At 40.2% G+C, this 72,089-nt stretch overlaps 1 long non-coding RNA gene across 1 annotated transcript; it reads left to right on the top strand.

Moving 5' to 3' along the window:
* The first annotated feature begins 24,834 nt into the window (after positions 1-24,834).
* LOC129526641 (uncharacterized) lies at positions 24,835-53,935 on the top strand. The gene is made up of 5 exons (XR_008671349.2): positions 24,835-24,912; positions 25,969-26,170; positions 51,394-51,511; positions 51,657-51,727; positions 53,872-53,935. It is a non-coding gene; the product is annotated as an uncharacterized lncRNA (long non-coding RNA).
* Positions 53,936-72,089: the final 18,154 nt, after the last annotated feature.

Here is a 72,089-nt window from a genome sequence, read left to right as displayed (position 1 = left end):
GAAAACCTAGGCAGTACCATTCAGGACATCGGCACAAGCACAGATTCCATGACAAAGATGCCAAAAGCAATTGAAACAAAAGCAAAAATTGACAAATGGGATCTAATTAAACTAAAGAGCTTTTGCACAGCAAAAGAAACTACCAACAGAGTAGACAGACAATCTACAGAATAGGAGAAAATTTTTGAAATCTATGCATCTGACAAAGGTCTAATATCCAGCATATAAAAAGAACTTAAACAAATTTACAAGAAAAAAACAACCCCATTAAAAAGTGGGCAAAGGACATGAGCAGACACTTCTCAAAAGAAGATATACATGCGGCCAACAAACATGGAAAAAAGCTCAACATCACTGATCATTAGAGAAATGCAAATCAAAACCACAATGAGATACCATCTCACACCAGTCAGAATGGCTATTACTAAAAGTCAAAAAACAACAGAGGCTGGAGAAGTTGTGGAGAAAAAGGAATACTTTTACACTGTTGGTGGAAGTGTAAATTAGTTCAACCATTGTGGAAGACTGTGTGGCGATTCCTCAAAGACCTAGAGATAGAAATACCATTTGACCCAGCAACCCCATTACTGGGTATATGCCCAAACGAATATAAATTGTTCTGTTATAAAGACACATGCACACGTGTGTTCATTGCAGCACTATTCACAATAGCAAAGGCATGGAATCAACCTAAATGCCCATCAATATAGGCTGGATAAAGAAAATGTAGTACATATGCCCCATGGATACTATGCAGCCATAAAAAGGAAGGAGATCATGTCCTTTGCAGGGACATGATACACGTTTACCTATGTAACAAATCTGCACATCCTGCACATGTACCCCTGAACTTAAAAGAAAAAAACAAAACAAAAAAAAAACAATAACAAAAGTTTCTGGTATATCTGCTTCCCTTAGTCTTAGGAGGCCCCAGGCTGTAGACCAGTCCACTACGAGGCCTGTTAGTGCAGTTTTCAGGGCCCGCTTAGAAATTAAATATGAAAGTGAATACTTATTTAGCATAAGAAAAGAAATCACACAATATTACACTTTTATAAGTGCTGGCAACTACCATACATATCGTAATAACGCAGAAAAGTAACTGAATATTTTTTTGATTAGCTGCCTGACATGCTGCCCTAATATGCTGCCCTCTACATTTCCCCTCCTTAGAATTTTACACATATGATGGCTGAAAACATTTTTCCATAGATTAGCTTCTGGTTGCTTACGTTTCAAACCCTGTTTGTCTCCTGGTACCCACATACTTGTGCTGCTCACAGAGTAGCAGCTCAAAGAATGGTGAGTGAATGAATGAGAGAATGGATCAGCCCATTGGAATTTGAGCTTGTGTTGAGAACTAAGAAGCACATAGTTTATAATTCGCAGATATATAGTTTTTCCTTTCCTGCCACCCCTCCTTGCCCCCAGGTTATAGGTTAGGAGTTTCAAGTTAGACTAGCTAGTTTCTGATGATTCTGTCTGTGGATATTTGAAGAAATTTGGACGTGTTTACCCTTTTATTACAAATATAAATACAGCCTAATCAGCATTGGTTGAAAAGGGGCTCAGAAAAGGGGCTTATCTGTAATGAGTGGAGCAAAGAGGCCCCTTTGTAAAATCAAAACTGAGTTGAGTTGGCCCCATTCCTCAAGAAGCCAGGCAGGACCAGTAATGTGGAATGACATAGTGTCCAACGTGGGTACCACTGCCTGAGATCATCCATCAGCTGCTGGAAAGGAAGGAGGTGAAACCCGCTTCATTTACTTTGAGACAGTTTTGACAAACAAAGCCCACACAGCTCCATCAACAGCAGAAAGCATGAGGGGCAAGGGGCTGGTGCTGAACCATGCTCCTCCACTCCCCAAGACATGGCGCCCAGTCCCTGTCTGTCCCCGCCTGTCTCCCAACCATATTGGATTCCCACCACTTCCTCAGCCTGAAGCCTCCGTCACCAAGACCCACTGGGAATGGCCCAGGCTTGCTGTCATTGTCTGTAGCTGCGTATCTTTTCCAGGATAAAGTCCAAACTCCAGTTTGAATGCACAGTTTCTCCCTGCCTGGCCTCCCTACCTCCTCTTCAGCCCCATTGGCCATGAACACGTTTTGCACTTTTGCATGATTCTCTAGTTTTTCCCAGGTATCCTGGTGTTTCACTACTTAGTACCTTTGCTCACATCGTCCCTCTCCTGTCTGAAATGCTGTAACCCTCTGCTTTCCCCAGTCAGGTCTGACTCAGCTTTAAGTTTCAGGGCAGATATCAACTCCTCCGGATGTTCTTTCTGCCTGCCTCCCCAAGTGCTTGCTCACTGCTGTGCCATTGCTCTGATTTTCTTCCTGTCCCCAGAACTTGAAACATAGTAGCTGCTCCAATGCACATTTTGCTATATTGTTTGAGAATATTCAATTCTGCTATAGAAGGAAACAAACAGAATGGATAAAACTTGTAAGATGTGTTCAGCACAGATAACAAGTAGCCTATCGACAAATAAGTAGAGCATGTGTGAATGCAGACAAAAAGAGGTGGAAGGACCAAGTAGTTACTAAATATTCATGACACACTAAATATACATGAGGTACTGTTGCAGGACTTTTCCTTAGTTCAGCTGAAGATAGGGTCCTTGTCCGTTGAAGGGTGTGTAAAGCTGGGTTTTATTGGGTAAAAAGGGGTGAAAAGGGAAAACAGGATCCTCTGCAAGGCCAGAGTCCCTGCTAGAGCACTTCCCACCCACAGTTTGAATCCCAGGTCCACACAGGAAGAGGAGGGGCCAGGGTCCTCCCCTCTGCAAATGGCAGGAACCTCTGTGGTTCCACTCCAGTGTGCATTCCTCTCAGTGTGCAGGCCAGCTGGCATTTTGCCAGGGAACCCCTCCCACCCGGCTGTCTCAGTACTGAATATTTATAATGTCTTAATTTGAATCCCCATTGTCACACCCATTTGGCCCCATGTGTGTTCTACCCAAAAGGTACAGATATAATTCATGGCTGCTCAATAGGGTAACTGTCAAGTTACCCAAGTGGACTTGCTCCTGGGTCTATCTGATAGAGCAAATGTACATGTTCTTGACCCCTGGCACCTTTGTCTGTTGGGTCCTCTTGCTCAAACCTCAACTCTGGCCCTCACAATAATACCATTGGTGGAAAAGGCAAAACCCAGAATTTAGGTTGTGTAGTTCTTCCACCTGCTTTCATTCTGTCATATGTGTGATAATTTACACCATGTATTTTCCCCTTGCTACTCACTATGTGCTTTAAATTAACGTAATGAACCATATGATATAAGCATTTTCATGTGGTCTGAGAGCCTTTCTGTTCCATGACCTCTGGGAGAGCTTGTGAGGTAGTGTACTTGGGGACTACCATTGTGTCATGGGAATTTCTCACCCAACACTGCTCAATAGATATTTCCTTAAGGACTGATTCTGTGAATGAACACACTGAGGAATTCAGAATTGTCTTTTAGGCCTCATAGACTCATAGTTGTACCTATCATAGGAAGAAGAGCTGTGAAAACCTGACTACTGTTGCTGCATTTTGTGCATTCAGAATGACCTCTACTTTCCCTGGACAGGTAGGGGAGACTTGCAAGACTAGAAGTAGGGTAAGCAGATTAGGAGCAGGGGGTTTCAATGTGAAGAATGAGAACAGAAGCTGGGAATGCATGGTAGGCAGGGATGTCATTTCCCAGAAAATGGTAGTGATGGGAAGAGGATAAGAAGAGTGGTTTATGTATCCAGAAAGGAAATGGAGCAATGCAAGGAAGATGAAGAGAAATGTGGGATTTAGAAATATAGAATGGAGGTGTAGTGGGTAGGAGAGGGGGCAAAAACGGGAGGTTGGGGTGGGATATTGGGGCACTAGCAGTGTTCTGGGTTGTGTAGAAAATAAGGTATGGAAATAAAGTCTGGGCTGGTACAAACTCAGGAGGAGCTGTGGGGGTTTAGGATTCTTTGATTCATGAATTTATAGGAGGAGAAAGTTTCTACTTTACTGATGTGTTGCTTCTGTTTGTGATAGGTTAATTCTCCATGTATCCTTTCCCTCCCATTTTTAATTTTATTTTTTATTTTTATTGTTTTGAGACGGACTTTTCGCTCTTGTTGCCTAGGCTGGAGTGCAATGGTGCAATCTCGGCTCACCACAACCTCTGCCTCCTGGCTTTAAGCGATTCTCCTGCCTCAGGCTCCTGAGTAGCTGGGGTTATAGGCATGCGCCACCACGCCTGGCTGATTTTGTATTTTTGGTAGAGGTGGGGTTTCTCCATGTTGGTCAGGCTGGTTTCAAACTCCCAATCTCAGGTGATCCGCCCGCCTCGGCCTCCCAAAGTGCTGGGATTACAGGCGTGAGCCACTGTGCCTGGCCCCTTCCCTTTTATTTTATTTTTTTTAAAGTGCAAATGCTCTCTATGTTGTTTGATATATTTTAAATAATACAGATCACCTCAGTCTCCTTTCTTAAATAGGTTCCTTGAAGTACAAGTAAGCAAATAAATACTCAAACAATTAAATGAAATTTCCTTCTATTGATGGTCTGTGACCATTCTGAAAAATAACATCTGCCCTCTACTTGGCTCCAGGGGATTTTATGAACATTAATGACATGTCTGAAAAGCGTTTCATTTCCTTGGAAACGAGCTTAACAAAGTGTTTTTCTCTCTACAATGATATAACAAGCCACTCATGCTGTGCTACTGATTTATAATAATTGAAACTTTGGTTGCTAAAAAATTTAAGTACTTTGATGGCAGCTCAAAATAAAATCTTTAATATTTTTATATCTCTTACATGTTTTAGGTGACAGATAAGTAAATGGCCTTTTCATGACTTGAAAAATATTTCCACGATATTTATTCTCCCATCATATTTTAACTAGTTCTTACATCAGTTCACAAGGTCATGGACTTGGCCTGTTTTTCGTTTCATGAACATCTGGATTTATAGTGAATGATTCATGTGGCCTGATACATAGCTGCCCTCTTTTTGCTCTCTCTTATTATCACTTGTGGAATTCGATTTACCTCCTACCCTGTGAGCTATTCTTTCATTTGAAACAATTTCCTCAGTTATACAGGTCTCTAGTTTAAGGAATAATCATGATTAATTATTCCACTGTAATGGAAAATGCTATCTGGAATGGGTTTTCCCATTTTGAGATAGAAAAATTCATGTCATCTTTTGCAAAGAACGCCACAAAGGGCTGAGACAACAACAAAAACAATAACAACAACAACAACAACAACAAAGCCACAAAGCAGGAGAAGGTCTCATACAAAATAGAATGGAGGAAACAAAGTCAGAATGCTTAGATATGCTTTTCCTGCTTTCCTTTTCTTCTTAGTGCTCCTCACCATTTGACAAGTTACATGGCTGTTGACAGATTGTTTATCTCCCTCCCACTCCCTTAGCATATAACCTTCATGGAAGCAGGGAGTGTGTGACCATCAGCTATAACTGTGCCCAGCACATAGTAGGCACTCAACAAATATTTGTAGAGTTAATGAATGAAAGGTCCCTCCATCCATCAGTCAAATAACAAAAATAGTACATAATAATAATTATTAGAATTTATTGGCTGTCCCTGTACCAGGTTGAATAGTGTTTTGCCAAGATTCGTGGCAAGCCAGAACCTCAGAATGTGTTGTTATTTGGAAATAAGGTCCTTGAAGATCTAATTAGATTAAGATGAGGTCCTACTGAATTAGGAGGGTTCCTAAATCCAATATGACTGAGATCCTTATAAGAAGAGGAGAGGACACACAGAGAGAGGGACACACAGGGAAGAAGTCCACGTAATGATGTAGGCAGAGATTGGAGTTATGCAGCTGCAAGCCAAGGAATGTCAAGAGGTGCCAGCACCCACCAGAAGGTAGGAGAGAGGCATGCAACAGATTCTTCCTTAGCGCCTCCAAAAGGAACCAGCCTGCAGACACCTTGATTCTGGACATCTGGCCTCCAGAATTGTGAGATAATATATTTCACTTATTTTAAGCATACTAATTTGTAGTACTTTGTTATGGCAACCCTAAGAAACTAATATAATCCCATTTTTGTCAAGTCTTGGGCAAGTTCCATTTACAAAGACACTCAGGCTAAATGAGACGCTAAAAGTCTGGCTAGTGGGTGACTGAGCCCAACTCTGGTCTCTGTTTTCTAGCATTTCAGACTGTTGTCTACTACATGGCCAGCTTGGGGCCAGGAGTTTAGGGGCTTGTAAAAAGACAACATCTCTACCTTGGGGTAATTTCATGGCTGCTTTTTTACCAAGTTATGATTAGAAAAGGAAGTATGGAGAGGGGGTGTGTACCTTCTTTAATAAGAGATTTGTGCCCAGTGGAGTCAAGGTTAATGCAAGTCAGCCAAAGACCAGGGAATGTGCTCATTGCATTTCCAGAATTTCTTCTGAATCTGTGACTCTATTATCAATTGTTCTCTAAGGCTTTGAAAATGGTCTGACAGTATCTACTGAAGTTAAATATAAATATGCATACTCCATAAGCCTGCAATTTTACCCCTAGACATATATACCCAACCAAAATGCATACGTATGTTCACCAAAAGACATGTATCAGAAAGTTCATAACAGTACCATTGGTAGTAGTCTCAAGCTAGAAACTACCCAAATGGCCATTTGTGATAGCATGAAAAATAAATTGTGTTATGTTCATTTAAAAGTAGATTATACTGCAATAAGAATGAATGAACTACTGTTACATACAACAATATCTCACAAAATAATACTGAGTGAAAGAAGCCAGCCAACTAGAAAAAAGGGTATATGTTGATTAATTTCATTTATATGCATTTCAAAAATGAGCAAAATAAGCTATAGTTTTAGAAATCAAGATAATGATTTATTTCTGAGTGGTTTGTGAAGTACTAATTCACTAATATTTTGTTTGTTGATATGGGTGCTAGATACCTGGGTTTGTTCAGTTTTTAAACAAAATGTGAGCTGTGCCCCAATAGCAAAGAGTTGGAACCAACCCAAATGTCCATCAATGATAGACTGGATTAAGAAAATGTGGCACATATACACCATGGAATACTATGCAGCCATAAAAAAGGATGAGTTCATGTCCTTTGTAGGGACATGGATGAATCTGGAAACCATCATTCTCAGCAAACTATCGCAAGGACAGAAAACCAAACACCGCATGTTCTCACTCATAGGTGGGAATTGAACAATGACAACACTTGGACACAGGAGGGGGAACATCACACACTGGGGCCTGTCGTGGGGTGAGGAGAAGGGGGAAGGATAGCATTAGGAGATATACCTAATGTAAATGACGAGTTAGTGGGTGCAGCACACCAACATGGCGCATGTATACATGTGTAACCTGCACGTTGTGCACATGGACCCTAGAACTTAAAGTATAATAAAAAAAAGAAAATTGCACAAAAAAACCCAAAAAACAAAATGTGAGCTGTGCCCTTACGATTTGTGTGTTTCTGTACACCTAGAAAATACTTCGATAAAAAGTATAAAAAGTAACGTGAAGAAAACTTTCAAAAACCCTCTGCCATCCTGTTCCACCTCCACACTAGAATGATATGCCAGCTGTGCCTGGAAAAACTGCTCTTGGGATGCTGTGCTCTCTAGCCAGTAGTTTGGTTTCCAGATTGTTCTTTCCTCTGTGCTTAGGCTGCTGTCTGGCAGGAGAAATGGGCCTTTGAACATCCCCATGCTCAGAAGAGATAAAGGACCATTTCTGAAAGTGGCAAACTGCAAGGACTTCTGGCGGCCTTCGTCACAGAGCAAAGGACAGCCCATGTTTTTAGTGAACTATCAGAAAAGATGTCTTCTGAACTCAGGGAATAACTTAAAAATCTATGTTTCTATTGTAGTTCTAGAAAAAATATTCAGTCAGATGAATACAATTTTAAAAGAAGATAAGCTTCACTCATTTTTTCAACCAGTTGGCTGCAATTCTGAATTAGATTTAGTTATTGAGTCTAAACTCCATGTAATATGATGGTGGTGAAGGTTAGGGAGAGCTGTTCTGCTTCCTGCACACACCTGCTTTATGCTCTCTGATGCTTGAAATTCCATTATTAGGAGAGCAAGTCATTTCACAATTGGAGACGTAGAAGAAAGTAAGATGAAATATACCTGGGAAAAGTAACTCATTGGCTTTAAGCCACACTAATAGATTAAATAAATGATTGCAGGGCCTTTCTAGATTTTGATAGGATGGGCAAAATTTAGAATGCTGGAACCTAAAACAGGGGTAAAGATACCAAAAACACTGTTAGTGCTCAAGGTGGGGAGAGAAGCTGTGGTCCAGAATCATGAATTTCAAAATTTTGTGCTGTGGATGGATGTGGGTGAAAAGATTAAAAAAAGAAAAACCCCAAACCCTTTGTCTTGAACAAGTTGGTAGAGTCAGACGTTTGCCAGGGCACTTCTGGTGCTGTTAAAATATGTTCCAAAACCGGAGAGGCCTTCCTGGCCTGGGCTAAGAGAAACTTTTTCTCAGATGGGCTGTATCCACAAGACGGCTTCTGAACCCCCAGCACCCAACTCCATCTCATCTTCTACCTGTCCCCTTCTGGTCCTGACTTTCAGCCTGGCACCTTGCTCCTTGGTGCTATATTAAGGCCACCTCTGCATGGAACTATTAACCCCATGGTAGATGAATCCCTCTCTGGCCTAGCCACTGAGCTCTCCTCTCAGTACACACGGCCCTCAGAATCCACATCTGTGGATTCAACCAACCGTGGACTGAAGTGTATTTTGGAAAACAATAAAAAGTAATAACATGACAATAAAAATTAATACAAATCAAAGTACAGTATGACAACTATTTCCATAGCATTTGCATTGTATTATGTATTCTAAGTAATCTGGAGATGATTTAAATTATATGGGAGGATATATGTAAATTATGAGCAAATACTACACCACATTATATCAGGGACTTCAACATCCATGGATTTTTGGTATCCATGGAGGGTCCTGGAACCAATCCTCCATACTGAGGGATGACTGTACCTTCCTGGAAATGTCCCAATTTCAGCACTGACAGTACTGTGTCCTGAGAAACCCCTCAATCCTGGGGAAGCCAAGATGGTGGGTCACCTAGTTCTGCTAGGTAAGGAAGCTCTGACTGGCTATAGCCCAGGTTTAGCTCCTTCCCAGCCTGGTCCTTGAGATTTGGTCAGACAGATATGAACAGAAGTCAACAGGAATAAGAGGGCAAAGATGCTTTGTGTTTGAGAAAGGGCCAGCTTGGGAACACTCTCTAGGAGACATCATACTTTTCTGCAAACTGAATTAAGGTCTAGGAATAATACCTTCTCCCTACCAAAGCTGCCACAGTGGAATATAACAGTAACAGCAACCACAGCTAAATTTAACTGAGCCCTTTCTGTGAGACAGGTACTGTGCTAAGCCTTTTTCATGTATCATCTTATTTAATCTTCAAAACAACCCAACCTTAACACATGAGGGAACTGAGGCCTAGAGATGTGTACTTGCCCAAGATCACTTGAAAAAGAAGAGCCTTTAGCCCCCAACTTGGGGTCACAAGATGCAGATTTGATTCCCATCTATGTATTTACTCCATGTGTGACCTTGGGGATGTCACTTTTCTTTTCTGAGTCTTATCTTGTCTGTAGACAAAAATGTCCTCCAAACAAAGTAGTTATGTAACTGAAACAAGATACTGTATGTAAAAGTGCTTGGCTCCTGGTAGTTGCTCAATAAATATCACTTTCCTTTTCTGTCTTTCTCCCACTTGTTGTCAATTCATTTCCATCCCTCTCTCTTTCCTCCCTGATGTTCTGATTTCCTCACACTCCCAAATACATTGTTTATACTTCCTTTGTGATACTTATAATGATGGCACAGTGGTATGGAAGAAACTTTAGAATTACATATTTCCAGGTTCAAATTCTGGTTCAATTTCTTTCTAATTGTGGACCTCAGGGAAGTTAATTAACCTCTGAGAATCTTGGTTTCCTCACTTGTGAAATAGGAATAAGTTCTTTTTTAAAAATATGTAATAGATACAGATATTGTTATTGCTTTTGGTACCCTGTGCCACCCTTACTGAGCCCATATCTCATTTCCACTGTAGAAGTAGTTACTTGGGTCTCAAGACTCATGCTGATAGTACATAATCATGTCTCTCTCTGCTTTTTAGCCTCCAGTCTTACTACAAACAGAAATGAGAGATACAGGACTTCAAATGGAGTCAGGTATTATATCACCATCTGCTATGATCTAGGATGAACAACATATCAGAGTTTGAACAAAAATTCAGAAACAGATTAGAAAGAGGAGAAAATATAATGAGTTTGCCATGATTTGCATTGCTCATATTAATTTGGACTATAGTTTCAATCTAACTAGGAGTAGAATGCAATGTATTAGCCTATTAAGTACCCATCAGGAGTTGTGTCTATCTCCAGAACTTTGTGTCTTAGGTCTGGAAATCTCCAGCAAAGATTCAAACATGGGCTTCCAATAATATGGCTTAGGATTCATTTCTGTCAGTTAACCCTACAGCATAACACTGTAATGTGGAGTCTTAATGATGCTCTAGTTCTCTGTCTCCCAAGCAGATCATTTAAGTGTGCAAGGCATTATTAATGATGCAAAGATGAAAAAGATAGTTTGTACCTTTAAAGAGCTATAGCTTAATTGAAGTGAAAAGCTAAGTGCAGAAATACTTTTGTCAAATGTCAGTGTGACAAGCACATCATTATGCGCCATCCCTAATCACCCCAAAAAACCTTTCATAGAGCCTGGGTTCCCTCTAAAATAAACACAAAGAATTCAAGTTGGTTTACAACTTTAAACCTTGAGGTGGATTATAAAAAGTGTGCAAAGTATAAACTACATGGTTAAAAGACTCCAGGGAAAGGAAAGCTAATTTAGGATAAAATAGCACACAGGGATGTATACTGTATGGTTCTGGGTGACAGCTTGAGGTTGATTGCATATTTGAGTTTCCTAAAGACCAAAGGAAGAAAAAAACAGGCATGGTTTTGGGAATATTGGTCTCAAGATAAAATCGAATCAGTTTAGGAGAAGTACATTTTTCCGTGGAGACTTGAAAGCAAATTCTCCTATAGGTCTTCATTAAGCGGACACTGTAATATAGTGGATGTTGTCCCAGAAAGTATTCCTACACTAGAAACCATGGAAAGCTATTATATGACTGTTTCTTATAGTGTCCTTCAATATAAGTCTAAGATGAAAGCCCATTTTAGCAAAGTCAACATAAAATAAATATTTATGTTTTTCTAACAATTTCCGTATAAATATAATTTCTTAACAATATTTTAGATTCAGTTATTTGAATCAGGATCCTCATATTGCATTTGGTGGAAGTCTTTACATCTTTGCAAAATCTATAACAGTTTCCCCTCTTGTTTTTCCCCATTGCCATTTAGCTGTTGAATGAATAAATAATTTATCCTATAGGATTTCCTGCATTTAGGGTTTGCCTGACTGTATCCTCATGATTCCACTGAGTTTTAAATAATAATTACTTTATTTCCAAGGCAAGAAGTTTTATTTGGTTCTTTTTCAAACATATCTGGTCTTCTCTTCATTTTAGATGGTCTCTTCCTTTTTATTCATAGCTTCAATTATTTGTTTAAAAATATTAAATATACTTATCTTTCATTTAGTATCTGATAGTTCAATTATCTGAAGCCTTTATGGGTCTGTGTTCTAATATTTGTCTTTGCTGATGACTCTGGTTCAAAGGTACTTTTCCCCTGGTAGATTTTGTGATTTTTGATTGCGAGTTCGTATTTCTTGGAATTATCTCTGAGGGAGTACTATGAGACCTGGGTTGAGGGCTTATTTCTTGGGGTGGATTTCAAATTGTCTTTGCCAGTTACTTGTGAGCATCATGGACTTGGGTCCGCGTTAAATGATATTCTCGTTGAGGTTTTCTGGGCCACACAGATAGTGTGATTTCTAACCACTAAGTCTTGTGTGTGGCCAATTTGGGTTTATGAAATCTCAGAGGAAGAGTGTGTTGTTTTGTTTCTTTTAACTCCTATCTAGAGCCAAGGTTTCCTCTGTGCTTGTCACTGGTGGATGGACTCTCTACTAGTTAACTATTTTCCTGAGAGAATAACCCCCTAGTGAATCCTATGTGGATGGATCACCAATCCAGTTTCCTGTTCTGCACAATGGCTGCATCAGTGCTCTTTCACTTCTCTGCTCATGGCCTCTGCTTCTTAGCTGGTCTTGGGCTATTTCACTTATTTTATAAAATGGATTAATATATGTCCATATACCTATACAATTTATATACTTTATAATTATATTGCATAATATATTTTACATGATTACTGTCTGTTACATACAAAATAATATTATAGGTATCATTATTATGTAAATAATAATGTATATATATCTTAAGCATTTTTATGGTTGGAGGATTTCATGATCTCTTGTCTACCATTTTGCAAAAATGGAAGTCCCTGACTCCCTGAGTCTTCAATTGGATTCAGATCCAGTATGTCTGTGTGTCAGGCCTGAACTCAGAGAATCTATCATGACCCTTTGAGCCCGTGAGTTACGGGGTCCATTGTATTCTCCCATGATGACTCAGAATATGTTGCTAAGCTTTTCTGTTATCCTGACTAGAACTTACCATCTTACTTGACTACCCTAGACATAGTCTCACTCCTAGTGAACTCTACCTGCAGATGGGTAGCCCTGCTGCTGACTAAACAGAACTTCAGTTGCCCTCCCTGGCTTTCAGGTTCTTCCCTGGATCCTTCTCTGATGTCAACTGCCACATTAGTCTTCTTGATTCTGAAGATTGCCTGAACCTAAGCTTGCTATGATCTCTAGAGAGCATATTTGCTATGATCCTTAGAGAGCATATTTGCTATAATCTTTAGAGAGTGTATTTGTTATCATCTTTAGAGAGCTTATTTGAGCATCCCCATTGTCTTCAATAAGCTCCTGCTTCTGCCACCTGATTTATCTCCCAAGCTACCCTCCCTGCTCACCCCACACCATGCAACCTCAAACATTCAGCCTCATTTTTGGTACCAGTCTTTGGGTATTCCCCAGGTTCCTTTGCTAGCCCTGGATTGCTGAGATAACAGCAGGCCTGGTGGCCAAAACTTCTTGAGCTCTGTTAGGAGTGGTATTTGTGAAAAAGAATTCATACAAAGCCCTTCTTGGACAATCCAGCCAGAGTAATTTCTCTTCCTTAAATTTTGACAGAATTTTGTACCACTCTTAAGGCACTCATTCACCTTCTCCTTTATGCTGTACTTATTTATGTAGATGTTTTGTCTTCCTTGCTAGACAATTAGCTGCTTAAGAGTAGGACATGACATTGGGGTCAAAAGACCTGGGTTCAAATCCTGACTCTAGTGTATTCTAGTTATGTGACTTTGGGCAAATTAACTTCTCTGAGCCTCCATGTTCCTCCTCTATAAATTGAGGATAATACCCAATTTTTTATATAAAAATGTTGGGGCCTGATGTGTTTAGAAACTTAGACATCTTTCAGATTTTAGAAAAGTAATATGGTGCATATATATCATGTAATATGTGGCAGAACCCTGTAATCAAATACCTTCCTCTTTTTGTGGCAACACATACAAATATTCATAGGAAATGGATTAAATTAGGCTAGTAATTACACTCATAGCATTTCATTTAGGTCAGTCTTTGCCACCAAATGAGTTAAAATAACTTTCAGTTTTGTGCACATGGAGGTTGGTGGTGGCGATTTTTCTGTGAGTGACAAAACCTTCCGGTTCCTTTATTTCTTTGTTTGGTGACTTACTTGAAAGCCCCAGCTGTCACCTGGTTCTTCTGACCACACCAAGGAAATTCCTGCTATCTGCATAAGCCAGGAGTGGGTGACCTGAGAACTAGAGTGGCTGGAATGTTAGAATTGGGCTGGGTCTTAGAGACCAGCTGGCTCATGTATCTGAACCTGTTTAAGTTGCTAGTAGTCAGTATTGACATTCACTTTTCATTTTATAATTAAGGAAATTGTATTCTGAAGTGGAGAGAGATGTGACTTGATTTGCCCAATATATAGAGGTGGAAAAAGTTTGAATGTCATGTGAAAGGAAGACATCTGTATTAGTCCATTTTTTTGCTGCTAATAAAGACATACCTGAGACTGGGAAATTTATAAGGGAAAGAGTTCTGCTTTTTTTTTTTTTTTTTTGAGACAGAGTCTTGCTTTATCACCCAGGCTAACATGCAGTGGCATGATCCTGGCTCACTGCAATTTCTGCCCCATGGGCTCTCAAGCAATTCTCATGCCTCAGCCTCCTGAGTAGCTGGGATTACAGGACATGCCACCACGCCTGGGTAATTTTTGTATTTTTAATAGAGACAGGGTTTCACCACGTTGGTCAGGTTGGTCTCGAACTCCTGACCTCAAGTGATTCATCTGCCTTGGCCTCCCAAAGAGCTGGGATTACAGGCATGAGCTACTGTGCCCAGCCAAAGGAAAGAGGTTTAATTGACTTAGTTCAGCACGGCTGGGGAGGCCTCAGGAAACTTACAATCATGGTGGAAGGGGAAGCAAACATGTCTTTCTTCACAAGTCAGCAGGAGAGAGAGGAATGAGAGTCCAGTAAAGGGGAAGCCCCTTATAAAACCATCAGATCTTGTGAGAACGAATCCACTATCATGAGAACAGGACAGGGGAAACTGCTCCCGTGATTCAGTTATCTCCACCTGGTCTCACCCCATGACATGGGGATTATGGGAACTGCCATTCAAGATGGGACTTGGGTGGGGACACAGAAAAACCATAGCAATGTCCTTTTCACAGATGTGCTATGGAGACTATCTGTCTTCATTGAAAACTACTTTTGGGAAAAAGTAGAAAATTATGTTATTTTTTGATGTATTCATTTGGTAAAAACGTATTGAATTTATGATTTTAAATGTGTCCTGTCTTTAAATACCGTGCAGCTAGTTCTAGTATTTTGAAACCTAAGTACTTAGTAGCTGTAGTACATCTATTCATTTGACAAATGTTTGAGCTCCAGATCTTGTTCTTGGCCTCTGGAGAAAGTGTCAATAAAAACAAAAGTTTTGCTCTAATGGAGCAAAACATGGGTAGAGAACGGAAACAGAAAAAGGTTGGGTGAACAAATAAACAGACTAGATAATGTCAGCCCTTGGTAAGTGGCATGAAGAAAATACATCAGGATGGCATAAAAAAGAGTGACTGGGGATGGAGAGCTTTGCTTCACATTGACCAGTCAGGGAAGATTTCTCTGAAGCTGTGATATTTGGGTGACATCTGAGTGTCACCTGAAGAAGGATGCAGCCATTTGGTTATCTGTGGATAAGAGCATCCAAGACAGAAGGCACAGAAAACACAAAGTCCTGAAGGTAGACAGAGTTTGGGATGCACAGAAACATGAAAGGCCAGTGTGTCTGGAGAAAGTGGTTCAGAGGGAGCCAGAGGTCCAGTCATGTGTGGCCTTGAAGGCCAAGAGAAGCAGTCTGGAGTTTTTCTATGTGCCACTGGACATGGCTGGGGGACTTTGGGCATGGAAGCACTCTCAGGAGAGTAAGGCACTCACTTCAGGGGCAAAATTCAAGGGGCCAATCCAAAAGTCAACCAACAAGATAAATTACAGTTTTTAAAATGGAAAGGGATCCAAAAATCTATGATGACCAAAATATCAGAATTTCATATAAAGACAAGGTGTGACCCTGCACCTAACTGATGTTGAGAATGAATTTCTCACTCTTCTTGCTCTGTCTCAGCCCTGCGTAGGAGTGAGAAGAACTGATTTACGTCTCTGAAGGATCATTCTGGAGTCTGTGGAGACACTGCCGGGAGCAAAAGTCCATGCAGGAGTGCAGGCAGGATGGAGCCTGTCATGGTGGTGAGCGGAAAAGAGGGTATAGGAAGAGATCAGGGGACAGAGAGGCAGATGGATCCCAGATATTTTTGAGGTAGAGACCACAGTACTTGTTGCAAAACTGAGTTATAATATTGACATCCATAATTGCAATTGGTTTGCAAGTTCCTTTTTCTGTGTCTGCAGTCTGAGCTCCTATATTTTACTTCATGACATGGAGCAGTGGACTGAGCATGAGCATTTGTGGCAGGGCAATTTCTTCACTTTTGCCTGTTTTGCTGACACCAGTGTTGACTCTTCATATCTTAGTCTTTAGCACAGCTTTTGGGGGCTGTGCTGACACTGGTTTCAATCCACTGGGAACAGGCAGAACAATGACTTTTCACTTAGGCCTCAGACTCTACCTGGGAACTCAGGTGTTGCTCACAGTAAAGCCACCTGATGCCAGAGCATGCTTGGAACATGGTGGCCCAATGATTTCCTGCCTCATATTCCTCATATCCATCTTCACAGGCAGAAGCAAATGGCCTGGCTCACGCACCTCCTCCTGGCCCTTCCTCTCTATTCGGAATTTCTTTCCTCTGTGCTTAACTTCCCTCTGCTTCCTTCTTTTCTAAACCCTTCTAGTGTGCTACTAGGAACTCTTGCTCCACAGAAATAATGCCATTGCTCCCTCCTGGAGGAGGCTTTCCTCCCACCCACAGAGAGACCTGTCCCCACTAAAGGAGATGTCTGAGTAAAGATTGCTCATCCTCCCACCCTTCACAGAGGTAGTATAGTATCTGTGCACAATTGCACTATCCTGCTGTATTTCTTTGCCACCTAATTGTGGGTGCCAAAGTCCTTTTTTTGATCTCATTATTATAAACTCCTCTGTGCATACTTACTGACCTCCTGTATCTTTTCTTTCAGTTAGACTTCAATTTATTCAGATAGCTAAGGTAGGGACTTGCATACCTTCCTCTTCCTCACCCTGGGCATTTACTCCATGACACACCTGCTGATTTGCCTTCAATCCCAGCTCTCCATCCTTTCCAGGAGCTTTCCACGCCTCTTCTGGATTATGGCAGCAACCTTTTAAGCTGTTGTGTTTTGTCTCAGGCACTGCAAATTCACCTTCACACCGCTATCACAACTTAAAATGTAAATCGAAGTCCCTGCTTAAAAATCCTTCCATAGATGGAGTCTGACCTCGACTGTCTATTTGTATTGTATGAGGGGCTCTCCAGGTTTTCCAGGCTTTGGTATCAGCCCCTATCTTGTGCCACACATTTGAGAGAGAGTTTAGCAAAACCGACTTTTTAATCCCTCCTTTGAGCCATGCTGTCCTTCTCTTTCGTACCATGCTTCTGGGGTCCCCTTTATCTAAAGCACCCTGCTGCCCCTCCTCACTGGCTGAAATCCCACCCACCCTTTAAGATTCAACCCTTGCATTACTCCCTTCAGTGACTTTTCACCCACCTCTCTCCCCACCACCCTCCCAACCTCCCCAGTTCTGTACTTTCAGAAGAACTTGTAGATAGGCTCTTTGCTCTCATCACATTGCAAGGTCCTCTTTTCTGTGTCTTTCACAGTCAGTGCAAATGCAACACCTCTCTATGTCTATTTCTCTGCCACCAATTGTGGGTGCCAAAGTCCTTTTTTGATCTCAGTATTATCTCGCTTCTTGAGGGCGAGGACTGTGCTGTGCACATCTTTACATTTCCTGCACTTAATATCTCTCCTAGCACTTACTTAGCAGATGCTTATTAAATTTCTTCCTTAAATGCAGAAATAATTCCCATTTTTGTTGCTAACAACATTTGTCTGGGCCAATTTCCTTAACTAATTGAGCCTCAAATTTCTCAGCTGTAAACATGGATAATAGTGTCTACACTATAGTGCTGTTGTGAGGATTAAAAAAGATATCCTTAATTCGGTGGCTCACAGAATGCACGATTAGAAGTGTTAGTTCCTGTTTTCCTTGTTTTCTCTCTGTTAAGAACACAATGTTAACATAGTAATAGTAATAGTAGTAACACTAAAAATTATTAATTCTATTAATATAGTGACAGCTACAATGTATTTAGTGTACCATCTGCCAGATACTGTTCTAAGTGCTTTACTAATATGAACTCATTGTATTACCACGGCAACCTTGTAAGGAAGGGGATGTTACTATCCTCATCTTAAAGTTGAGGAAACAGAGGCTGTATAACTTTCCCAAAGCCCCACAGTCATTAGTAGTAGAGCTGAGATTTGAACTCAGGTGATATGGCTTTAGTATATGGTTAACCAGCTTATTAAGTTGCCTAACTTAATTTAATCCCCTTGAAAACAGTTTAAAGTTTTGTCGTCCTTTCAAAGAAGAAGAAATCGAGGTTCAGAGTAGGAGACTTACTCAAGGTCACACAGCGAGTAAGTGGTGGAGTTAGGATTCTACCGTGTTCTCTGCTTCAGCAAAGCTTTCACTTGGGGATGTGGGCTTTGGTCGAAACTTTGCCAGTATTAAAACGGACTTAAAAATACAAGTTAGTACACTAACAACAAACTGTTCAAAGAAACAAGCCCATTTACAAGAGCTATGAAAAATATTATACTTAGGAATAAATTTAACCAAGGAGGTGAAAGACCTACACACTGAAAATTGTAAAACGTTGATGAAAGAAATTGAATAAGACACTAATAAACAGAAAGACATCTTGTGTGCATGGACTGGAAGAATTGATTTTGTTAAAGTGTCCATACTAACCCAAAGCAATCTACAGAGTCAATATAATCCCTATCAAAATTCCAATGATGTGTTTCACAGAAATAGGAAAAACAACTCTAAAATTCATATGGAACCACAAAAGACCCTGAATAGCCATAACAATCTTGAGCAAAAAGAATAAAGCTGGTGGCTTCAAAATGTACTACAAATCTATAGTAACCAAAACAGCATGGTACTGGCATTAAAACAGACACACAGACAAATGGAACAGAATAGAGAGCCCAGAAATAATCCATGCGTTTACAGTCAGTTGATTTTTGACAAAGATGCCAAGAACACACAATGGGGAAAGTACAGTTTCTTCAATAAATAGTGTTGGGAAAAGTGGATCTCCATATGCAGAAGAATGAAATTAGACCCTTACCTAATATATAAAAATCAACTCAAAAGGCATTAAAGACTTAAATGTAAGACCTGAATCCATACAACCTCTAGAAGAAAATGTAGGGGAAAAGGGCCACGTCATTGGTCTGGGCAATGCTTTTTGAATATGACCCCACAAGCAAAGGTGACAAAAGCAAAAATAGACAAATGAGACTACATCAAGCTAAAAAGCTTCTCCACAGTGAAGGAAACAATAAACAGACAATCTATAGAATAGGAGAAAATACTTGCAAATAACTCATCTGATAAGAGGTTAGTATCAAAATATATAAGCAACTCGGACAACTTAATAGCAAGAAAACAACACAATTAAAAAATGGGCAAGGACCTGAATATGTATTTCTCAAAAGAAGACATAAAAATGACCAATATGTACATGAAAAAATAGCCAACATTTCTAATCATCAGAGAAATGCAAATTAAAACTACAATGATATATTACTGTGTGATATGATGAGGTTTCTCTTCAAATAATCTGATCAATCTTTTATTCGTTAATTTATAGTACCCCGCCCCCTTTTTTTCCTCCTTTTCTTGCCTTTGTTAAATGCCCAGGCACGCCACAGTAGCAAGCATTATCAGTACCAGCTGACATTCCTTTCCTTATTTGGAAAGAGGACTAACTTTCTAGCTCATTACAGACACCCCTTCCCCTTCACTTTCTTTTACGTGCCCACCCTATATAAAAAAAATCAAATGTTTAGCCAACCGGGGTTAGTTTAGATTGTACAACCCAACCCCGGCCAATGGGGAAAGGGTACAGGGGCAGGACTTGCATCAGGAATAAAGGCTCTCGTGCCCCTTTGTTCAGGTGTGCTCACATGGCAACTGGCCAAGGAGGCACCCCTCTGTGAAGAAGTAAAATAGCTTTGCTGAGAATCCTTTGTTTGAGTGTTCAATTTCCTTAGGATTTTGAGCGTTATTCCTACCATTACCTCACATCCGTTAGAATGGCCGTTATCAAAGAAGGCGAAAGATGCGTTGGCAAGGATGTGGAGAAAAGGGAACCCTTGCCGCTGTTGGTGGAAATGTAAATTACTGTAGCAGTCATGGAAAATAATATGGATATTTCTCAAAAAATTGAAAATACAACTACCATATGATCCAGCAATCTTACTTTTGGGTATGTATCCAAAGGAAATGAAATCAGTATGTCAAAGAGATAGCTGCACTCCCATGTTCATTGCAACATTACACAAGAGCCAAGGAGTGGAATCAACCTAAGTGTCCATCAACGATGAGTGGGTAAAGAAAATGTGGTGTATATACACAATGGAATACTATCCCAGCCTTAAAAAAATAAGGGAATGCTATCATTTCCAACAACATGGATTAACCTGGAGGACATTCTGTTAAATGAAATAAGCCAAAGACACAAAGACAAATACCACATGATTTCACTCATATGTGGAATCTAAAAATGTTGATCTTATAGAAGCAGAGAGTGGAATGGTGGTTACCGGGAGCTGCAGGGTAAGGGGTTGGGGAGATATTTGTTGAAGTGTATAAAGGTAGACAAGAGGAATAAGTTCAAAATATCTAGTGTATAACATGGTGACTATAATTAATAACAATGTATACATATTTCAAAACATCATGTACATCATAGATATAATTTTTATTTATCAATTAAAATTAATTTTAAAAGTTTAGAAATAAAAATGAGTTAGGCTATAGGCAATATGTTTAATGATAATGCATCATGATTAACAATAACAGAACAGTTTATTCTTTGGGAGTTAGGAAATAAGTGGCCCATCCTTCTGGGTGGCTGAAAATGTCTGGAGTGGGATAAAATCAGAGTATTTTACATTGTTATTTAACATTTAAATAATATCTCTAGCTCCCAATCAGCTAGAAATTGAGGCCCTTCGCCACCAGCTTCCGAGAGCTGCCTTAGGACAGTTCTGCTTTCTGAAGGAGGGAGAGGACCAGCCAAGGGACTCCATGGAGCTGGAGATGGGTTTTCCAGCATGCCGTCTGGGACGCGTTGTGGTGACTCGTTTCTGATATTTGTGTGAAAGGGGGTATGACTGGGTTGCTCCTTTTTCTCCTTGAGTTTTGCCAGAGGTCATCCTCACAGAAGTTGGAAGAAATGGAGTGTGCAGGAATTTAGGGCTGGTAAGTTATTTATTTACTTGACTGAATTTTAAAGGCTGAAAAGCCATCCATGAAGTCTGTGGAATTCATTGTCATGAGAGGTCAGTAAGTCAAGCTCTGCGGCTGTGTTTTCAAAAGGACTGGATAATTTTGTGAATTTGGTGACCAAAGACTATTTGTAGTTAAGATTAAACCTCAGGCTTGGATAAAGCTTGAGTCTGGGGAGAAGGATGGTGGGAAAGAAACAATTACCTCCCTTCTCTCCTCAATTCCTATCTCTGAATCTCAAGTTACACCTCTATCCCCCTGTGTGTTTTGGAGTAGAGACATTATGGGGGTAGAAAACCGTCACAGAACAGTTAAAAGAGAAACAGTGGAGGATGTTTCAGGGATGATTCTGCTATTCTCCTAAGTAGAATCCAATGATGTCCTAAAAAATATTGAAAATAGAACAAGAGACCTGGAACACACAAGTTGAACAATGAAGATTGTAATTATAATGAGGGACTCCTTCTACCGACAGGTGGAAGACACAGTAGAGATTGCCTGAATCAGTCCTCCCTTTTAAAAAGAGTGATTGACATATTTTCATTTTTTGTAGATATAACATATCCTCAAAATATATACTATGTAATATGCCCTCTCCTGAATGTTTATTCTGTTTAATCCTTGCAACCAGCCAACAAGGAATTGACTATCATTATCTACAATATAGCGTAAGAAAACTGAGGCTCAAAGACTTGAAATAAATTGCTCAAAATCAGGTAGCTTAGTTTGCCTAGGCCAGGCACAGTGGCTCATGCTTATAATCCCAGGACTTTGGGAGGCAGAGGCAAGAGAACTGCTTCAAGCGAGGAGTTTGAGACAGGCTGGGAAACACAGTAAGACTTCATCTCTAGAAAAAATTAAAAAAATTAATCGAGCATGGTGGCAGGTGCCTGTAGTCCCAGCTATGTGGGAGGCCAAAACAGGAGGATCCTTTGAGCCCAGCAGTTCAAGGCTGCAATGAGCTAGGATTGCGCTACTGCACTCCAGCCTGGATGATAGAGTGAGACCCTGTCTCTTAAAAATAAATAATAAATAAAAATTTAAAAAAATAAATTATCTGGCTTCCAAGGAAAGATGCATAAGGAGATAGTAATAAAATAAAACCCTGTACTATCTTACCATCTAGGAGCAACTCCTCTTAGCACCTGGCATTTCATAGATATGGAAACTGAGGCCTAGCCTGCTTAGGTAACCTGCTTAACACCCTGGTTTTGTTGCTGTCATTCCACATAGCACTTTTCACAGTTAAGCAAGAATAATTTGGGTAATATTTGTCTCCCCCAGTAGGCAGTAAACTATGAGAAAAGGGATTGTTTGTATTTATTCACCTTTGCATCCCCAGGGCCTGGCACCTGGTGGACTTGCTTCAATATTGCCGAATGAATAAACGAATGGACAGAGCTAAGTTTTGGCAAGTCCAGTGTTTTTCCTGCCCTCATCCTCATGACAGGAACTGGTTTTCCTTTGATCTTGGAAATAGAGAAGTGTCATAATCTTGTACCCCCAGGGAGCTTGACCTTCTGATGACATTTTCAAGGCTGCGATGAAATGTCACAGGGACATCAGGTTGCAGTGCCCTCTTTCTCCCTTTCTGATCTCCTCCCCTCTTTGTCACAGTGCAAAAGCTCCCTTCTAGATGGGTGCCCTTCTGCCCCAGGAGGCAGGCTCTGAACCTCTCCTGAAGACTCTGGAGTAACTGAACGGATGTCGGCAACCCTGGGCCAGCTGTAGAGGGGCCTGCTGGCTGGGATGAGTGGACAATGAATGTGAGCACCTTGTGGAAATGGTCCTGTGTGCGACCCCTCAGCCTGGAAGGCTCCCCTGATGTGAATTTCCTTGTTGCAACATGCCTTGGACTATGCAGTGGTATTTTCAAGGGACTCCAAGAAAAACAGAAGGGGAAATAAGATGTTCCTAGTGGGAATGCTCTCTAGAAGAGAAAAATAGTTGTGATTCTCTGATTTCTGGATAAAATAATGCAGGATGATGGTAGTTTATGAAGGACCATCCATCTCCCAGGGCAAAAGGAATGAAAAAATATCCTCTCAGAAACCCATCGAGCCCTAGTTAACATGTGGCCAGACTTCAAGGGAACGCTGCACTGAGGATTTCTGTGCAACTAATTACATAAATACCAAGACATGTTGTCTCCCCCCAGACTAAAAGGTCTCTGGGACAATGAGGAGACTATGGCCCCCTTGCCCCCTTGTCATGCACATTAATGTCACAGGCCTCAGCAGAGAACTTGGGGTGCTTTGATGCCCAATGTGCTCAATTTGGTTTCAGAGATTTCCAATTGCTTGCACCTAAGCACATCTCCTCAACAAACAAATAGCACTGGGACACAATTCTCTGAGAGGCTGTGGACACTTAATTACCTCAACTCAGTGGTCTTTCCCACTGTTGAGAACATCACAGATACTTGGCAGCATTAACATTCCTGAAATTGTATTAGGCTGGCCTTTGTAAAGGAGTTGAATACTGCCTCATTAGCTCAGGCTCGTGGGGCATTTGTGTCTCTGACAACAGTTTAATTATGGACATTGTTTACTAATCAGTATTACATCGACAGACTAGAGGGCTAATCTGAAGATTAACACAGTAGCTTGTTTGCGGTTTATTCTTTCAGCTAGTGAATGCAAGAGTTAAACAAACCTGTTTTTGTAGCTCTTGTTTTCCATAATAAGATTCAGGGACACATTCTGAGGCATGGATACACTTACGGGATCTACATCTCTCTTCTTCAGTTTAATTTAGCCTAGTACAATTCAAAGGAAGAAATGACAGTTTTCAGAAATATTTCAGAAGGTTGGCTAACCCAAAGATCTGTGCAGCTGAATTTAGGGAACTGTCTTGAGCCTTTGTCTGTTCCCATAAACCTCTGGGAGGCCATTTGGAATTATTGGGGATGAATCTTCCAAAAAATTGAAAAGCGGAATTTAAAAAATGCCCTTTATGCACATTTGCTTTCCTTTATCTGTAATTGAAGATTCAGTTTGCTTCCACTTAGCACTTTAATAACTGTGAGTACAAAGCATTGTGAAATCTCATCTGGTCATTCCAAATATACTCTGAAAATTTAGGTCTGATTCTGAGATATTTGTATAAAAATGTTTCCGTGATGAGCAGTTTTGATTAATTAAGGAAATAGCCTTGAGCATTTAAAGACATAATACCTGTAACTTCTTGAATATTGGAGGCAGGGTAGCAGTCAGAGAATTCAACCTTCCAAAGTCAGCTTTTTGCAAAGGTAGAATGTGGGACAGACACCACGGTGAGTTTGCTGCCGGTGGAAGAGATCCAAGTTACCCCAAGTTACCCGCGGCATATCTGTACGGGTCCATAGCAACTTCAGTCCTTGCCTCCTCAGAAGAGAGAATTCGATTGAGGGGCATAAAGCAGAAAAGGAGACTGAGGCAAGTTTCAGAGCAGGAGTGGAAGTTTATTTAAGAAGACTTGAGAGCAGGAAAGAAAGAAAAATTCGCTTGGAAGAGACCCAAGCGGGTGTCTGAAGGTCCAAGGGAGAAAAGAGAACAAAAAAAAGGGGCCTTTAACCTTAATCCTAGGGCCTTATAGGCTTGCCTTTCTCCCACGATTCTTCCCTTAGGGTGGGCTTCCCGCATGCACAGTGCTTCCCTCACCCTTGGGAACTGAGCATGCGCAGTGTGTTTAGGAAGTTGTGCGCATGCCCATCTGAGGCTTTCTTCATTGCGTCTGGTGGAGTGTACCCGGAAGACCATACTTTGCCACTGTTGTCTCTTAATGTGCACGCTCAGGAAGTTTCTTCTCCCTGGGGTCTGCCTTTAACTAACACTTTAATATTAAGACGTGTGGATCATCAGGAAATGGCCTCTCCCTGGCACTGGCTGCCAATTTATCACTTTTAGAGAGGCAATGAGATAATAGCAGAACCATCACCCAACATTTCTAGTGGGTGGAGGCAGAGCCCTCTTCTGCCTTGCTCATGCCTTTCTATCTACCTGTGACAAGTTGAAGGAGAATCTTGGAGCCAGGTCTTGGGTTGTCCCAAGTGTCACATGGGCTGGGTGGCAGGCTTCTGGAGGCGGACAAACAAGCCAGGAAGGGAAATGTGCTCCATTTCACCGCTGTCGGCAGAGCCTTGGGCCTCCAAGCCTACCTTGAGCTTCAAATAAGTCTTGACGGCACTGTCCCTTGGGAGTGGGATCCCCAACTCCATTCAAAATACTCCCAGAAACTCAAGAACACAGAATAGTTCCGCTATTTCTAGTAACAGGAGGCATTAAGGCCTCCGCAGGCCTCAAGACAGCTTTCTTATTACTCTCTTGCCTGGGTAGAGACTGAAATAGGAAGTGGGGTGGAAATCTCTTTGCTCCCCACTGCCATGAGCAACCGGTAGTGTTAGACATAGTGTTAGAGACATTGAATTTTTGCATAGCAATACCAAGGGTGAAAGCTGGGAACAGGAGAGTCATGTCAGTGTGTGGATGAGGGTTGTTTGCCCTAATATATTTCATTTTTAAATTTTTCAACTGATTAGTAGTCAACCTAAAAATGTCGAGATTTCCCATGAAAATCTAGAATTCTGGTTTCTCTTGAATCCTTGGTGGCACTGAGAGGAGGGGATGGCATTCTCAGAAGGAGATGGCTGTCTGAGGCCATGGCTGTCACCTGGATGCTGGCTGTGTGCTTGCCCACACACAGTTCCCAGACTCTCCAGCCTGTCTGCCTTGGCCCTGCTTGCACATCTTCCTGCCTGGCTTCAGGCACATAATGGAATTCGTAGGACTTAGGAAGGCCTCTCTTTCACAGGTACTGGCTTTTAACAATTAGAGGATGTTCTTTCATGCAAAAATGTCTTCTCTCTTTCAGAATGTACTGTTGACCCTTGACCAACACAGGTTTAAACTGTGAAGGTCCACTTATACATGAATTTTATCCCATCTTTGCCACCCCAAGACAGCAAGACCAACCTCTTCTCTCCCTCCTTCTCAGCTTACTCAACATGAAGACAACAAAGATGAATGATCCACTTCCATTGTATGATGTTCCTCTTCCACTTAATGGATCATAAGTATGTTTTCTCTTTCTTATGATTTTCTTAATAACATGTTGTTTTCTCTGGCTTACTTTATTGTAAGAATGCAGCATCTAATACATGTAACATACAAAATATGTGTCAAATGACTGTGTTATCAGTAAGGCTTCTGGTCAACAGTAGGCTATTCATAGTTAAGTTTTTGGGAAGTCAAAAGTTACACACAGATTTTTGAGTGTGTGGTCAGGGTGGCGGTCAGTACCCCAACCCCTGCATTGTTCAAGGACCAATTGTATTACTTTGGTGTAGATGTCCATGAAGTCATATATACCTTAGTGACCAACGTGAATTAGTTTGTCAGATGATACCAAAAAATAGGACAAGGGTGGGCATAAAGGAAAAAAAGAGGAGGAGGTCTCAAGTGAAGGACCTTGTGCTCATTTAGCATGTGGGCTGAGGACAAAGATTGGGCAGAAAGTACAGCAGAGCTCCCTCCCCTACATTCATCTGTTTGAAGCCTCTACCCAGGCACATGAATAACAAGAAAGCTGTCTTGAGGCTCGTGGAGGCCTTGATGTCTCCTGTTAATAGAGATAGTGGAACTGTTTTTTCTATGTTCTTAGGTTTCTGGGCATATTTTGAGAGGAGGGAAAGAGTTATAGGGTGACTATAAAGGGAATAATTCTGCAGATAGTTTTGAGCAATGCCATTACATAAATCATCTCTATTTAGTCATCTGAAAGAGCAAAGAGGACTATTTTTAACTTCAGCTCCTTTTAATTCTCCATACAATGGAGGTACTAAGGGTGTTAGCAGAGTGGCCAAAAGTCAGGGAGCTTGAGTGAGGAGGGGAAGAAGGAAAGGTCTTGGGCATCCCCTGACTTTGAGTCCTGGACCCTGGCCCTAAGAACAGCCACACAGGCCTTTACCCACAGCCTTGTCAGCCAACATCCCCCCAAACTGTGTCCCACTTAAAATAATGAATCCCAGAATCCCTTATTGGATTCAGCCAATCCACATGGTGTGGTTCGGCTTTTAAGAAGAATAAATCAACATTTAAAGCCTGCCTGGATTTATTGTAAACAGTCTCTCTCCACTAAAAATGGCCCACAGTGTGATTTGGCCCCGTGCTAGGATGGTGGCTCCATTTTGGAGCCACATTTGCCTTTAAAATAACACAGCCGTGAGCAAATGCACCTCACTGTTGGCTGCATGCATGTTTTCTTAGGAACTTGAAAGGGCTTCTCTCTGAGTCACCTTAGCTGCTCTTCTGAGTCATTTCTAGGGTTGAGAAGGAGAATGACAGAGAAGGGAGCAATGAGGCTGGGTGAGCAGCAGCCTCACTGTTGTTCTTCCCTGCTGTGACCGGTGACATGTGCTCAGATCTCTGGCCTCGAGGAAACCCCTGGAAGGCAGTCTTCCCATCTACCAGGAAGGAGTGGACAGATTTTTCTACCAGTGCAAGAGGGTGTTCAGTGTGTATTGCAGGTTGCCCTGTAGCCTTCCCAAGACCAACTTTCCAAGACTGCCAGGCTTGATCCCCTTTGAGGCTGGTCCCAGGTGGAGGTGGCCTTCATCTGCAGCACCCGTATACTCTGTAGCCAGCACAGGGAGGCTGCCTAAATCTCCTTACTTACCTATGAGGTATGCATAGATCTGAGGCTTGAGTCACGGTGGAACTTGTGACCTATCCCTGATCCCACTCTTTGTTTGTGATCTGGAGGCCCTCTCACATCCCCAGTTTCTGATAGAGTCTTTGCCTCAGTATCTGACTACTGCTCAGGCATATTACAAAGACATTACCTACCTGGTGAGATTTCTTACTAGAAATATGTTTTTCCAGTTAATGGTTCCCTGGAATCCGAATAGGTATATTTTAACATTGGCTTCACTATTTGTTAGTTTGGTGAATTAGGGCAAATTAACTTAATGTTTTGAAACCTCAATTTCTACAGCCATATAACAGAGATTGCAATAGTGGTAACTAACTTCATAGGGCTGATGTGAGAATTAAATGAGGTAGTCTCTGTAAAGTACTTATCAGGGTACCTAGAACCCATTGAGTATTTAGTAAATGTTCCTATTATTATATCTTCATGAATGTAGAAATTAAGATGCACTCTTAAGAATCCCAGGGCGTGACTGGCCCATTGCAAAACATCATAGCTACCATGAACATCTGAGTCTTCATAAGTGGACCTGGCCTTAAGTCCTCCTGGCAGGTGTATCATGCTGATCTCATGGCTGGTCTGTTCAGGAAGTTCATTGCTGGCTAAGGGAAGAGCTCCCCTCCCAGAGGCACATGGGCATCCCTTGGAGAGAAGATTCCAAATTTTCCAGCCAGTCTTCAGTCAGCTCTTTGGACCCAGGATCTGAGGCTACAGCAGTCTTCAGACTTCTTAAACTATTTGAATAGCTGCTTCCTTCTGCATCCTTGGACACATTAAAAGCAGTGTACACATAAGACTCTTTGGCTAGTGTTCCCAAGCTGAGTCAGATTCTGGGTTGAAGGTGAGACACAAAATAGCAAACAGAAGCAAGGCAGACAGGCACTCACACCTGGGTGCTAGGAATGAACAAAACAGATGCCCAGAAAGTCGGGAAGAATTTGTCTGTGAACACAGAGTCTTCTGGATTTACCATTTTGATTCCAGCAGCTCCTAGAAGACTTTCAAACTGAAGGAGTACCCCCTTAAGGATTGCTGAAGTGGCCAAGCACCTGTGTGGGGAGCCACACCCAGCCATTCCTAAGAGGACTCTGATTTATGGAGAGAGGGATTCAGAGCTCAGCTGCATTCTTGTGGCTGGGATCAAAAGGGCTTTCTCACTGACCACAGATCATATCCCGGCAATTCTCCCCAGACAGAACATTCCTGAGAATGAATGTGGTCTTGACCACAGCCCATGGGGTGGAGTAAAACTGGGAGGGTACATACCTGGGAGGATGGCATTTTTAATAGTCTAAAACAAAGGTTTATGTACCCCCAGACCAGATTTGGAGAACGTTGTACTCTCCCCTTCTTGCCTAGGCATAACCTGTTTAGTGGAAAATGAGCTAAACTGAATTTTCATCCTGACAGATTACTTTACTTCTTTGGGACTTAGTTTCTTTGTTGAAATGGGAATGTTTGATTCTAATCAGAGGGACCGTTTTTAGGTGGTTTGCCACAGTCCTCACCTTTCCATATTGTCTCATATATGGCTTGCTTCACTCCTTTCCAGTACCTCTCTGACCCCATTAAGAATTTGAATTTGTAGCCTCTGGACTGGATAATCTGTAAGCCCTTTTCCCCTCACTTTCCAGCTGCAACATTCTTGAAAATCATAGTTATGAGTAGACTATTTAAAATAACTGTCTAGTTGAGATGTGTATGTGTCTTCTGGAACAAGGAATGGACACAGCTGGGACTGGGAGTGGGGTGCCTGCTGGTGGAGTCATGTCTGGCAATCCCAAAGCAGAAGAGAGTGCCAGCGTTAAGTGGGAAAACCTGCCTACGGGACTGACACACCCAAGATAATCCACTGTTTGCTTTTCCAGAGTATTCTCAAGAGTTGGCTTGCTCACTTGTTCCAGGGCAACTTGTCCCTGAAAGGGTCAGCAAAATTGTGCTTTCTCCTTTGACGGGGTGTGTGAGCCTGGCAGAGAGAAGAAAGGGATGAGGGATTCTGAACTTTCTTCTGCCAGCCAGCATCACTTATGTGAATTTCAGTTGTCTATGTCTGTAATAAGAAGGAAAAAAAATGCTCAGTATAATTGGATCTCCAAATCCAAATCCATTTTGGAAGATACTGTACCCAAAATGAGCTGGTATAAGGCAGAGGGGGCTGCCCAGGCCTCCCTCTGTTTTTCTTCCATTCCTGGTGAAGTCACAGCCAAGAATTTTGTTTGATGAGGAAGTAAATTATATCATATGTGAAGGTCTTTAGAGATAGTACCAGCCATATTTGAAGGACTTTTAACACAAACATTAATATTTATATCTGGCCTGTGGGTTCTATTTGTGGCACAATAGCCTGAACTTAGATAAGAATCCTGTAGATAAGAAGAAAGTTTATGCTTTAGTTAATGAGAGATTTCTCACCTGCCCTTCCTAATGGACTCAGCAGTTGGCGATTACGTTGTGCTGATAACTGGCCTCTCTCGGCTGCCCAAGCATGGAGCCAAGAGAAGGGGTATGGTGGAGGGGGCTGGTAGACAGGGAAGAGTCCTGTAGAGTAAGGAGAATATTATATGATAAATGGCTCCTAGCTCACAGAGTGGTATCCAAAACTCAAGAAAAATAATATTCTGAATACTGAACCATTAACTGAGGGACAAGATCTCACTCACAAGCTGGGGACACTGGAAAAAAGAACAATGTATGGCTCTGTATCATCCACCATTTTCTTACATGTGTAAGTACATTTTTTTTAACAGCTTTCTTCCCGCACAGAGCTCATTAAATTAAGGGAAGTAGTAAGCTACTCATTTGGGGAGCGGACTCTGACAAGTACCGAGAGAGGTGTAGCCTCCTTGAAAGTTCTAGAAATCTTGTGGATTAGAAAAAACTCTTTCAAAGCAGGCCTTGATGGTTGCTCATAATACAGTGAAGTGTCTATAATATTACTGGGGCTTAGAGAGACCCTGAATATACAGGAATCTTTTACTTTCCTAATAAAAATAGCTTTTAAAGAATAAAGTGGTTATGTTAACTTTTAGGGATATGGATTAGTCACTTGACTAATTATATACTGAGTTTATCAATGTAGTTACAAATATTCAAAATTGTCTACAATATAAAATGTTTTAATTTAGAAATACTGCATTGTTCACTCTCATAGTTTAAGAAACTAGATATTTTATTAAAAGTCTTCACCCCTATCTGTGACATATAGGCCTTCTTTCTAGCCCTGTAACACAATTTATCATAGCACATGGTCCTCACCTCTGTCTGTTTCAGAGATAGAGTGTTTGAATCTGTTTATGCCAAGCCACAGTTTGCCATTTATATAACATTGGGGAATTATTTTGTTTTTCATTTATTTTCTACATGTATAGTTGTGATCTGCACAAATGTAACCTTTACTCTATGACTTCTTAAAATGTTTTTTTAAAAGTTCCTTTGAAATGACACATAATATTTGCAATTAATCTGGGTGAAATTTCTTTGTCTCTCTGACTTTTTAAAAAAACCAGTTCTATCAGGTGACTTCTATAAGTATTCTAAATTAGTTTGATTGTGTTCTTTTAGTCTAATTATTTAATTTTTGATTAAATAATGTAATTGAGAGTATATCCCATAATATAAAGTATACATAAAGATGGAAATATAAGATTACATCCTTAACAGTTAACTTTGGGTTTTAAAAAAAGGTGCCTTATATTTGGGTATCTATATAGTATATATTTTAACATATTTTCATTTTTTATTGAGTTGGTTGATGTGGCACTTTGCTGCAATTTAGACACAAATCATGAGATTAATTATTTACTAAGATCCACAAATATAAGTGATATAAATGTACACACAAATGTATATTGGGAATTGTTTTAAGTTCTATATGGGTCAAAATAAGTAAGAATGTCCTGGTGTTGAAATATTCATGAATTTGTTTAACAAATGGCAGTTTTTATTCTACATAATATGAATTTCTCTATTTAAAATGAATTCTATGGAGCATCGGTTTCTTGAGGTGTTCTGAGAAAACAAAAACAAAAATAAAACCATGGCCAAATAAGGGTAGAAAAAGCTATATACTGGGTTCTTTACTTAGATACTTAAAGTGCATGTTAGCCTGTTAGAGGCTCTGAAAGTCCTACAGGAAGTAAGCTGTTTTTAATCCAGTGTTTTGCTAATAGTTTCCACTATGGAACCTTCTGTACAAAGCAATTATTAACATTTTGTGAAACTGTGGTTATCTGTGGCACTCACTTTCTCTGTCTCTCTCTCTCTCTCTCTGTCTCTCTCTCTCTCTCTGTCTCTCTCTCTCTCTCTGTCTCTCTCTCTCTCTCTCTCTGTCTCTCTCTCTCTCTCTCTCTCTCTCTCTCCTTCTCTCTCCCTCTCCCTCCCTCTCCCCTAACCTTTCAAAAGCAAAGAGGGAGAAATGCGGAGGGGAGATGCCTCATAGCACCTGGAAGGGTGCCCATGTCCTTGAGGGAATATGTGCAGGCACTTTAAGGCGCAGCTGGGAAGAAGAGCAACAGACAAAGTCAAGCATTGGGGAACATTTCCTTTGATAAGGGGGATCTTATTATTCTGTGTGCCCCTTGGGGGAACTGGGTGTGCTGGACCAGGCTGCCAAGCGTGTGTGTGCATGAGCTCTGGGGGTCCCCTGAGAAAGCCCTGGCTCTCCTGCCTAACAAGGGAGACCAAGGAGTGTAGCCCCGTCACTCCTGAGAGGGCAGGGCTACCTCTGAGCAGGCAAGAGTGGTAACTGAGTAACTGAGGGATGGTTTCCAGGGTCTCATGGGGTGACATGACTCAAATGCTCTGTTATCTTTGGACCAATCCCCCACCAACCCTGATCTCAAGAAAACTGATACCAAATTCCTAAAAAGGAATTTTGGGAACCCTGTTTAAATGCATGGATTACTGTTTTTTTGTGACTTAATGAAAAATGTTAAACCTTGTGGGTGGAGGGCCCTCTCCTTAACGTAGAACAACCTCCAGCGATGGCAGAAGAGTGGCTTGGGTCACTCTACCCTGGGTGACTGCATCAGGCAGAGAGTGGTAGGAGCACAGCTTTAGCCAGGGACATCCCCAGCAGGCCGGGTGGGGAGCGCAGGATCACAAGGAGGAGAATGGATTATATGTGACAGCCCAGATGAGGGCTGAAATAGTAGACAGAGTCCTGGTGAGACATTGAGAAGATCCTTGAGCAATGGAAGAAGGTGCTGTGGACTGGATGTGCCAGATCCCACAGCTACACGTGTTTCTTCAGGTAACCCTGAAACTAGCATAGCTGGGGGAGAAGTCCCCAAATGTCATCTGTGGACCACAAAACCTTGAGTAACGTTTGAAAAAAAAAAAGCTTTGATTTTTACAGCTCCCCTGAAGATTTGGAATTAGCAGAGATGATCCCTGAATTGATTTTTTGCAAGGTCCCCCAGTGATTCTGAGGTGCATCCAGATTGAAGGACCCACTAATATGAGGGAAGCACAGGTTTTGTATTAAAAACATTTCTCAGCCACGTGCGGTGGCTCACGCCTGTAATCCCAGAACTTTGGGAGGCCAAGGTGGGTGGATCACCTGAGGTCAGGAGTTCAAGACCAGTCTGGCCAAGATGGTGAAACCCCGTCTCTACTAAAAATACAAATTAAATAAATAAATAAATAAATAAATAAATAAATAAGTAAATAAATAAGCAAGCAAGCTGGGCGTGGTGGTGGGCACCTGTAATCCCAGCAGCGTGGGAGGCTGAGGCAGGAGAATCACTTGAACCTGGGAGGCAGAGGTTGCAGTGAGCTGAGATCGCGCCACTGCACTCCAGCCTGGGCAACAAGAGAGAAACTCCATCTCAAAAAAAGAAAAAAAATTTCTTGAACTTCACAACAGAGAATTTATTGAATTTTCTGTTGTGAAATAAACTTGGAGAAATTAAAATACATTCTGTTAATCTCACAGACACTAATAGTTTATGAAATGCAGGAGTATTCTTAAAAATAATGAAACAATTGCACTTGCTTATCCTGGTTTAAAGAGTCTTGTCTCTTATTCATACATTTGCTTGCAGACCCGAGTTATCCCTTGTTCTCTTCCACTCCTTTCCCTTCCTTCATTTGTCCTTGTTTGTCTGGGACCTTTCTTTGTGCTCACCTGCCCAAGCCAGGATCCAGCTCTGATGTCTGTGGGGATCCTTCCCATTTGAAGCTTTTCTGCCAGACTACTCAGAAGTAAAGTGATTTTTGATGTTTATTTTTTACTCTTGCTGGATTATCTACCCTTTGATACTTATTAAATAATCTTACTCTCTTCATTCCTGAGCCATCTAGCTAGAAATAGCCAGGGGATAATTTTCTATTTTTAATAACATTGATGGCACCAGAGAGCCAGACTCTATCCTCAGAGGTCAACTTCATGCATGTCTTACCAGGCAAATCCATTTGAAGGGAGACTTTGACCAACAGGGAAAAACACTGTAAACTCCATGCCTCTGACCAGTCTGCTTTATGGCAATTCCTCTTTAGATTTTTCTATTTGAAATAGACAACAGTCTTATTTGTTCTGTGTCATTTTGCAAAACTTTTGGGCAAGGTGCTTGTGTCTCAGTTTCCCTTTCATCTGTAAAATGGAAGTAATAATGTAACAATACAAAATATGAACTATTTTGCAAAGAAGTTTGTAATGCAAGTGTGGCTGGTTTAAATGTAACTTACCCAAAATGTGTTCATCATTTAAAATTGAAACCTGCAAAGAACAATTTGATGGCAACTGCATTTTCAATGAGCGGCTTGAGGTCACAGTTCATAAAATAGTCCTGCACCACTTCGGTCATTTTCTGCAGAATTTGTAAACTGAAGGGATGGAATGCTCTTCACTGTGTAAATTCTGCATCTGCTATTTCTTACAACTGCTTTCCCCAGGGCATGAGTGACTGAAGCAGTGAAGTTAGTAGAGAAAACAGGTGTGCCTGTTCAAAGGAGGAATGTAAGCCCCTCTCCAAGAGAGATTCACAATCCAGGCATCCCTGTGGGCAGAGCTGACTGGTACAGAGCTGGCTCCTTGCATGGATTTTCCAACTTGAAGCTTGGCACATTCAGGGGAAGATTGACCCTGTCTGCAGGATGGGATGTATGCTTTTTCTATGTAGTATGCAGGAGTTCCTCTGGTTTTCATTGTGGAGATTTTGCCAGTTAGAGTAAAAGGACTATACTTGCCTGGGCACATACCTTCAAAACTTGAACCCTAGAACTGCTCATTGGTGAGTTTGAATATTTGTCCCCTCCAAAATTCATATGGAAATTTAATCCCCAGTGTGGTAGTATTGAAAGGTGAGGCCATAAGAGGTGATTGGGTCATGAGGGCTCTGGCCTCATGAATGGATGGATCCATTCAGAGATTAATGGGTTAATGGATGAATGGGTTATCATGGGAGGGGAACTGGTGGCTTTATAAGCAGAGGGAGAGAGACCTGAGTTAGCACGTTAGCACACTCAGCTCCTCCTCACCATGTGATGCTCTGCACCACCTTAGGACTCTTCAGAAAATCTCCACCAGCAAGAAAGCTCTCGCCAGATGTGCCCCCTCGACCTTGGACTTCCTAGCCTCCATAACTGTAAGAAACAAATTCCTTTTCTTTACAAATTACCCAGTTTCAGGTATTCTATAATAAGCAACAGAAAATGGACTGAGACAGTGCGTAAGACAAATCAGGAAAACTGGATTTTTATTTCATTTTGAAGCTATTTCTTTAAGACTCTGAGGTATAGGGGATGGCAAGTCATAGCTGTAAAACATAAGGGACCTTAATGTCTAATCTTAAAGGGGCACTACAAACCCTCAAGGGGATGCTTCCCAGGCAAAGTGTCAAGGTTGCATTACCTCAAAGACAATAGGGCCCAGGTTCTATCTAGTCTTAAAATTGCAGATTTGGAAACAATTTTTTTCAGTACGTAGGAACTCTTGAAGACTAACTATCTCATGCCCACAAAACTCAGAAAAGGTTGTGTAAATCAAAGTGATGACAGTTTGGCTTATACTGAGAAATTATCTGTTAAATTGGCTAGACACTTTTGTTGGCTGGATGAAATATTTGTATTGCTTTCCAACAATAAATATAACTGCTAAGTGCACCAGACATTTATACCAGCTTGCCTAGCATTTCTCTCTGTAGGAAGGCTGTGGAGGAAGCTAAAATATAATCAAAAGGTTGCATAATGAGCATGGAGAGTGAGCTTGTCAATATTAATACCAAGCGCATCAAGCCATATAACTTGATGCATCCACCCACAGCATCAGAATTCATGCCAAGCAGGCTAGATATTTGAGCCAGAGGATCAGAACTCCTTCTTCCCTGTCTGGTGCTGGAAGCTTAGCTCATTTTTTTCTATGTGTTTTGATGGCAAATTCCTTTCCTCTCCCAGTGTTTCTCACATATGTCCTGTAGTTCTCTAGTCCTGTTAGAGTCTTTGGGGAAAAAAAGGTTCTGTGGCTGAAAAATTTAACGCTCTGTATAGTAACTTCATTTTGTGGATTCATCATGTTCATTAGCACATTAAAAGTTCTGAGCAAACCTGTTTAACTTTGTTTACTCCCACATTTTCCAAGCTTACTTGACCAAAGAATACTTTCTTTATGGAATATCTACTAGCATCCTGAGAAAGTAGGTGTTCCGGGGAATACTCTTTGGGAAATGCAAATGTTGGAAATGCCAATAGCTATAAGTGCCACCAATTGAGCAAGAGGCACATTCTGTCTCTTCTTACATTTTGCTTGGATGACACTCAGGGTTTTGTGGTTGCCTTACTTTTGTCTCCAGGTCCTGCCTATAATGACAGAAGACAAAAGAAACCAGGGAAAATCCAAACAAAGATAAAATGGCCCTAGGGTGAAATAGGTTTCAGGAAGCTAGAAAGGCTGGCTTCTAAATTTCCTTCTAGTCCTAAGTATTTGGGGCCCTAAAGACTGGGGAAAAAGCATTCACTTATTTATTTATTTATACTTTTTTTTTCCTGCTAGCAAATGGAAAAAAATGACGATTTTGCAGAATAGGTAGAGTGAAGAGTTTCTGAAAGTTGACAGTAGTCATTGTGTTCTTATTTGTAATGGCTTTTAAGACTTAGCAAGTGACATAGTGGAAAAAGGCCTGACTTGACATTAGAAAACCTAGGTTCAAACCCCAACACCGCTCTGGTATTACCTTGGGCAAGTGACTTCAGCTTTCTGAGCTTCAGATTCTTCTTTATCAATTCAAATGGGAATAACACTGTTCATAGTGCCATTGTAAGGATGAAATAATGGCATCAGTAATATCCAACAGTGCTAAATATTTGTGCCTTGTTTCTTTTTGATTTTTCTAAACAAATATACATACCAGGTACAACAGAAGCAGAAACTAAGGTTTAAGGAAGTGAATAGCCTGCCCAAGAACACACAGCTAGTAATGGTAGAGGTGGGATTTGAATCCAGGTATGTTTGGCTTCGAAGTCCATTTTCTCTGCAGTGAGGCTACACAGAGAGTCCCAGGAACTAGCACAAAAGTATCTAAGAAATATTTTAAAATATAATGGCTTTCTTTCTTTCTTTTTTTCTTTTTTGACATAATTAGTCCATAGCCAAAAACTAGGCTGATTTATGTCAAGTATGAAACTGAAAATAGGTAGAGAAGATGACTCTCTAGGGAAGAAAAATCTCAAATCACATAAACCTTATATATTGTTTAACATAAATATTTTTAATTATATCACTATTCAGAAAGGTCTGCATGATGCCTGATAATCACTGCATAGAGTCTTTTGGTTTTGGCTTTTGTTCATATGCTATTATACTGCATTGAGTGCTCCATATTGGCAGACTATGTCATTCTTTAGAGTGAACAGTTGTGCTCAGGCAACCTTTTGGTTATTTACCATATTATGAGACATGCCTTTTCAAGATAGAAGCCAGAAAATGCATATGTCAGATTCCTTTGGGGCTAGGGGGCAGGGCTGTGACTTTGGCTGCATGACTATGTGGCCCATGAAAGGTGAGTTTGGAGTGAGCCAGGCAAAGAGATGGCTGTCTGAAAGGGAATCAGTTTTCCACTAAGGTTGATAGTGGAGTTAAACAAGGGAGGTGATATAGTTTAAATATATATCCCTGCCAAATCTCATGTTGAATTGTAATCCCTAGTGTTGGAGGTGGGGCCTGGTGGGGTATGTTTGGGTCATGAGAGCAAATTCATCATGAACGGTGTGGGCCATCTCTTTGGTCGTAAGTGAGCTCTTGCTCTGAATTCACACAAGATTTGATTGTTCAAAAGTGTGTGGTACTTCCCGCTTTACTCTCTTTCTTGCTCTTGCTTTCACCATATGAGATGTCTGCTCCTGCTTTGCCTTCCACCATGAGTAAAAGCTCCCTGAGGCCTCCCTGCAAGCTGAGCAGTGTTGGTGCCATGCTTGTACAGCCTCCAGAACTGTGAGCCAATTAAACCTCTTTTCTTTATAAATTATCCAGTTGTGGGTATTTCTTTATAGTAACACAACAATGGCCTAATAAAAAAAATTGGTACGAAGGAGTGGGCATTGCCATAAAGATACCTGAAAATGTGGAAGCAGCTTTGGAACTGGATAATGGGCAGAGGCTGGAAGAGTATGGAGGGCTCAAAAGAAGACAGGAAGATGAGGGAAAGTTTGGAATGTTTTAGAGACTGGTGAAATGGTTGTGACCAAAATGCTGATAGTAATATGGACAGTGAAGTCCAGGCTGATGAGGTTTCAGATGGAAATGAAGAACTTATTAAGAACTTGAGCAAAGGTCACTCAAAAAACTTGACTGCATTCTGTTCATGACCTAGGGATCTGTGGAAGTTTGAGCTTAAGAGCGATGATTTAGGGCAAGGGTCTCCAATCCCTAAGTCGCAGACCAGTACCAGTTTGTGTCCTGTTAGGAACTGAGCCACACAGCAAGAGGTGAACAGTAGGTGAGTGAGCATTACTGCCTGAGCTCCACCTCCTGTTAGATCAGCTGTGGTATTAGATTCTCATAGGAGAGTGAACCCTATTGTGAACTGCACATTTGAGAGATCTAGGTTGCACACTCCTTATAAGAATCTAATACCTGATGATCTGAGGTGGAATTTTCATCCCAAAACCATCCCCCTTACCCTCTGCCAGTCTGTGGAAAAATTATCTTCCACAAAACTGGCCTCTAGTACAAAAAAGGTTGGGGACCACTGATTTAGGGTATCTGGAAGAAGAAATTTCTAAGTAGCAAAATGTTCAAAATGTAGCCTGGCTGCTTCTAATACTCTACACTCAGATGCAGAAGCAAAGAAATTACTTTAAGTTAGAATTTATATTTAAACAGGAAGCAAAGTGTAAAAGTTTGGAAAATTTTGCAGCCTGGTCATGTGGCAAAGAAAGAAAAAGCTTTTAGAGGAGAATTCAAGCAGACTGCAGAGCAACCACTTCCTAGAGATATTTGCATAAATAAAAGGGAACTAAGTGCTAATATCCAAGACAATGTGGAAGAGACCTTGAAAGCATTCCAGAAAATTTCCAGGCTATTCCTCCTATCACAGGCCCAGAGGCCTAGGAGAATTGAATGGTTTCAGGTGCTAGACCCCAGGGCCTTACTGCCCTAAGCAGCCTTGGGACACTGTTTCTACATCCAGGCCACTCTAGCTCCAGCCAGAGCTCAAAGGGGCCTGAGTACAGCTTGAGCTGCCACTTTGGAGAATGTGAGCTGTGAGCTTTGATGGCTTCCACGTGGTGTTAAGCCTGTGGATGCAGAGTGCAAGAGCTGACTCTTGGTAGCCTCCACCTAGGTTTCAGAGGATGTTTAAGGAAGTCTGGGTGTCCAAGAAAGAGCCTGCCACAGAGGCAGAGCCATAACAGAGCTTTACATGAGTAAAATCTCCCTGAGGTCTCCCCAGGAGCTGAGCAATGTTGGTACTATGCTTGTACAGCCTGCAGAACTGTAAGCCAATTAAACCTCTTTTCTTTATAAAGTACTCAGTCTTAGGTATTTCTTATAGCAATGCAAGAATAACCTAATGCAGAAGGGGACAGTGGCAGAGTTCCTTGCCTCCAGTCCTAAGGGTCATAGGTACTGAGTATTGGTGTAATCAATGTTTTCCTTCAGGGCTATGGTTGAGCATCATTCCTGGTGGTGTAGCTTCAGGGTTTGGCTTTCCTGCCCTTCCGGAGAGTCTTGAGCTACTTAATACTGTTTAATAAATTCTTTTTGCCTTGCCAGAGTGGATTCTGTTGTTTGTAACCTAAAATCTTCACTGATACACAGTTTAATTGCAATGCCTGGCACACACTCAACAAATGCTTGCTAAATTCATAAATGGAGGGAAATTGTGAAACTGGTGATATCTGTGTGTGTGGCGGTGGTGGCGGGGAGGTGATCCTGATATACTTGTTGAATTTTCAGCATTGATCTTCATCCCTTGAAAACTGTATCTAGGGGTTTGGTGTTGGGGCATTTTTTTTTCTGCTGTGACATTGCAAACAATGGGAGCACTGTGAATGTTATTATGTCCCTTCTTCACCTTAATTGTTTTGGGACCTCTTACTGAAGATATATGATTAAGTTTGTATTAGTTTTTCCTTCTCTGTAATTAAGTGGACAAGCTTTCTTCATTTCTGCTTGTCAGAAGGAAATTTGGAATATATGAGGCCTGAGGTTAACTTTTGAGTTAAAGCCAACTTTTTTTTTTTTTTTTTTTTTTTTTTTTTTTTAGTGGAGAATATACCTGTAAATTGCTGCATCCTTTGAGAGACATTAAACTGTGGGCCTCAGAGAGGCCCAGGAGCAGTTGCTTAACTTACCATTTTTGTTTAATGTTTTAAATATATTTTACTACCTATAAAGGGTTATTTAGAAATTGGTCTAATTTAGTTTTCTGTTTGATGGTGTTTAATTCAAGGATATCAGATCTTTGCTTGCAGCCTATTCTTTAGGGCCTAGAAAACCTCAAAGAATAAAGTTGTATACCTGAGTATCAGATTTATCACAGAAATGATATATAATAGGAGATTTATATGTTGGGTCAAATTTTCCCTTATTTTCCTTAACAATTTTGCAGTTCTGCTTGAGCATCCATTGGTTTCTTGGTGCACATCCTTGAAGAAGAGGTTGTGAATAGAAATGCTTTATTAAATCTATACTAAATAGATTTGGAATTCTACTCAAAAAGAGGCAGAAAGAGGCCAATGAGTAGCAAGGACGGAGATTGGATGGTCACATCCCCACCTCTCCTCTCTCTGAGGCCAAAAGGGAGACTGACTTCCCTGGAGGGGGTCACCCACTTCTGCTGCAGTCCCTCTTAAAGCATAACACCCATGACCTCCTCCAAGTGAAATGTCCATATGCTGGAGGGTTTTTTTTCTTTTATTTATTTATTTCTGTTTTGATATTTTTATTTTATTTTATTTTATTATTATTATACTTTAAGTTTTAGGGTGCATGTGCATAATGTGCAGGTTAGTTACATATGTATACATGTGCCATGCTGGTGTGCTGCACCCATTAACTCGTCATTTAGCATTAGGTATATCTCCTAAAGCTATCCCTCCCCCCTCCCCCCACCCCACAACAGTCCGCAGAGTGTGATGTTCCCCTTCCTGTGTCCATGTGTTCTCATTGTTCAATTCCCACCTATGAGTGAGAATATGCGGAGTTTGGTTTTTTGTTCTTGCAATAGTTTACTGAGAATGATGATTTCCAATTTCATCCATGTCCCTACAAAGGACATGAACTCATCATTTTTTATGGCTGCATAGTATTCCATGGTGTATATATGCCACATTTTCTTAATCCAGTCTATCATTGTTGGACATCTGGGTTGGTTCCAAGTCTTTGCTATTGTGAATAGTGCTGCAATAAACATACGTGTGCATGTGTCTTTATAGCAGCATGATTTATAGTCCTTTCGGTATATACCCAGTAATGGGATGGCTGGATCAAATGGTATTTCTAGTTCTAGATCCCTGAGGAATTGCCACACTGACTTCCACAATGGTTGAACTAGTTTACAGTCCCACCAACAGTGTAAAAGTGTTCCTATTTCTCCACATCCTCTCCAGCACCTGTTGTTTCCTGACTTTGTAATGATTGCCGTTCTAACTGGTGTGAGATGGTATCTCATTGTGGTTTTGATTTGCATTTCTCTGATGGCCAGTGATGGTGAGCATTTTTTCATGTGTTTTTTGGCTGCATAAATGTCTTCTTTTGAGAAGTGTCTGTTCATGTCCTTCACCCACTTTTTGATGGGGTTGTTTTTTTCTTGTAAATTTGTTTGAGTTCATTGTAGATTCTGGATATTAGCCCTTTGTCAGATGAGTAGGTTGCGAAAATGTTCTCCCATTTTGTAGGTTGCCTGTTCACTCTGATGGTAGTTTCTTTTGCTGTGCAGAAGCTCTTTAGTTTAATTAGATCCCATTTGTCAATTTTGGCTTTTGTTGTCATTGCTTTTGGTGTTTTAGACATGAAGCCCTTGCCCATGCCTATGTCCTGAATGGTAATGCCTAGGTTTTCTTCTAGGGTTTTTATGGTTTTAGGTCTAACATTTAAGTGTTTAATCCATCTTGAATTAATTTTTGTATAAGGTGTAAGGAAGGGATCCATTTTCAGCTTTCTACATATGGCTAGCCAGTTTTCCCAGCATCATTTATTAAATAGGGAATCCTTTCCCCATTGCTTGTTTTTGTCAGGTTTGTCAAAGATCAGATAGTTGTAGATATGCAGCATTATTTCTGAGGGCTCTGTTCTGTTTCACTGATCTATATCTCTGTTTTGGTACCAGTACCATGCTGTTTTGGTTACTGTAGCCTTGTAGTATAGTTTGAAGTCAGGTAGCGTGATGCCTCCAGCTTTGTTCTTTTGGCTTAGGATTGACTTGGCGATGTGGGCTCTTTTTTGGTTCCATATGAACTTTAAAGTAGTTTTTTCCAATTCTGTGAAGAAAGTCGTTGGTAGCTTGATGGGGATGGCATTGAATCTATAGATTACCTTGGGCAGTATGGCCATTTTCACGATATTGATTCTTCCTACCCATGAGCATGGAATGTTCTTCCATTTGTTTGTATCCTCTTTTATTTCATTGAGCAGTGGTTTGTAGTTCTCCTTGAAGAGGTCCTTCACGTCCCTTGTAAGTTGGATTCCTAGGTATTTTATTCTGTTTGAAGCAATTGTGAATGGGAATTCACTCATGATTTGGCTCTCTGCTTGTCTGTTATTGGTGTATAAGAATGCTTGTGATTTTTGCACATTGATTTTGTATCCTGACACTTTGCTGAAGTTGCTTATCAGCTTAAGGAGATTTTGGGCTGAGACAGTGGGGTTTTCTAGATATACAATCATGTCATCTGCAAACAGGGACAATTTGACTTCCTCTTTTCCTAATTGAATACTCTTTATTTCCTTCTCCTGCCTAATTGCCCTGGCCAGAACTTCCAACACTACGTTGAATAGGAGTGGTGAGAGAGGGCATCCCTGTCTTGTGCCAGTTTTCAAAGGGAGTGCTTCCAGTTTTTGCCCATTCAGTATGATATTGGCTGTGGGTTTGTCATAGATAGCTCTTATTATTTTGAGATATGTCCCATCAATACCTAGTTTATTGAGAATTTTTAGCATGAAGCGTTGCTGAATTTTGTCAAAGGCCTTTTCTGCATCTATTGAGATAATCATGTGGTTTTTGTCTTTGGTTCTGTTTATATGCTGGATTACATTTATTGATTTGCGTATATTGAACCAGCCTTGCATCCCAGGGATGAAGCCCACTTTATCCTGGTGGATAAGCTTTTTGATGTGCTGCTGGATTCGGTTTGCCAGTATTTTATTGAGGATTTTTGCATCAATGTTCATCAAGGATATTGGTCTAAAATTCTCTTTTTTGGTTGTGTCTCTGCCCGGCTTTGGTATCAGGATGATGCTGGCCTCATAAAATGAGTTAGGGAGGATTCCCTCTTTTTCTATTGATTGGAATAGTTTCAGAAGGAATGGTACCAGTTCCTCCTTATACCTCTGGTAGAATGTGGCTGTGAATCCATCTGGTCCTGGACTCTTTTTGGTTGGTAAGCTGTTGATTATTGCCACAATTTCAGAGCCTGTTATTGGTCATTCAGAGAGTCAGCTTCTTCCTGGTTTAGTCTTGGGAGTGTGTATGTGCCGAGGAATTTATCCATTTCTTCTAGATTTTCTAGTTCATTTGCGTAGAGGTGTTTGTAGTATTCTCTGATGGTAGTTTGTATTTCTGTGGGATCGGTGGTGATATCCCCTTTATCATTTTTTATTGTGTCTATTTGATTCTTCTCTCTTTTCTTCTTTATTAATCTTGCTAGCGGTCTATCAATTTTGTTGATCATTTCAAAAAAGCAGCTCCTGGATTCATTAATTTTTTGAAGGGTTTTTTGTGTCTCTATTTCCTTCAGTTCTGCTCTGATTTTAGTTATTTCTTGCCTTCTGCTAGCTTTTGAAAGTGTTTGCTCTTGCTTTTCTAGTTCTTTTAATTGTGATGTTAGGGTGTCAATTTTGGATCTTTCCTGCTTTCTCTTGTGGGCATTTAGTGCTATAAATTTTCCTCTACACACTGCGTTGAATGTGTCCCAGAGATTCTGGTATGTTGTGTCTTTGTTCTCTTTGGTTTCAAAGAACATCTTTATTTCTGCCTTCATTTCGTTATGTACCCCGTAGTCATTCAGGAGCAGGTTGTTCAGTTTCCATGTAGTTGAGCGGTTTTAAGTGAGTTTCTTAATCCTGAGTTCTAGTTTGATTGCACTGTGGTCTGAGAGACAGTTTGTTATAATTTCTGATCTTTTACATTTGCTGAGGTGAGCTTTACTTCCAACTATGTGGTCAATTTTGGAATAGGTGTGGTGTGGTGCTGAAAAAAATGTATATTCTGTTGATTTAGGGTGGAGAGTTCTGTAGATGTCTATTAGGTCCGCTTGGTGCAGAGCTGAGTTGAATTCCAGGGTATCCTTGTTAACTTTCTGTCTCATTGATCTGTCTAATGTTGACAGTGGGGTGTTAAAGTCTCCCATTATTATTGTGTGGGAGTCTAAGTCTCTTTGTAGGTCACTCAGGACTTGCTTTATGAATCTGGGTGCTCCTGTATTGCGTGCATATATATTTAGGATAGTTAGCTCTTCTTGTTGAATTGATCCTTTTACCATTATGTAATGACCTTCTTTGTCTCTTTTGATCTTTGTTGGTTTACAGTCTGTTTTGTCAGAGACTAGGATTGCAACCCGTGCCTTTTTTTGTTTTTCATTTGCTTGGTAGATCTTCCTCCATCCCTTTATTTTGAGCCTATGTGTGTCTCTGCACGTGAGATGGGTTTCCTGAATACAGCACACTGATGGGTCTTGACTCTTTATCCAATTTGCCAGTCTGTGTCTTTTAATTGGAGCATTTAGTCCATTTACATTTAAAGTTAATATTGTTATGTGTGAATTTGATCCTGTCATTATGATGTTAGCTGGTTATTTTGCTCGTCAGTTGATGCAGTTTCTTCCTAGCCTTGATGGTCTTTACAATTTGGCATGATTTTGCAGTGGCTGGTACCAGTTGTTCCTTTCCATGTTTAGTGCTTCCTTCAGGAGCTCTTTTAGCTCAGGCCTGGTGGTGACAAAATCTCTCAGCATTTGCTTGTCTGTAAGGTATTTTATTTCTCCTTCACTTATGAAGCTTAGTTTGGCTGGATATGAAATTCTGGGTTGAAAATTCTTTTCTTTAAGAAAGTTGAATATTGGCTCCCACTCTCTTCTGGCTTGTAGAGTTTCTGCCGAGAGATCTGCTGTTAGTCTGATGGGCTTCCCTTTGTGGTTTCTCTCTGGCTGCCCTTAACATTTTTTCCTTCATTTCAACTTTGGTGAATCTGACAATTAGGTGTCTTGGAGTTGCTCTTCTCGAGGAGTATCTTTGTGGTGTTCTCTGTATTTCCTGAATCTGAATGTTGGCCTGCCTTGCTAGATTGGGGAAGTTCTCCAGATAATATCCTGCAGAGTGTTTTCCAACTTGGTTCGTTTCTCCCCATCACTTTCAGGTACACCAGTCAGACGTAGATTTGGTCTTTTCACATAGTCCCATATTTCTTGGAGGCTTTGTTTGTTTCTTTTTATTTTTTTTTCTCTAAACTTCCCTTCTCGCTTCATTTCATTCATTTCATCTTCCATCACTGATACCCTTTCTTCCAGTTTATCGCATTGGCTCCTGAGGCTTCTGCATTCTTCACGTAGTTCTCGAGACTTGGCTTTCAGCTCCATCAGCTCCTTTAAGCACTTCTCTGTATTGGTTATTCTAGTTACACATTCTTCTAAATTTTTTTCAAAGTTTTTAACTTCTTTGCCTTTGGTTTGAATTTCCTCCTGTAGCTTGGAGTAGTTTGATTGTCTGAAGCCTTCTTCTCTCAACTCGTCAAAGTCATTCTCCATCCAGCTTTGTTCCGTTGCTGGTGAGGAGCTGCGTTCCTTTGGAGGAGGAGAGGCACTCTGGTTTTTAGAGTTTTTCTGCTCTGTTTTTTCCCCATCTTTGTGGTTTTATCTACTTTTGGTCTTTGATGATGGTGATGTACAGATGGGTTTTTGGTGTGGATGTCCTTTCTGTTTGTTAGTTTTCCTTCTAACAGACAGGACCCTCAGCTGCAGGTCTGTTGGAGTTTGCTAGAGGTCCACTCCAGACCCTGTTTGCCTGGGTACCAGCAGTAGTGGCTGCAGAACAGTGGATTTTCATGAACCATGAATGCTGCTGTCTGATCGTTCCTCTGGAAGTTTTGTCTCAGAGGAGTACCTGGTCGTGTGAGGTGTCAGTCTGCCCCTACTTGGGGGTGCCTCCCAGTTAGGCTGCTCAGGGGTCAGGGGTCAGGGACCCACTTGAGGAGGCAGTCTGCCCGTTCTCAGATCTCCAGCTGTGTGCTGGGAGAACCACTGCTCTCTTCAAAGCTGTCAGACGGGACATTTAAGTCTGCAGAGGTTACTGTTGTCTTTTTGTTTGTCTGTGCCCTGCCACCAGAGGTGGAGCCTACAGAGGCAGGCAGGCCTCCTTGAGCTGTGGTGGGCTCCACCCAGTTCGAGCTTCCCGGCTGCTTTGTTTACCTAAGCAAGCCTGGGCAATGGCTGTGCCCCTCCCCCAGCCTCGCTGCCGCCTTGCAGTTTGATCTCAGACTGCTGTGCTAGCAATCAGCGAGACTCCGTGGGTGTAGGACCCTCCGAGCCATGTGCGGGATATAATCTCCTCGTGCGCCGTTTTTTAAGCCTGTTGGAAAAGCACAGTATTGGGGTGGGAGTGACCTTATTTTCCAGGTGCTGTCTGTCACCCCTTTCTTTGACTAGGAAAGGGAACTCCCTGACCCCTTGCGCTTCCCGAGTGAGGCAATGCCTTGCCCTGCTTTGGCTTGCGCACGGTGTGCTGCACCCACTGTCCTGAGCCCACTGTCTGGCACTCCCTAGTGAGATGAACCTGGTACCTCAGATGGAAATGCAGAAATCACCTGTCTTCTGCGTCGCTCACGCTGGGAGCTGTAGACCGGAGCTGTTTCTATTCGGCCATCTTGGCTCCAGCCCCTCCTTTTATTTATTTTTTGACACAGAGTCTCACTTTGTTGCCAGGCTGGAGCGCAGTGGCACAATCTTGGCTTACTGTAAACTCTGCCTCCCAGGTTCAAGCGATTCTCCTGCCTCAGCCTCCCGAGTAGCTGGGACTACAGATGCACACCACCACACCCACCTAATTTTTGTATTTTTAGTAGAGAAGGAGTTTCACCACATTGGCCAGGATGGTCTTGATCTCTTGACCTTGTGATCCACCCACCTTGGCCTCCCAAAGTGCTGGGATTACAGGCATGAGCCACTGTGCCCGGCCCATATACTGAAGTTTTAAGATAACCATCTTTATTATTTTTTTGGGCTCAAATTTGTGTTAATTATGGGAAATTTCACCAAATAGAGCTAACACACGTGAAGGTGTTTTGTGAAGATTATTTTTCCCAAGGGAAAAAGGTGAACTAATTGCCTTGTAATCACACGTTAGGATGCTCTTAAGGATCTGGCTTATCTGGCAATGAAACATTTAAAAGATAACATTGACACTTCACTTAAATCTCACCCCCAGCAGAGTCAAAGTTTTGTGGCACTTCTCTTTGTCAAGAATTAAGGATGATATGGCGAGAAACAGGGTTTTTGTTCTTAAAACAACAGCTGCTAAGCAACCACTATTATCTATCTTTTGTTACCAAATTTTGGGCAGATAGTCACCAGGTATGTATTTCCAGGACCTCTCCCATTTTTCAGTGCGTCAGTCGCACAATAATCACTGAATATCTGGCTGAGCCATTTCTCCTCTCATTTTAAATCTGGCAGTGTAACTGCAATTTTGTAATTACACTGCAAGGGAAGTGTAATGGGAAATTGTATATGACTGTGCTTATATAAGAAGTGCAATGGAAATAAATAGTAATGTATAATATTTCTTTCTTGGCATATCTGAATTAGGTTCTTGTTAATTAGTTAGTCATTTCTTTGAGTTTCACTCCTGATCAGTGGTTGTCATAGAAACCATACTCTGCTTAACTTAGTAGGCTGCTGATATTTATGGTGGGTATGAACAAAAGATATTAATTTCATCCACCAGGGTTCTAGAAGCATAAAGGCAGCTGTTGTGCCAACACACTATTTATCTTTATTTTGTGTAAGTGTGTTCTCTTAGTAGGGTGGGAAAGGAAAAGTGAAAATATCCTTTTTATTTCAAGGATAAATTGTGTGTTGACACTTGTATTCTAGCTTACATTATAGAATAAGCTTCTTTTAAGAAATCAGACTGTTTATACCCCAAAGTGCTTGAAATGATGTGTGTAAGTATAAAAAATTTCAACTTTGCCACTTTTTACTGGGATATTGCTTTGTGCTCTCCAGTAAAATCTGATTTTTAAACTAATGTGTACGTATATTATTATTGCAAATGATGTGATATACAGTCAACCCTCTGTGTCTGTGGGTTCCATATCTATGTATTCAACCAACCATGGATCAAAATTATTCAGAAAGATTTCATCTGTACTGAACATCTACAGACTTTTTTCCTTGTCATTATTTTCTAAACAATGCAGTGGAACAGCTATTTTCATGGCTCTTACATTGTATTAGATATTATAAGAAATCTAGAGATGATTTAAAGAATACAGGAGAATGTGTGTAGGTCATCTGCAAATATTACACCATTGTATGTCAGGGACTTGAGAATCCATAAATTTTGTTATCTGAGGGGCGTCCTGGAACCAATCCCCTGCAGATACAGAGGGACAACTGTATGCCATATCATGTAATACACATAATATTAATATTTTAGTATGTTCACGTTCAATCTATTTTTGTTTGGATATTTGTACTTACATGAGTGTATGTATATGTATTGAAAATGTAATCATGCTCTGCTTGGTGTTTTGTAATTTGTGTTTTTCTACTATAACAATATTGCAAATATTTTCTGTTTTATTAAATATTCTTTTAAAAACATGATAATGCTCTAGTATAAGCATGTACCAGACCTTATTTAGTCAATCTCTAAATGTTGGACATTTAGTTGTTTTTGAAGTATATTGAAAGTGCATCTCTGATTCTGTTATAGGGATAAGTTCCTAGAAATGGAGTTGGTAGGTCAACTAGTATATACATTTTCACATACATTGCCAAATTGCCTCTAAAAGAGTGAAGCAAATGAAAATCCTTACTAGTAGTATATATGTATTGGTTTCTCTCTATGCTTGTATATACTGGTTACTGCTACATTTTAAATCTCTAGTAATTTAACAGGCAACAAAGAAAGTGTCTTGTTTTTAGATTTGCATTTTTGAGGTGTGATTAATATCATCTTCTATGTTATGATTCCTAGAAACTCTTAGTTCCTCCTACTTGTTTTAAAGGGAACAGACAATGTAGTGTTTTGCATACACTGAAAGTTGTGTGTGGAAATTTAAAGCTAAGATTGAGGAGAGAATTCACAGACCTATGGATGTCCGACTGTTGAGATTTTCCTGTAATAAATACAGGCTGCTTCTTTGGTAATATAAAATGGACCACTTTATCTAATATTATTTCTTAAGGAAGATCTTAGAAATGTACAGCTTATCCAATCAGATAAGCTCAATGGAAAATTATGCAGGGATTTATTGGGCTGCCACCTGAGATATATCTGTGAGTTCAAGGATATGTTAAACTTGGCTGAATCCAGATATCAGATAGCAGCGTTCGAAAGGAACATAAAACCTGTCTGAACATATTTCCGTGCTTCTACTTTCATCATAAGCCTTTGGCACTTGCATATGTGCACATGCTTTTTAAGGCTGAAGTAAAAATATACACAAAAGTGTTCAGGTGTTTCTGGACAATACACAAGCAGAGAGATCTTGAGATCAGCTTTCCATCCCTGACTGTTTTTACTGCGGCCTAAAGGATGGGAAAAGAAATCATTATTCAGTTTTGTCAAGTAGTGAAATCACTGTAAGGTAGCTAGAAAATGCAAACATATTCTTTAAAAGCTAGGAGATCTATGTCTTTGTTAGAACTTTGGGATATCAGCCTGCAAACCTCTGCCAGGAGTCAATAGATGGCTCCTGGATCAGCAAACACCAGAACTGGATGAAAAGGGAACTATTCTTGCCCTTATCATAACAGGTCTGCTTGCTTTCCTTGATCATTCTCCACTTCTCCACCAAAAGCAGAGTTAATTCCTTTTCTGTGTTCTCTTGTGCATGTTTCTATTTTGGCATCAGCTACAATGCATGCCTTGTAGTTGTATTTTCACCAGTCTGGTCTGCCCAGATACCCCACACTGTGAACTTCCTTACAGCAGGCCTTGTGTCTTACCCATTTTTATACCTCAAGTACCTAACATAGTACTTGGCACATATAGGCACCAATCTATGCATTATGGTTCAGTGATGATTGTTCAGTGATAAGATTATCTGCCTTCAGCTACTCTGAATGTTGACCAGAAAGGCAGATTAGAGCACCTGGGAGGCACAGACTTTGCTAGGCCTGCATAGTTTAGGGAATCTGCCATATTTCATTGTAGACCCAAATCCTACATCACCCCCTGGGACTTTGATTTTTTGCAGTCAGTTTTCTCAAATTTGCTGCTACTAAAATACCATAGGGGTTGTAATTTTAAACAAAATTTCTATTAAGATGGGTTTGACAATAATAATGGGAAAGGAGCAGATATTATGAGAATCTGGTTAAAGATAACATGCAGTGATGATTTAGTTTATCTGTAACCTCAAAGGATGGGGAAGGGACTATTGCAAGGAATTGCAAGCATTTCTGTTATTGTTTTAAAGGGACTGTTGTATTCTATACACCCCAGAGCAGCCCTACACAGGGTACCTTTTAAATCAGCTGGGGAATCTGAGTGATCTAATCAGAAAGTACAATGTTCTCGGTTTCTGTTAGGAGTGTAAGATGCCTTTTGTGTAAAACTTAAAGTTTTATTTTAGTTTATCTGGGAAATATCTTTAATAGCTCAAATAAGCAGTAAAGACTAAAAAAAGTGCATGGGGTTTTTTTAAAGAAGGATAAGCAATGTTCTTTTGAATTAGCTTGTTCTAACAATACTTTATTTGCTGAATTCATAAGGTTTTCAGATAATGGCCAGTTTCTATTGAAATAGTCAAAGAAGAATATTCTTTACACCTCAGCACATGGAAGAGATTCAATAGATGCATATATTTATTTCAAAGTGTCACACCTACAGGTAAAGAATCATTAAAGTTCAATTTAGGTGAGAAAGACAGATAAACTTTGGTTTATTTCTGATTAATAAATATGCACCAGATAAATAAGACCCCCATGAAAACTAACTATATGTAAAATTTTCTCTACTTTTGTGTTTTCTGTAGCCCACTAGAAAAAAAATTGGCAAGTTTGGGGATTTTCTGATCATTCGAATAGGAAGAAAAAACCATGGGAGGTAGGCACATTTTGTCTCAGTGTCTACTTTTTATTTGGAGCAGGAAAACTCTTACTTCACATCAAGTTACACAGGCAAAAATTTTGTTCCTCTGAGCCTAGCAATTGCATCACTCCATGTGTATTTCTTATTTTGCCTGATAGACCATTTAAAAAAATTCTAGTTTCTTATCACTTTCACATGTACTTTGATTTTTGGCTCAAGTTTATACTACAGCTACTAAATTGTAACTGTGATTTTGCCCCTCTTCTTAGAAGTCTGTCAGCTGTATTCATATGAACAGCATGACTTTGGAGGAATAATTGTTGAACTTTTCAGATTGCCGTTCCATTTTTGTTGCAAAGCCCTGCAATGGGAACTTTATATGCTCTTAGAAATTTTTTTTGAGCAAGGAGAATATACAACAGAGAAGAAGGAGAATAAGAACAGATAGAGCTGATAAAAGATACCAGAGAATACCATAATTAATCAGCAGGTTTTGGTCACTTTTAAGCCAGAGATACACATTTTTTAAAAAGAGAAAAATCCCAATTTTACTAAACAACATATGGAATCCACCCTATTAATTTCTGATTGAGTTTTCTTTATCTTTTAGGATCCCCCTCCCTATTCCCCATCCCTTGGCCTCTGGTCTCTCAATTAAAATATCATTTTTCAAAGGTGAAAATATAAAACAATCCTTTATATTTTTGTAAAGTTTTGTAAGGCATCATCAGTTATGGGTGTAGGCTGTTCACAAACTAGGGGAAAATAAACTGGTAAATTTTTAGAAGGGGGGAGTTCATCCTTCCTTCCTTCCTTCCTTCCTTCCTTCCTTCCTTCCTTCCTTCCTTCCTTCTTTCCTTCTTTTCTTTTCTTTCTTTCTTTCTTTCTTTCTTTCTTTCTTTCTTTCTTTCTTTCTTCTTCCTTCCTTCTTTTCTTTTTCCTTTCCTTTCCTTTCCTTTCCTTTCCTTTCCTTCCCTTTCCTTTTTCCTTTCCTTTTTCCTTTCCCTTTTCCTTTCCCCTTTCCTTTCCTGTCCTGTCCTGTCCTGTCCTTCCTTTCTCTTCTTTTTTTGAGACAGGGTTGCACTGTGTTGCCCAGGCGGGAGTGCAGTGGCATGATCACAGCTCACTGCAGCCTCAAACTTCTGGGCTCAAGGGATCCTCCAGCCTCAGCCTCCTAAATAGCTATAGGTGCGTGCCATCTCTCTTGGCTAATTAAATTTTTTTTTTTGTAGAGACTGGAGTCTCACTATTTTGCCCAGGCTGGTCTTGAACTCTTGTCCTCAAATGATCCTTCTGCCTTGGCCTCCCAGAGTGCTGGATTACAGATACAAGCCTAGGGGAGTTCATTTCTGAATGTAGGATTTGATTCTGCCTTACTGAACATAGCATGAAAGCTTGAACTTTAAAATTTTGCATGTATAAATAGGGGAATGGCTAAATAAATTATGGTGCATCTGTATTATGGAATATTATGCAGCCTTTAAAAATAACAGTGTAAACATATCACATCAGGATAGCAAATTCAGAGGTCTAACTGGCCAGGCTGGATGTAGGGGTGGGGGATGTGTGAGCTTGTGGTGCCCTGGAGCTACCACAAAGCTCCTGTTTCTGATTGGCCCCGTGTGAGAATTGGGTATAATGTGGCTGGATCTTTTCATTTTTTAAAGAAATGGAGAATGTGGACTTTTATATGTTGAAAACAAATTCAAAAAATTTAAAAAAGGATGTAGCCTACTAGTTTACAACTTCTAGTCTAAATGTACTGACTTGGAATGATGCCTGAGACAAATTGTTAAGTGAAGACTAGCTACTCATAGAACAATACATATAGTATAATATTTTTATTGAAACAAAATACTTTCCCTATTACATGTTTATATGTATGTATATGTTTGCAGATGCATATAAAAAGGTCTGTAAAATGCTCTGAAAATTGCACACTTATGACTGAGGAGGAAGGTGTGATGTGTGTATATTTTCAAGGAGGAGATTGGGGGTGTTTAAAGGAGGTTTTTGCTTTTATTCTGTATACTTTTGTATTGTTGTTATTTAAAAAATAGTGAAAATGTTTTCATTTATTGTTTAATTTCAAACTGTTTAAAACTGAGTTTTAATGTTCCATTACCATTTAAAAAGTTTTCTTGTATTGTCCTTTTCAGGATGTAGACCATAAAGTAAGGAGAAAGAATAAAAACGCTTTGGAAGATATTTACTTCTGGCCGGGTAGTATGATGGCTCATGCCTGTAATCCCAGCACTTTGGGAGGCCGAGGCTGACGATTCACTTGAGGTCAGGAGTTTGAGACCAGCCTGGCCAACGTGGTGAAACCCCGTTTGTACTAAAAATACAGGCATGGTGGCGCGTGCCTGTAGTCCAGCTACTGGGGAGACTGAGGCAGGAGAATCACTTGAACCTGGGAGGCGGAGGTTGCAGTGAGCTGAGATCGCGCGACTGCACTCCAGCCTGGGTGACAGAGTGAGACTCCGTCTCTCAAAAAAAAAAAAAAAAAAAAAAATATTTACTTCTTTGGGACACAGCATAGACTCATTTATATCTTATGGCATTGATAGTCTTTCAAAGTCATTGATGAAATGGAAGTATTTCATTATTGCTGTGACAGACTCAAGTTTATAATTCTAAAGAAAATCAAAGCCCATTTTATTTTAAATGTATATTGGTTTTGTTTTTTCATTAATAAATCGATAGCTCTTGGTCATTAAGTGTGTGTTTGGTCACCTTGATTGATGATGCAATGGTATAATCTTGATTCTTTTTATTCTGTCAATGGTCAGAGACTTCTCTTAAGTGTAGATGTCTTTGGAATGTGTTTTATCGATCAAGTAATAGATGGATAAATCCATCACTGCTACTGGAATGACAATTGAAAGTAAATAACCTGCTAATTGTTGATTGCTCCATAATTGTACATATTATATAAATGTCTGTACATTGAAAAATTATTTAGCAGAACAAGTTATCTATTTCCTTGAATTTTCTAAAAAGGAGAAGATAAAAAAGGAAAAAAAGAGCCCATGTCACTTACATGAAAAATATTTGGGGAAACAAAACCATTTATTTCCGATATGAGGTGTATAAAATGGAAATTCCAAATGTGTTTTCTTCTCTGCATTTTGCAATTGTCCATACGCTGCAGAGCTTAAAATTGAATGATTCATAGACAACATGGTGAAATGCTATGTAAGTTCATGCTGCATGTGAACTCTTCTAAATTGCAGTGCTGACATGAACTCAAAACCTTCATCATTGCAATTCATTGTTTGAAAACACGTTTCAATACCAGAGTGGCAAAACTTCCCTAGGCAAAAGTTGCTGCTCTGAATCTACACTACTATTCATGATTTTAAACATCTAACAATTAAATACTTAAACGATGTTACAATCATTCCTCCTGTTTCTTATATTGAATTGTACTATGGAATTTCATTTAGATATTTTTCCTCAGTGAAAAGGAAGGAAAAGTGAATGAAATTATACCATTCAAAATATTAAAAATGATCTGGGGGAGAGATGGAGGATTGTTTCATTACCCAGGGTTAACTGAATAAGAGGGAATAAAAGAACGTTGTTGCAGCATTTTATTATCCACTCTCCAGCCTAATGCAGTTGTGGGACTCTTGGCAAAACTGCCGCTTTATCTTAAATGAACTGCAGTATGTTGCAGTACTGAAGTGTTTCTGAAGAACAGGCACTCCATTATTTTTGCAGAGATTACCTGCTTCAAGTGAAACCTATACGAAATCCTTTCTGACCTGTTTGGTATTGTGATATTGATAACCAGCCACACTTTCCAGCCCCTTATCTTGCCTTCTATGGGATAATCTTTTCTTCTGGATCTTAATTCTGCTAATAGCACCCTTGACTGGCTGCCAGACAACAAACACAGGCAGGTGAAAAATGAATGGCTCCAGCCTGACCGCTGATAACTTCCAAAGGCTTTTTATTCTCAGAATTCCCTCCAAAAAATACAAGATGACAGGATGCCTGTCAATTGCATTCCTCTTGCTCTGTTCTGCAGGCACCCACCAGCCCCCGGAAGCCCCCTCCCTTCTTATGATTTATTCCTGTAAGGGGATGGCTAATTAATCTCTGCTCTGTTTGCTTTTTTCTTTCTTTAAAAAATTTAGAAAGTAATATGTATGTGTTAAAAGCTAGAAAACACACAACAGTGTATAAAGTAAAATGTTCTTTGTAAAGTAAAATGTTCTCTTCCTTCTTTATACCTAATGGTTTTCATTGCAAACAGTTTGGTGTGAAATTTTCAGACCTTTCTACATACACATAAACATATGTCTATTTTTCTTTTTAATAACAAAAACTGATGCCAAGCTATTCACATTGTGTTCTTAATATATCATGAAGATCTTTTCTTAGTACATACAAATATTCTTCGTCCTTATTTTATTGTCTGTAAGATACTCCATATTCAGCATGTAATGTAATTCATTAAATTGGTCACTATTAAGCATTGTTATTGTTTCCAATTTTTCTACATTTTATGTATAATGCATTTCTACTTTTATTTTCTACCACAGTTAACATTTTTTTTGTATTTTCGCAATTGTCCAAGAGTTACTTCTAGTTGCTTTTTTAAACCCCCATAATTTTTGTGTGTTTTGGTTTTTGTGTTATTTTAAAAACCAGGAACATGTGATATAGCTAAATTAAAGGTGGATTTGGAGAAAGTAATTTCCCATATAACTGGTTAATGTATGGATTTACCTTCTGTCATTCTGAGGCTTACCATAGTTTAAAATTAACAAAGTGAGTATGCACCATAGATACACAAAATAATTTTAGAAAAAATTACTTTCCCGATTTATTATCTGTGGAAATGAGTTATACAACTCTAAAAATTCAAAAAACCCAGAAGTTTTATTCTGTGAAATCAATATACCACATTGTATAGGACTTGAACTCTGAAAAGTGCTGAAAACAGCTTACTGCCTTCACTTTGCAGGGGGCTCTGGAAAGCCCACACTACAGGCAGCACAGGGGGAATAATGGCTTGTTGGCTCCAGAGTAAAATTTTGTACTCCTACAAAATTCTCGATGCTTCTGTGACTCCCAGACCTGGGCACTGTATTTAACAATGTAGTGAAATCAATCTCAGAATAAGACTCATTTGGTACCAAAGCAGTGATTTAGGTGGAACATTTAAGCATATGATTATAAGGTAAGTCCTACTAAGGAGGCCTGGCACGATTAGCTTTGCTGGAATATATAAAAGTATCAACTGTTCCTTCAGGGAAATCATTTTAATAGATAACAGCATGTTGTACAATGTTTCATCAGTGATATTTAGATCTAAATTAAGAGCAGTTGTGAGATGGGTTGCCGATTTTTCTTGTGATAAAAGGGAAATAGTTCAAGAAATATAGACCAGATGTTATCTTAATCCAGACCTCATGTAAAAAAGCACACTATGGGACAGTAATAGTAGTCTGTTCTACCTGTTTTTAATTTTCCTACCCTTAGACACCCCCTGTGAAAAATAGATTAAACCAACACATCATTTATGCATCAGTACTAGACTGGGGTTCACTCTGTATGGAATGTACAGATTGACGTTTGTAGCCAGCCATTGGTTTTTGATAAATGTTTTAAAATGCTCATTTGGCAGTAGCATTTAAGAGGAAAAAGCCCTTAGACAGTCAATGGCTTAGAAGAAAAGTTCACAGTTTGGGGATAGTCTAGGCTTCAGCAAAGATTCTTAAATTCATTGCTCTTTGAGCTACAAAATCTATCATAAATTTATATGAAGTCAGTATCAGAAACATGAGTAATACAAAACTCTCCCGATCCTGAAAAGTGCTTCTAGCTTTTTTGTATGCGTCCACCTATGGCCATGTTTGCATCTGTTGAGTAGGGAAGCGTGGCTTCATAGGTCCCTGGAGTGTGATATCCAGTGCCCTAGGAGGGTATGTGGAGGGGACTGTCAAGGGTTCATTTTGCAGGAGAGGGGCTTTTCAATCATGTTTCTATCTTGGATGCCACCTTATGCCTGTTACCTCACTTCACCTGGGCCTGGGTTAATTGGGGGTATTACAGGTTAAAATCTGATTCTAGCAAGTCTGTGAAAGTTGTATGTACATGTGAGAGCTAGCTCCAGGGTCCCTTGCAGCAGAAGATGGCTGCAGGGACCTGGCAGGCTAAGTGAGTGAAGGATGGATGGAAGACGAGAGGGTGGAGTCAGGGTCATGGTGAGCTGAAGTGCACATTTAAGGGTGCAAGGGCTACTCAGCTTCAATTTTTGTTATTCAAGTTTGCTGGCTAATATTAATAAGTTACTTAGGTTTCTTTGTTTTCAGATAAATTGTAAATCTCCATTTTAATGTCAAGTATTTTGATTTATTCTGGTTTTATATATATATATATATCATACAATTTGCCATTTTAGCTGTTTTAAATGTACCATTGAGTGATATTAAATACATGCAAATTGTTGTGAAACCATCTCCAGAATTTTTTTCATCTCTCCAAATTGAAACTCTGTACCCATTAAATAATAACTACCCCCAATCCACAGCCCCTGGCAACATCATTCTACTTTCTGTTTATGAATTCGACTACTCTAGGTAGCTCATGCATGTAGAATCACATAAGATTTGACCTTTCGTGAGCAGCTTATTTCACTTCGCATAATGTCTTCAAGGTTCATCCACGTTGTAGCATGTGTCAGAGTTTCCTTTCTTTTTAAGGCTGAATAAAATTCGGTTGTATGTATATACCACATTTTATTTTATCCATTCACTCATTGATGGACACTTAGGTTGCTTCTACCTTTTGGCTATTGTGAACAATGCTGCTAGGAATCTCCTGGGTTTTAAAACACCTTGGCCTTGAGAAGCATGTCTTCAGGCTGGATTGAGGTCTTGGGTGGCCACTTTGTAAGCTGTGTCTGAGGACAAGTGTGTGGTAGCCAGATCATACTTTTCCTCTAAAGGAAAGTAGCCATGTATAGAAAGGGATACTAAAGCAACAATTTAGTGGAGTCCCCAGTGGTCCAAAAGAGTGAAACCAGACTGGCATTCTCTTCCTGGGTATACTTTTTCACAGAGGGAGAATTTGGTGCACTGTGACCATGGCTGCCTCCAGGCCTTGCTTGCTTTCTGTTCTGCCAATGGGAGTCACTATGCTGAATGGAACAATTAAGACAACCCAGAGTCCACTCCTGGAAAGACCCATCAACTGCTGGCAAAACTCTTCACTACTTTTTTTCTAGGAGAATCAATGCTTTTTTCAAAATGTGATATTTCCATTTTTATTTCACAACAGAGAGGCAAGTCTGCGCAGTAAGAAAAATGAGCCTTTCGGGGCCGCCCACACAGCTCAGCCTGGGCAGGGGGAGTTGTTCCAAACAGCTTCAATAGGGATTACAACTCAGGATTTACATTTTAAAATAATTAACCTTCTGATCACCAGTGACAGTCTGAGAGCATTTTAATGACCATTGTTGTTTTAATTGGAGTGAAAGCAAAAGCTTTAGAAAACTGTTTTTTCTTATCAGAATCTAGGCAAAAATGTGATTTTTGTTATTCTGAAGGAATGGGAAAAAATTACAAATTTTCCCAACTTTAAATTACCTACAAAGATTTATCGTGATCGGAACTGTATCCGCAGTGCTAAACACATGCTTGCGTACTGTGGGTGCTTGGCAAATATTTGTAAACACTGCACTTAACAACTCTATGCAATTGTTATTGGAAGCCATTAGAAGGGTTTTGAAAACGATGAAAACAAAGTGTGGGATGAAAAGTACGTCTCAGTTTATGTGCTTTAAATATTCTTTCCAAAATCTATATTTGCTTTTAAAACAAAGACTTAGCCAAAATTAGCTCTTAATGTAAAAAAGACCCCGTCAGTAGTTGCAGCAGGACATACAGGTTAATACTGAAAGAGTGTTATTAGTAATGACCAAAGACCTTTAGCCTCCTGTCCAAAATTCTGTTTTACTCTATAGAATGAGAATGTAAACTCTATCATGTTGGGCTATTTAGTAACTTATTAGTGCATTCATCTTTTCATCATTTGACAGGTGGAAGTAGTAGTTCAGTTTTTAGTTTTAATTATAAGGGATTCCAGATGTAGAATGCTACACAAATTAAAACCAGAGCTGCTCATATGTCCTTTCAAAGTAGGCTGACTTCAAGGTATCTGCTTTTCATTTCAAAATGTTATTAAAGCTATTACTAAGAAATTCATAGTCTTAGCCTGTTCCAATAATTGACACCTTTAAAGTGACTAAACAGATTTAGAGTGTGCAGAAAAGTAAATTTGTCTTAGAGAATGACCCTAATCATCTATTTCCATATAATGGACAAATCAGTGTCCTTGGAACAAGCCTGGGAGTTGATGAATTAAGCTAAAGGGATCCCCCATTCCCTCACTCTTTCTCAGTTTTACTTTTGCCTTCCCAAATAAATCTTCCTTACAGATACATGCAATTTAGGAGTGAAGATTGAATGATCTGTGCTTACCTGAATTTATGGTTCTGCAACTTTATTTTTGCCCCTTGGAACAAGCAGAAACATTTTCATGGAAACGAAACAACTGAAGCCAGAAACCTTTTGCTTTTTATTTACTTTGATAAGCAGTCGTGGGGAAAGTTCTGTCCACAAAAACTTTCCAACACCCATTTCCTAGCTCCTTGTTCATTGAACACCTACAAAAGTAGTTTCATAAACAGCGGAGATTTTCAGTAATTAGAAGGATAGCTGGCTGGGCTGATAAATCAGAGAAATAACTTGTTTGGTGTAAACCGAGCCTGTTTCTGAGGCAGAAACGTTAGGCTTTTATCCTCTGGAGTGTGATTGAAAGGGTGAGAAGTTAATTTGGCAGCCTCGCTTCTATGGTTTCATAATGTTTCTCCCCACCCCCTCCCTCCAGCCCCAGCGAAGCCCCGGGATTGCAGCGCTTTGCGCCTGCCCTCATACAAGGCAGGACCGTGACCCGAAACGGAACCCCTCTCCCCAGGGCACATTCTGAGCAGCAACAGCTTGGCTCAAGTGTTTCTTATGAACAGCCGTCGTGAGCACTTGATCTAAATCATGCCATTTCCTTCACAGCGTGGCACAGTTAACAAGTCAGTGCACCAACACAATCTACAGATGGCAGTTCAAAAGGTGCGGGTCCCCCCAGCAAGATAAAGGGCAGGCAGTTCCAGGGGGATGCTCATTACGGGAATGCAGCCGGGGGCTCCGGAGGGGTGTGAGCGCCGAACTGGGCTGCGGATGGGGGGCGGGCTCCGGGAGGGGGTGCGTCAGTCCAACTCGGAAAAGGCATGCGTGTCTTCGCAAATCAAGTCAGTGTTGGGAGAGAGATGTTATTGAAGTAAAGTGCAAACAGCTTGCAGAGAAAGGATACATTCAGCCTGGGCTGCGTCCTTCCCGATTCGGGAGAGGAGTGAGGGTGGTGACAGGGTACAGCACTTACCTTGTTCCATTTATCTGCAACTCTGGCAAGTATAAGGCAATTTCCTGAGCAAAGCCTCCAACATCAAAAGCCGTGGGGGGAGCTCCCGGAGAAGGCACGAGTCCCCCTGGCACTGGGAAAGCGCCCTGATCCGCAGAGGGCCCCGGCCGCCTTCTAGATAGAGGCCTGCGCTCCTCGGCAAATTACATTAGTGCTAATGTCCAGCGAAGAATCTATGAGACATATTGGGCCTTTAGACTTCAAAACAAGCTTAAATTGGAACCACATTGCGGGAATACTTCTTAGCTAACATTTATATTACTTCAGTTACCAAATCCAGACTAAGTCCCCGGACTCGGCAGGGGAGGACATAATATATTAGGAAGTGAGAGGAGGGTGTTCTCTTCTGGTCTCCTTTTATGAAAATGTACAAAAACTTTCCTCGAACTAGCGAGAAAGTGACTACAAGGCCTTAAAATGTGGCTGTCCGGCGGCAGCCGGGGGGCCGCTCCCTGCCCAGGCCCGCCCCATTTGCGAGTCGGCCGCGCCTTGGGGGACAGTTGCAGAGCCTGGAGTCAGGCTGCGGGGAGCAAGGGTCAGGTGTCAGGCAGGCAGTTACACACCTAAAGCGAGATTCCGCGGGGTGCAGCGAGCTGTCAGAGGATGAGATCTCCGGAGACCCAATCAGCCTCGCCTACACCGATCTTTGTAAGCAAATCTCTTTGGGAACCCACAAGACGGTGCTTTACCACGAATTTCAGGGCTCAGGAGAAAGGAACGCTGCTGTGCTGCTCTTTCTGAGTTCTGCTGAAGCAGCTAGTGAAGATTTTTCCTTTCTGCACTGATTTTAATGTGAACATACTGAAATGGATAACATTCCTGCAGCTCAGAAATTTCAACAGCAGGACTGCCTAACGGGGGGCAGATGGTGCCAGCGATACTACTTTTAAAGGCTGTACAGGAAGAATTCAGAGTGACTTTGAGGGGATTCTGTTGCCCAGACTGGTCTGAGGTTTACACTGGCGTAAGTGCCCCTGCCAAGCGGTTCCCCCATGAGCTCCTCTTCTCTTCCATTTTTATCACTTCACCTTCTATCCCCATGAAAAGAGGGGGTGTAGTGGGGAAGAAATTGGAAGTAAAGCTGAAGTATCAGCTAGACAGTGTAAAGTTCAGGTTAGGTGGAGGAGGGCTTTAGTTCTAGCTGCACTTTAGGGCGCAGATTTCACAATGAGTCTCACCTATTAAGAGCCCCCAGCACCATAATCCAGGGACTGCAGCCATTGCCCTTTTCAGGTTCCTGAATACCCTTTCACACAAGGAGATTTCAAAGCCGCAGAATGGAGGTCAGTGGGCTCATACACTGCTATGAGCTTCAGGAATTCTCTCTCCTAAGTTTATTTTGACTTGGTATCTCCAAGAATTGGGTATGACTTTGGAGAGAAAGGATCATAATTATATATCCTGCAATTGAGCAGTATTTTGTTGTTTTTTGTTTTTCTTTTGAGATGAGGTCTTTTTCTGTCATCACCCAGGCTGAAGTGCGGTGGTATGATCTCGGCTCACTGCAACCTCCACACCCCAGGTTCAAGGAGTCCTCCCGCCTCAGCCTCCCAAGTAGCTGGCACTACAGGCACGTGCCACCACGCCTGGGAAATTTTTCTATTTTTTGTAGCAACGGGGTCTGACCACATTTCCCCGGGTAGTGTCCAACTCCTGGGCTCAAGCATCTGCCTGCCTTGGCCTCCCAAATTGCTGGGATTACAGATGTGAGTCACTGTGCCTGGCCTCAGTGTTTGTTGTATCAGAGGCCCACATTTGCATCCTGTATCTTAGATTTGTTATCATTAGGGGAAATTTCATTGGCCATCTCTTATCTTGATTTTATTTGAATTTCCACTAGGACATACATAGAAATTATCAGTTGCTTATTGCTTGGTGTTGAAGAGGCTATCAGCTTAAAGTACTTGTGTGGACTCACTGGTGGTACTATGATGTCTAACATGCAAATTTATGAAAATTGGTCGAGTCAGGACTAACTCTTTCCCGTAGAAATTAGCATAATGCTGTGATCATTGCAGGCTCTCAGAATTTTTATTGGTAATTTGAATAGCAAGTGTTGACTTGCTGAGGAAAATAGAAACAAAATACTAAATGTGTTTACTACAAACCCATATGTACTTCAGTACATATGGGGAAGACTAGAGAGAAGGGAAATTTAAAAGATAAGAAAAAAGAGTAAAAGCAAAACTCAGAACTTGCATCAAGTGAGTTTTACTTTTTAAAGTATCACCTTAAGGGATTATGCATTTATACCAATCATGCTGCCATTGTTGAAAACATTCTTGGAAATGCTCATCTGAAATCACCCTCAGACCCAGTTTGCTACTCAAACTAAAGCTACTCAATAAATTAGTTAATTTGCTTTATGATGGCACTTTGCTTTTATCCATTTCCAACTCTGTTATACACCTTGATCATTTATTTAACTGATTCAGAAGACTTCATTTCAAATGAGCTCTTCAAATATCTGAATCCACCCTCCAAGAATGAACATGGCTTTTTTCAGTGAGACCACTCATGAGAAAGAGACCTCACCTTTGAAGGCAAGTCCAGAAGTGAACATGTATAAATGTTTTGAGCAAGGGAAGCACCACATTCTTTGTGCTATTAAAAACTATGTTTATTATATTTTGTTCATACCTTTTAGTTAATGAAAAAGCAAATAGTGAATCAAATGGAAGAATTGAAATAAAAACTTTCAGTAACCTCTGATTTCCCTCTTAGGGCCTTCTAGTATTTACTACACTGAATGTATCAGATTTGATGTGACTTCAAAGTACAACCTTTTGTTAATAAGCACCAATTTCCACTGTATTTTTTTCTTTTCTATCATTGCCTCCCCACCAAAAAAAAAAAAAAAACTTTGAGAAACTTTGTGGTTGTATTGGGTTATTGTTCACCACGATTTACCTTCTGCATTCCTCTTTCTGTGGCCTGTGACTTCCCCTGCCTCCAGTATATAGCAGTGTACTTTACTGATTTGCTGACTTTGAGCTTGACCATGTGATGTGTTCTGGCCAATGGGAATGAATCGGTGTGGAACGAGCAAAAACCAGTAGAACTGTAGCCAACCCACAGCCCTCATGAATATGAGCAAGATAAATACATCTGTTGTAAGTCATTGATGTCTTGAGGTTGGTTGTTACTATAGCAAAATACAGATATACTGGATATACTTTTATAATGTATCTATACAGGCAGATAAAACTTCAGTTAGTGAGGCCATGAAGAAAATCCTCAAATTCCCAAATTCATCCAGAAAAAGAATATCTAAGGAATCATATCCAGAACTCCAGATCCAAGTGTAGTGGTTAAAGAATTCCACAAGGATCAAAGTCTGTGCATTATGTTTATTGGGGAAATATTTGTGACTAGAGGGTGGTCTGGGAATTTCCAGTCATTAAAAATGAACTGCAATCATCCAGATATCATATTTGATAAACAAGTCTTGGCACTTTAATGTGGTAAGCAGCAAGGAGTGGCAATAGAGTTTACAAGACAGGTGGTGTGTATTTATTATAGGAGTACAAGTTACATGATTTCCAGTGGAGATGACCTGAGTATAATTATCAAGTTATCTATAGAAATAGCATAAAAACCTGGAGAAAGCAACATAGCAACATCATTCCATCTTTTTCTGTGTTCAGACTTGACTTTAGTTCCTTGGGTTCAGAAGTGAACTGATGCAGGAATCTCTGCATATTTCTTTTGCCTTTCTCTGACTCCAGCCTATCTTTTCTGATTGGGCTACAAGTAAGCGATTACTATTTTACCTCGGAATAATTTGTAGTTCCATTTATCCCCTTGGGCTGCTTCTTAACCCTGTTACTGTTTACCCCAAGAATACCTGCCAGTGGGGCTTGTGGCTGCAGTGTTTACCCCGAGGTAACTTTGCCACGAGATATCTTTAATTATTATTTTTGCCTCACTCTAGTATATTGACTTTGGAAACAAAAGACATCATTCTATTTATAGCACTTTGTTTTTAGTAGTGGTATTTCCATTTACAAAATATTGTAATTCTTGATCGCTGAAAATGTCAAATCCTAGAAAACATAGCATTCCTACATGTGTTGTTGAACACCGTTCTTGAACAGGTGTAGGCAGAAGATTCATTTGATGGATTTGATTTTTTCTTAATTAGACGATTCTGATGTTCTGTTTAGAAATAACTCCAAGAACAGTTTTTATATTTTATTTTCACATTGAAAATCAGTCAGATTTCATTCAGCCTCAAAGAGCATGTTTATGTAAAATTCAATGAGTGAGCTGCGCTTCTTTTTTTCTAAACGAGAAATTAAAGACAAAAGCTGAAATATCATTGGACAGATCTCCTAGACTAGTGAACCAAATTTTTTTTAGTCATCTACGATGTCTTAGCCTGGGGGAATAGTGAAAACTTGGGGGTTTAAAATGAAATAGCCATTATCTCCTTGGTTTAGTAGATGACACAGCTGCATGGGAACTTCCAGGTTCTTTCTTGTGCCCTATTTCTTCCCTTTCATAGATAGAAGATGTATTTTCTCTACTCTATGGAATTGAGCCATTTTGTGGCTGTAAAGCAAATATTTCAGACTTGGCTGTTGAACCGATTTTTCGGGACTTGCCTATTGATACACAAAAGGATTTTAGAAAACCATCTCTTAAAATTTGGCTTTAGGCATTTGGGTTGAAGATGTTTATAACCTATTAACTGGTATTTTCATTTTAAATAGATGGTAAGTTAGGCCATAGGAATTTGTCATTTTGTAGGTCAAAATTGTTGAATTTGGGCAATTTCATATGATTCAGTCTAAATATCAAAGGATGTTAAAGTGCCAAAACATGTTTATCAAATATGATATCTGGATGCTTGCAGTTCATTTTTAATTATTGGAAATTCCCTGACCACCCTTTAGTCACAAATATTTCCCCAATAAACACAATGCACACACTTTGATCCTTGTGGAATTCTTTAAACATTTTACTTGGATCTAGAGTTCTGGATATAATTCCTTAAGAGTTTGGCCTCACATATGTACAAAGAGGCAAAAATATTTATTGCAGCATTGTTTGAATAATTAAAAACCAAACACAATCTGCCTGTAGTTAGGAGAATGAATAGAATATGTTATAATACTGACAAAATGAATGAACAGTAGCTACACCTGTCAATCTATTAATTCGTCTATTGTATTAGTCTCAGAGATAATGATTAGTGAATTAAAGCAACTTAAAGATATACAGTATGATACAATTTATGTAACATTTAAAGACACACAAATAGTAACATATATTGTTGTGCCTATATACATATTTAGTAAAATAATACAAACATTCAGGGGAAGGGTCACTGACCAGAGCAGAGAGGAATGGGCTTGGGGAGGTAGCTATTATATTTTATTTAAAAAGGTCCAAAGAAGCCCTGGAAAAAATTAATAATTTTTTATTTTGGAGGATAGATATAAAGACATTTATGATATCATTATGTCTTCTGTGTGTTATAAATATTTTATAATAAAGCATTAATTTTAAAAAGCCTCTCCTAATGAAACCTGACTTACAAACCTATTGCCTTGTTTTGGAATCCTATTCTGAAAACTAAAAGTTGAGTATTAATTCTTTTTTTTTTTTTTGAGACAGAGTCTCGCCCAGGCTGGAGTGCAGTGGTGTGATCTTGGCTCACTGCAACCACCGCCTCCCGGCTGCAAGCAATTCTTCTGCCTCAGTCTCCCGAGTAGCTGGGATTACAGGCGCATGCCACCCCGCCCGGCTAATTTTTGTATTTTTAGTAGAGACGGGGTTTCACCATATTGGCCAGGCTGGTTTCGAACTCCTGACCTCAGGCGATTTGCTCACCTCAGTCTTCCAAAGTGCTGGGATTACAGGCGTGAGCCACCGCTCCTGGCCTGAATTCTTTATTTCTTCTTACCTTTCTGACAAAACAATTGTACTTTACTACAGTAGCAAGAGAATGCCTTAGGCTGACTAAGGGGAAGTCATCTTTGTGGAAATAAAAAATTTAAAAATCACTCGGTATTTTCAAAAACATTACTCCAGTCACCTCCATTGCATTAATTTTCTTTTAGTGCAGGAGCCAACTCTTTCACTGACTCTAACTTGCCTTTTGCATTTTCCTAAGTAGATCTGAGGCTTATGAATAATCAACATCTCAGAAAGATGAGGAAACATTTTAGCTTGGAACTGATGGAGAAAGTAAGCCCCTATTTCTATAACAAGATTGTATATTTTGTTCTTGACGTTTTGATGCAGTGTCAGCAGGAGAGCATTTCTAGCAAATTTAATCAAAATGGGCATTCCATGCAAATGCAGGGTAACATTCCATAAATAGTCTTCTATGAATGAGCAGGTCTTAGGGCTTACATAAGATATGGCTCTTTGGCTCCTATCTCTGAATTGTGGATGGACATCTTGAAGCTACTCTGGCCTCTAAACCAGTGTATATGTCAAAAGAGAGGGGATGTATCATTTGCGTTATTTTTGGCCTCAGGCAGCTGGTAGCCTTGAGTCAACTGGCTTAAACCCTATGGAGATTTATTGCTTCACATTGTGGAAAGCCCAGAGGTGGGGTGGTCTCCTGGGTGTGCTCCTTCAGGGGCTCAATGATGTCATGAAGAACCCAGGTTGTTTTCATCTCTATCTTCAGCCCCCCATGGGCTGGCTGCCACTTCAGGCTGGTAGCAAGATAGCTGCAGCAGTTCCAGGAGTCCCATCTACTGAGGTCAGTGTTCAAGGTAAATGAGGCTTTCTTAGGAGTGAAGAAATACTTTCTAGAATTTCCTAAAAAGCAGACTTTTCCTCACATCTTATTAGCCAGAGTTTGGTTATGTGCTTATCCTGAAACATCCCTGAAAAGGCTGACAGTATTATCTTAGACTGGTTGGGCTTAGTCCCGTACCATGTTCCCAGAAGTAACATGGCTGTGCAGAGGATTAATGGCTAACTGATCAAAATCAGGGTCTGTCAGGAAGAAAGGAAAAAGGAATAGATGGTGGGTAGACAACTAGCAGTGTTCACTACCGTGGCCTGGCATGTGTCTGGGGGTTATTTCTTTTACCATAATCTTCATTAGATCACTCTGTAAGACCCTGCACTGCCAATAAGTGTACGAAGTAAAATCTGTGGGCTTCTGGGTAATCTTTGTGATGCTTAACTTTCTGTGGAATTTGACTGGGCTACAGGGTGCCCAGATATTTGGTTAAACTTTATTCTGGGTGATTCTATAGGGTGTTTTTGGATGAGATGAACATTTAAATCAGTAGATTTCATAATGCAGATTCCCCTCTCTAATGTGGGTGAACTTCATCCAATCAGTTGAGGGCATGAATAAAACAAAAGGCTGACCCTCCCCTGAGCAAGAGGGAATTCTCTCTGCCTCACTGCCTTTGATCTGGGATGTTGTCTCTGCAGATTTTGGACTTGCCAGCCTCCATAACTGTGTGAGCCAGTTTCTTAATCAATATATTTACCCATTCTATTGGTTCTGTTTTCTCTGGAGAACCCTGACTAATGTAGTCTTCAAGTCTCCAGTCTCTCCTAATATCCAGATAGTCTGCCATAAGCACCTTCTATATAGAAATTCTGGGACCACCACTGCCCCCTGCTTGGCAGGGACTCCTTAAGCAAAAGCTCAGGTATTAAAAGCAAATGAAATTAGAAGAGGAAAAAAAATGTTCCTTTATATAGTGTCATTAGCATATTTATTTCCATCATCTTAACACTTTTTAAAAAACTCACCTTGTTTATATTTTGGGAAATTCCAAGTTTTTTCTCAGGGTACATTCACTTGCCCATTTGAGATTTTAGGAATATCTTCAAGAATTTTCCAGAAAGTGTTTCCATTTTGGCAGCAGCCAACTTTTCTTTTTTCTTCCTGTGAGTCAGATGAGATACTTGCCACATTCCAAATTACTCATTTGCTTTGTGAATGTGCTTGTTGTTGTGGTGACCAGAAAATTTGTTGGCTGAGGGGAAAAAAAACTTCTATTTTGTGAGGTGTGGGGATAGAGGGGTGGACAGAGGAAGAAGAAAGGAAGAGGTTTAAAGGAAAGAAGAGGAAATTCATGGACTATTTTGAGTCTTCCGTAAAAAGAATAGAAGAGACGAATGCTTGATTTTGGCTCCCAGAGAAAATTTCGCAGGACTTGTGCAATGAAAATAGGGTCACCGATTGTATTCTCCTTTGGCAGTCACATACCCTTTTCCTGTTTCTTTCTCCAAACACAAGTCCAGATTAAAATCCAAGATCTGTGATCTTTTTCACTGGATGCGGTAAGTCTCTCCTACTGTAGGGAAGTCTGTTCTGAAGCAGGAGGAGCCCACTATATTTGTCATTGAGTTTTTTTACAGGCCACTCTCATAGTAATTACATAAGCCACCTCCCCAAGTCAGGAACTAGGAGGAATGTTTTCAGTATTTGTTTGAAGGAGAGAGGAGAAGCAAGATTTTTTTTCCTCTGGTTTCATCAGGAATTCTTATAAAATATAATTTAATTGGAAAAACAAAAACAACTTTGGTTTTTTCTCCTGAAGTATCATTCCTTCCCCATAACTGAATTAAGGCTAACAAAACAAAACTGTAGCTCCTATATTCTTGCCGCAGCCAAAGAACTTCAATACCTTCCTCTTTGCTTTACTACATCCAGTGAGAAGTGCTGGTGAACAGGTCAGGCCTGAGCCCCTACAGACCCATGAAACTGAGCAGAGGCAGTTTCATGCCTCTGCTACTTCCTAGTGGTGCATCTTAGGTTCCTTAATTTCTCTGAAATTCAGACTCCTTTTTTTGTAAAATGGAGATAGTAATAGTATCTATCTTATTGGGTCCTTGTGAGATGTAGCACACAGTGGCTATGACACCAAATGTGTTCAGCCAAAGTTAGATATATACAGATCTATATTATAATTATTATGTGAGCTTTATTGGGAGGGCCATCACATAACCATAATTTAGCACTGACTCTGCACTGTCTGCCCTAAGGGAGTGTAACTTTGAATGCAAAACTTGCCTCAGGTTCAGTTTCAAGAAATCATATTCATGGATGATTGCCTGAAAGATGTAGAATCTCTACTTTCATTAAAATATTGTAAATTTTACACTTAGATCAAGTCAGACCATCAGGGAGTACTAAACCAAGATTAGTTAGATACTATTCTCAACAGATCGAAAAGAGGGCAGAAAGAAGTTTGTTAGAGGTAGCCAGGCAAAAAATAGAGGAGTTTTAGTGAAGTAAAGGAATTAATGCTATTTCAACTTCTCAATGTTCATCTATTATGAGGAAGACTGCAAGTATAGTATATCTGAGACAGGCAGGCTGATATGGGAGTTGCTAAAAGGTGAGAAATAAAAGACAAAAGAAAACAGACTTAAAGGGCATAGTCAGCTACTTTAAAGAGGAGGAAAGAGGAGGCGATAATAGCGGTCTTAGTGGCGTAATATGTTTGTTCAGAGTAAGAAGCAAACTGATAAAGAAACATAATTTTACATCATAAATAGTACCTGCTACCTAGTACACACTCAATAACCTTCCACAAGTGACTGAATGACACACAAATTCCTGCTATAGACCCCCTAGTATTTGAAATACAAAGTTTCAAAAACAGATTGCTTTATTTTCATGTCTTACCTCTTAGGGTTGTTAATCTTCTGTCCAACACTGAGTATAGAATTTTGAGTTCTACAGTTTGCATCATAGGCCCCTAGAGTAATAATTTAAACATTGTCCTGGCATTTGTCTCAGCTGTCCTTGATCACATTGGATCAAGAAGTTAATAGTAAAAAACAAAAGCAATTTCTTCTCTAAGGTGAAACAGATCTAGAAAGGCAGCTGTATGTATGTCACCACGCTGAATGCTGAATTTGAGAGAAAGAACTCCATTGAATTTTAAGTTATTTGAAGGACTTCAAGCTCATTAAAAATGTTTTAGGTTCTGCAAAAGCCAAAATGTATTTCGCCTCAAGTGATTTTTCTCTTGGCCTTTAAACTCTGGTGCAGTTGAGGAGAAATTTAATCTGCGTGTTTGTGATTCATTTACACTTAACTCATCCCTGTGTGGTTTCTCAAGAGCTAGTTGGTGTTCAGTAATTTTTGGAGCCATTTTTTTTTTTTTTTTTTTTTTTTTTTTTTTTTTTTTAGCACTGGGAAGGTGAATTTTGCCCAGAGTAAATGAATTCAAATCCCAAAAGGTTCAGGTTCAGTGGGAAGCTCAGAACCCGTAAAGTTCAGGTTGATTCCACACTTACCAAAAATGTGTCTTCCTCCTATTCCTGTGGGTTTCATACAACCCTTTGCCTTGGATTTTGCAGAAGTTTGCATATGCAGGTCCCTGGATTAATATTTGGCTATGCATCCTTAAATATCTCCCTTTCACAGCTGCTCCACCCTCTCCAGAAACGAGAGATTCTAGCTCTCTCAAAAGACTGACTCTGCCACTACATTCTTCAACTCAGAAGTAAAATTTCCTTTTTCCCTGCCTCATCTGCCAAGGGCAAAAATCCTTGATCCTAAACATACTTTCCTCCCATCTTTTAACATGTTTAATTTCACTTTAGAAGGTGGCCAAAATTCAGCCTCCAGTCCCCAAACTCCCTTCCTAATATGCCCTTCTACCTAGAAATTCTACTTTTCCTTCTCACTATAGGAGCTCCCCCAGCCCGTGGTCTTCCTAAATTCTAAATTAATAATCTAAATTGTGTAGGTAATTATGTATTGGATGTATCCTATTTCTCCAGCGGTTCAACATGGAAGATGCCCATTTCGCATCCCTTTGTAGCAGACATGGTGAACTGGCATTTCAGTCAGTACTGTTTCCTTCTTCCTTTCGGGCAAAGCCCTGACTCTGTGGGGGCGGTCCACACTTCTACAGGACTCAGAAGTGAATCTTGATTC

This window comes from Gorilla gorilla, chromosome 15 (assembly GCF_029281585.2).
Source record: "Gorilla gorilla gorilla isolate KB3781 chromosome 15, NHGRI_mGorGor1-v2.1_pri, whole genome shotgun sequence".
Classification (NCBI taxonomy): Eukaryota; Metazoa; Chordata; class Mammalia; order Primates; family Hominidae; genus Gorilla; species Gorilla gorilla.
The sequence above is the reverse complement of the archived record's forward strand: the minus strand, read 5'-3'. Positions and strand labels throughout refer to the sequence as shown.